This window comes from Ascaphus truei, chromosome 2, assembly GCF_040206685.1.
Source record: "Ascaphus truei isolate aAscTru1 chromosome 2, aAscTru1.hap1, whole genome shotgun sequence".
Taxonomy (NCBI): domain Eukaryota; kingdom Metazoa; phylum Chordata; class Amphibia; order Anura; family Ascaphidae; genus Ascaphus; species Ascaphus truei.
In genome coordinates, this window is record NC_134484.1 from 484952947 (window position 1) to 485025035 (window position 72089).

The 72089-nt window shown below is 47.0% G+C and overlaps 1 protein-coding gene across 1 annotated transcript; it reads right to left on the reverse strand.

Moving 5' to 3' along the window:
• Positions 1–2409: 2409 nt before the first annotated feature.
• LOC142488057 (uncharacterized) lies at positions 2410–50111 on the reverse strand. The gene is made up of 5 exons (XM_075588425.1): positions 49849–50111; positions 34661–35030; positions 34257–34370; positions 31615–31728; positions 2410–4216 (listed from the first exon to the last, which is right to left on the reverse strand). Exons 2-5 carry the CDS (start codon positions 34677–34679, stop codon positions 2559–2561), a joined length of 1905 nt encoding a protein of 634 aa, XP_075444540.1. The 5' UTR covers positions 34680–35030; positions 49849–50111; the 3' UTR covers positions 2410–2558.
• Positions 50112–72089: the final 21978 nt, after the last annotated feature.

Below are 72089 nucleotides of genomic sequence, written 5' to 3' on the forward strand. Positions count from 1 at the left end.
AAACTTGTTGCAGGCATTACGGAGAGAGTCGATGAGTTTGACTGGACTTTTGGGTTAGGTGCATGGATTGGAGAATTGGGAAAGAAAATTATAATGGGACTGATACTTATCGTTTGCATATTTGTAGTATTAGTAGTTATTGTTTCATGCTGCAAATTAATATGTTTATCTTTATGTAAATTGATTGTGCCTTCTGTTAAGTCAGTTAGCCACACGTATGCTTCACTGAACATTAACGCCCCTATTCATGGTCCCGCAACCATAACATATGACTCTAGAATAACATCCACTAGTGTCCCGATACCTTTAGTGGATTATCCTTTAGTGGATTATGATAATATGCAAATCCCGCACGAGACCCCCATGGGCTAGGATTTGTCATTGTTATGACAAAAGGAGGGATTGATGTGTATATCAGGGGGGACTCCATTTTGTCTGCTGTATAACCATTTTATAATAACACTGCCATTATGCTTCTTAGTGTGACATTAACTACCTCTTTTGCCAATTTAATGTTGGCTGTACTTATGAACTGTCTATGTTTAGACATAGATCCGGAATGAAATAACAGGAAATAACAGGAAGAATTGACCATTTGTTAGTTAGAAAATAAGCATAGCATAAGCATAAAAATAAGGGAAGTAAAGCTTGGCATGGATTCACCTTTGTTTGCTCGCCTATAAAACTGACTATAACCTTTTAATAAACAGGAGATATTTTTGATAATGATCATTGGTGTCAGACTCAATTATTTCTCCTCTGAGCGGCTAGTCTACTTTTCCAGCGCCATAACAGTGGGGAAAGTCCTCCGGAGGTGTTAAGAGAAATAATCTATCCGAGTACTGGAGAAGGTCCCTACGTATACCAAAGTAGAGGATAATAATTAACATGGTTTCTCCCATGTAAATACTTGGTGTGACAGGAGGTCACACTTTGTACTGAATTGTTTCCAACAACCTGAACTAGGGTTAGACAAAAAACAAAAAACTTCCCACCATAAGAGTATTAAGTAATTTATCGTGATAACAAAATTCAGCAAAATATTAACACCCAAAGAAAACAAAAAAGCAAAAGTCCTGAAAATGTTCAAAGTCATTTATTGTGAAACATTTCTTATACAAATCCATTTAATTTTTAATAAAATTTAAAAAGCAAATACATTTTAATATATTTTAATTTTAAGAATAAAAAAGGTTTCAATGAAAATTTGACACTAACTACACCCACACTAAAGACCCCTTTCTTCACCATTTTATTTTTATTTATTTATAAAATGTGTTACCAGGAAGTAATACATGGAGAGTTACCTCTCGTTTTCAAGTATGTCATGGGCATATAGAGTTAAGATGACAAATAATACATGGTTACAAATACAGTTACATAAGTGAACAGGGTATACATTATATACAAGACATTGCATGCAGTTAGAAATAATATATATTATAGGCGTATGTAACAGTTTCAAACTATATTAAAATGTGAGACAGCCATAGTTTTGAAAGAACGTAAACTGGTGGTGGATGCGAGTCTCCTGTAGGTTGTTCCAGTTTTGGGGTGCACGGTAAGAAAATGTACAATTACCCCCTCGACCCCCCCGTCTCCTGTACACATTAATAGGGCATGGGGAGGAGTGGGATAATGGGCATGTGGAAGGAGCTGTTCAAGAGGCACGGGTGAGAGCCGAGAGAAATATGTGGGAGAGAAAGGGGTTGAGTTATGGTGGAAGAGAAGGGTTAAGAGGCATGGCAGAGGGGAAGTGGTTAATATGGAGGGGTGAGATTACCAGCAGGAGGATTCCTTATAGCTGCAGCATGTGATAGTCAAGAAGCTCCCAGACTTGCTCCCACTCCACTGTCTCTACCAGGCCCACACACAGTCCTCTCTGCCAGTCCCCACCCCCACGCCTCTCTGCCAGACTTACCCCCACTCTGCAGCTGCTGATAGGAATGCCATGGTAAGAAGTAATGGCAAGTATTGCGTTACCGTCCATTTTTATTACTGCAGTATTACTATGCTACTGGTATATTGCCCAACCCTACTGTGAACAATCACATTTTATCTCATGCATGAATCCTCATGTGTGTAAGGAGGCTGATCCTCTGTGAAAAGCTTTCCCCCCACTATGTGCATGGAAATGGTTTCTCCCTTGTATGAATCCTGTGGTGGGTGAGGAGGTGGCTCATTTGAGAAAAGCTTTTCCCGCACTCTGTACATGTGAAGGGTTTCTCTCCTGTATGAATCCGCTCATGGTTGCGGAGATCTGTCTTCTGAGAAAAGCTTTTACTACAATCTGCACGTGAATGGTTTCTCTCCTGTATGAGTCATCTGGTGTCTGAGGAGGTGGCTCTTTTTACTAAATTGTTTCCCACACTCTGCACATGTGAATGGTTTCTCCCCTGTATGAATCCACTCATGGATGAGGAGCTCCGCCTTTGTAGAAAAGCTTCTACTGCACTCTGCACATGTGAATGGTTTTTCTCCTGTATGAGTCATCTGGTGTCTGAGGAGGGACCCCTTAGTACTGAATTGTTTCCCACACTCTGTACATGTAAATGGTTTCACCCTGTATGAACATGCTGGTGAATGAGGAGGTTCCTCTTAATACTGAATTGTTTCCCACACACTGTACATGTGAATGGTTTCTCCCCTGTATGAATCCACTCATGGATGAGGAGCTCCGCCTTTGTAGAAAAGCTTCTACTGCACTCTGCACATGTGAATGGTTTTTCTCCTGTATGAGTCATCTGGTGTCTGAGGAGGTTTCTCTTAATACTGAATTGTTTCCCACACACTGTACATGTGAATGGTTTCTCCCCTGTATGAACACGCTGGTGAATGAGGAGGTTACTCTTAATACTGAATTGTTTCCCACACTCTGTACATGTGAATAGTTTCTCCCCTGTATGAATCCGCTCATGGTTGCGGAGATCTGTCTTGTGAGAAAAGCTTTTACTAAACTCTGTACATGTGAATGGTTTCTCTCCTGTATGAATCATCTGGTGACTGAGGAGGTGGCTCTTAGTACTGAATTGTTTCCCACACACTGTACATGTGAATGGTTTCTCCCCTGTATGAATCATCTGGTGTCTGAGGAGACTGCTCTTTTTACTAAATTGTTTCCCACACTCTGCACATGTGAATGGTTTCTCACCTGTATGAATCCGCTCATGGTCGAGAAGCTCCCCCTGCTGAGAAAAGCTTTTACTACACTCTGTACATGTGAATGGTTTCTCTCCTGTATGAACACGCTGGTGAATGCGGAGGTTCCTCTTAGTACTGAACTGTTTCCCACACTCTGTACATGTGAATGGTTTCTCACCTGTATGAATCCGCTCATGGTCGAGAAGCTCCCCCTTCTGAGCAAAGCTTTTACTACACTCTGTACATGTGAATGGTTTCTCTCCTGTATGAACACGCTGGTGAATGAGGAGGTACCTCTTAATACTGAATTGTTTCCCACACTCTGTACATGTGAATGGTTTCTCCCCTGTATGAACACGCTGGTGAATGACGAGGTTCCTCTTAATACTGAATTGTTTCCCACACTCTGTACATGTGAATGGCTTCTCCCCTGTATGAATCCGCTCATGGTTGCGGAGATCTGTCTTCTGAGAAAAGCTTTTACTACACTCTGCACATGTGAAAGGTTTCTCTCCTGTATGAGTCATCTGGTGTCTGAGGAGGGTTATCTTAATACTGAATTGTTTCCCACACTCTGTACATGTGAATGGTTTCTCCCCTGTATGAATCCTCTGGTGATTGAGGAGGGTGCTCTTGGTACCTAACTGTTTACCACACACTGTACAAGTAAAAAGAGTCACTGCTGTCTGAATCATCTGGTGTGGAAGAAGTTTCCCCTGCAGTGAGAAACCGCTCCCACCATCTGTAAAGATTTGCTCTCTAGCGGGGACACAAAGGTGTGTGAGCAGGTCCCTGTCCAGTGAGAAGCTTTTGCCACACTGACAACAGAGAAAAGGCTGAACACCACGGCTTCTTCTTAAATCTCTCGCATACCTTTTGCTGGACCCATATTTAGAGTCCGTCTCTGCTGTGTGCTGTACAAGGTCTGTAAATTCACCATCATGTGGCACTGGTTCCTTGCACGTTTCTAAAATGTGGCAGGAATCATTGTTTTTAGGCACTTCAGGGCTGCAAGCAGTCAGCCAGCTTCTGGATGTATCAGAGCTCAAGTTCTGTTCCTCATTCAGGCCGATATCTAACAGAAGTAAACAAAAAAGACAGAACAAATGTTTTCTATCTGTAAATCAAATTACTGAACGCAAATTACAAATCCAAAACACTGAAGAATCTATTTCACCAATACTTAATTAACAAAATATTCTCTTCACCCAGGGTTTTAAACTTGTGGCCCATGGACATCCAGTGGCCCCTAATGACTTTGGTGGTGGTCCCGAAGGCCTGAAATGTATTTGTAGCAGCTCTCAATGAAATCATTGATACATATATAACTTGTATTTATTACTGTATTCATTATTCAAGTGTACATGTATATCCTCCAAATAATTAACATTGAAAATGCCCACGAGAAGTAAAGTTAAGGAACTCCTGGTCTATCATATTAGTGCGTTAATAATATCAACTAAACCAGACAGCAACCTATAGTATATTCAAAGAGAAGAGTGCACAATACAGAATAAATAAATAAACACAAATAAATAAAAATACTGTCCTGTGATGGGTGTTGCCGTGGGGTGAATCCAATCACGATTCACTATTGAGGTAGTAGTAACCGAGTCCGTGGCGCACTCTCATCCGGGTGTATATGAAAAAATTGAAGAAAAAAAAACACAACAACAAAAAAAAAAATATAGTGTACAGTAGTACTTCGGAGATACCAAAAAATAGGATGAAAATATATAGTAGTACTACTCACATTTTCTGTGAGAAATACAGGCGTTTTGGTTATTCCCGATTGACCAACTCATATGGTGTAGCATATCATCCACTGAAGGGGCAGGATACTCAATACTATGCCCCTTGAGGAAGTCTACTTAGATGAAACGCGTAGGGTGGCACCTACAGCCGCGGCCCCTTTTATTCTCCAACATCTCTGAATTTTTTCGGGGATTTTTTCCGAATGCCACGCTGCTCTTCACTGTACTTCACCACGTTCATGCCGTATTCATACCGGCGTCACCCGCTGTTAATGTGTTTATTGATATGTTTATTGATAATGGTTCGGATTTAATTGGTTGCAATTCTTCGCGTATCCGCCAGGTGGCAGATATTCATGAATTGTAATACGCATGCGCTTCAGTAATGTGTCGACTTGCAGGTGTTTAAAAAAATACCACAGTAGTCCATTGTAAATTGGCCTTGGTACTGAAGAAGTTACAATAATGTAACAATTTAGGCTTTTCATATTAAAAAATACATACACAGTGTCTGGTGTTCTATCGTCCTGAGAGTTCCGAGATGAGTGCACAACTGCAGTCCGTATTCCAAAAACCCGACAGAACATACGCTTATTTAATACAAGGTTACACCGAACACTGTTATATGGGGAGGGGGTTACACTGAACACAGTTATATGGGGAGGGGGTTAAACTGAACACTTATATGGGGACGGGGTTACACTGAAAACTGTTATATAGGGACGGGGTTAAACTGAACACGGTTATATAGGGACGAGGTTAAACTGAACACATTTATATGGGGAGGGGGTTACGCTGAACACGGTTATATAGGGATGGGGTTAAACTGAACACATTTATATGGGGAGGGGGTTAAACTGAACACTTATATGGGAAGGGGGTTACACTGAACACGGTTATATAGGGACGGGGTTAAACTGAACACAGTTATATAGGGACAGGGTTAAACTGAACACAGTTATATGGGGAGGGGGTTAAACGGAGCACTGTTATATGGGGAGGGGATTAAACGGAGCACCGTTATATGGGGATGGGGTTACACTGGGCTCTGTTATATGGGGGGTAGAGGGGAGTTACACAGAACCCATTTATATTTGGGAGAGGGGTTACACTGAACCCTGTTATATGGGGGGGAGGGGGGTTAAGCTGAACACTTTTATATGGGACGGGGTTAAACTGAACCCTGTTATATGGAGAGGGGGTTACACTGAACACTGTTATTGTTTTGTATGCCTTTATTTATATGTACACTAGCTGAGAGACCCAGCGTTGCCCGAGAGTTACATTTCCCGCTAGGAGGGGGGAAAGGGACGACAGTGGACAGGAGGGGGGACGACGACAGTGGATGGGAGGAGGGGGGACGACGACAGTGGACAAGAGGAGGGGGGACGACGACAGTGGGGAGGAGGGGGGACGACGACAGTGGACAAGAGGAGGGGGGACGACAGTGGACAGGAGGAGGGACGACGACAGTGGACAGGAGGAGGGACGACGACAGTGGACAAGAGGAGGGACGACGACAGTGGACAGGAGGAGGGACGACGACAGTGGACAGGAGGAGGGGGGACGACAGTGGACAGGAGGAGGGGGGACGACAGTGGACAGGAGGAGGGGGAACGACAGTGGACAGGAGGAGGGGGAACGACAGTGGACAGGAGGAGGGGGGACGACAGTGGACAGGAGGAGGGGGGACGACAGTGGACAGGAGGAGGGGGGACGACAGTGGACAGGAGGAGGGGGGACGACAGTGGACAGGAGGAGGGGGGACGACAGTGGAGAGGAGGAGGGGGGGCGACAGTGGACAGGAGGAGGGGGGGCGACAGTGGACAGGAGGAGGGGGGGCGACAGTGGACAGGAGGAGGTGGGGCGACAGTGGACAGGAGGAGGGGGGGCGACAGTGGACAGGAGGAGGGGGGGCCACAGTGGACAGGAGGAGGGGGGGCGATAGTGGACAGGAGGGGGGGACAGTGGACAGGAGGGGCGGACAGTGGACAGGAGGGGGGGACAGTGGACAGGAGGGGGGGACAGTGGACAGGAGGGGGGGGACAGTGGACAGGAGGGGGGGGGACAGTGGACAGGAGGGGGGGACAGTGGACAGGAGGGGGGGGGACAGTGGACAGGAGGGGGGGACAGTGGACAGGAGGGGGGGACAGTGGACAGGAGGGGGGGACAGTGGACAGGAGGGGGGGGACAGCGGACAGGAGGGGGGAGGGGGCAGTGGACCGGACAGGCACCCGGCATTGCCCGGGCTTAAAATTTCTGGCTCCCTCCTCTCCACTCCCCCTGTCTGTTTCTCCGCTCCCCCCTCTCTCTCCGCTCCTCCCCCCCCCCATGCGCAGCTCCAATCCCCACCCTACAGTGTCCCACACACACACACACACACACACACACACAAAGTGTCCCACACCACAACCGCACACCCCCCGCCCATCTCCCTCCCCACGCGGGCAAGCAAGGGAGCGCCGTGGGGAAGGGGACCAGAGGGAAGGGGACCAGAGGGAAGGGCATGTCCTGCGTGGACGCCACTGCCCTGTTTCCCCCCCCCCACCCCGGGCATGTCATGCGGGGGCTCACTGCGGGTGGGGGGGGGGGGTGGGGGTTGTTGTCGCACACACCTCGGTTGGGAGCGAGGGGGGAGAAGCCTGAAGCTTCCCCTCCGGTGCAGGGCGGCGCACGTGAGGGTGAGTGTGATGGGGGGTTGATTGGGGAAAGGGGGTAGAGGACAGAGTGAGTGTGAGTGAGAGAGTGAGTGTGAGAGCGAGCGAGTGTGTGTGTGTGTGTGAGTGTCAGTTGGGTGAGGTCGAGGGGGAAGAGAGTGGCAGTTGGATGACGTCATAGAGCCCACAATCTGATTGGCCAGATGCTGAGGACCAATCAGATTCACCGCATCTAGCACCAGACTCACAAGAATCAATTTTATTATATATAGATGGGCCGCGATTAATGCAACAGAGGATAAGATGGCAACAGTTGGTAAAATTTATCAGTATTTTATTGAAAACTATGACTTTTACAAATTTTCACCAGATGATCATGTGTGGAAGTGTGCAATAAGGAAAAAGTTATGTACCGATCCGTGTTTTTTTCGTATTGATCCCGGTGTTATTGGAGGGTATTGGTGTGTATCACCGGATTTTTCCCGTATCTATGATCATAGTTACATAGTTACATAGTAGATGAGGTTGAAAAAATACATAGGTCCATCAAGTTCAACCTATGCTAAATTTAGACAACAGATACTTTATCCTATATCTATACTTACTTATTGATCCAGAGGAAGGCAAACAAAAAAAACCCATTAAGGGAAAAAAATTAATTCCTTCCTGACTCCAAGAATTGGCAATCGGATTAATCCCTGGATCAACATTCTTCCAATGTTTACTTATTTGGTATATCCCTATATACTGTACCTTTCCCATCCAACCTTTTTTTTTTTAACAATTCTATTGTATCTGCCATCACAGTCTCCATGGGTAATGAATTCCACATTTTAACTGCCCTTCTGTAAAGAACCCTTTTCTTTGTTGCTGGTGAAATTTCCTTTCCTCCAACCTTAAGGGATGGCCCCGAGTCCTTAGTACTGCCCGTTGGATGATTGGTTCTTTTGAAAGCTCCTTGTATTGTCCCTGAATATATTTGTATATACAGCTAAACCCCGTTAAAGCGCGACCCGTTAGAACACGGGTTTCACGTGGCTCCCGTTTAAAAAAAAAATTTACATATGTTTTTTTACATTTTTTTCCCACACTGTCACACTGCCCACACTACCTGCACACACTCACTGCCCACACTCACTGCCCACACTCACTGCCCACACTACCTGCACACACTACCTGCACACACTCACTGCCCACACTACCTGCACACACACTGCCCACACTACCTGCACACACACTGCCCACACTACCTGCACACACACTGCCCACACTACCTGCACACACACTGCCCACACTACCTGCACACACACTGCCCACACTACCTGCACACACACTGCCCACACTACCTGCACACACACTGCCCACACTACCTGCACACACACTGCCCACACTACCTGCACACACACTGCCCACACTACCTGCACACACACTGCCCACACTACCTGCACACACACTGCCCACACTACCTGCACACACACTGCCCACACTACCTGCACACACACTGCCCACACTACCTGCACACACACTGCCCACACTACCTGCACACACACTGCCCACACTACCTGCACACACACTGCCCACACTACCTGCACACACACTGCCCACACTACCTGCACACACACTGCCCACACTACCTGCACACACACTGCCCACACTACCTGCACACACACTGCCCACACTACCTGCACACACACTGCCCACACTACCTGCACACACACTGCCCACACTACCTGCACACACACTGCCCACACTACCTGCACACACACTGCCCACACTACCTGCACACACACTGCCCACACTACCTGCACACACACTGCCCACACTACCTGCACACACACTGCCCACACTACCTGCACACACACTGCCCACACTACCTGCACACACTGCCACTGCCCACACTGCCACTGCCCACACTGTCACTGCCCACACTCTCACTGCCCACACTCTCACTGCCCACACTCTCACTGCCCACACTCTCACTGCCCACACTCTCACTGCCCACACTCTCACTGCCCACACTCTCACTGCCCACACTCTCACTGCCCACACTCTCACTGCCCACACTCTCACTGCCCACACTCTCACTGCCCACACTCTCACTGCCCACACTCTCACTGCCCACACTCTCACTGCCCACATCATCATACTGCTCCCTTGCAGCTATTAATTCAAGCTCCACCATTTTTTCTGTCAGGCTTCTTGCATTGGCAAGCCTGCATTTAAGTTTTTTTCAGCCTGTACTATTATCTTATCTGCTCCTTCCTTTCTGCACCCACTTGGTTAAGTCTTTAGAAGTTTTCTAGTGTTATATGTATTTACTATGGGTGTCTCACTGCTTGTCAAACTCGCACTTGCCCCCATTCTACCTCCATACCACCTTGTATCCTCCTCTATTCCATTTAGTTCATTATCTGTTTCTTTCCCCTCCCCCCTCCATCCTAGTTTAAAATCTCCTCCAACCTTTTTAGCATTCTCCCCCTAGCACAGAAGATCCCTCTTCATTGAGGTGCAACCCGTCCCTAGAATATAGATGGCACCTCTCAGAAAAGTAGTCCCATTGCTCTAAAAACCCAAACCACTCCTTCCTGCACCACATTCTTAGCCATGCATTAACCTCCCTGATCTCTGACTGTCTCCCTGCGGTAGCGCATGGCACTGGTAGTATTTAAAAAAATACTACCTTGGAGGTCCTTGCCTTAAGCTTTTGGCCTAGATCCCTGTAATCATTTTTTAGCACCCTCCATCTTTCCCCAACATTAGTGCCAACGTGTACCAAGACCGCCGGGTCAATCCCAGCCCCCCAACAATCTGTCTACCCGATCCGCAATTTGCCGAACCCGAGCACCCGGGAGACAACAAACTGTTCGGTTCATGCGGTCACGGCAACAGATTGCCCCTATCTACCTTCCTAATAATGGAGTCCCCTACCACCACAATCTTTCTTTGTATCTGAGCATCCTGATTCCCCACTGTGCTGGAGGAACTATTCCCCTGGCTGCTAGAGGAATTAGTCTCCCCCAGCCTTGCCATTTCTGCCCCGACATTCCCAATATCTTCACTCAACACGGCAAATCTATTGGGATGTGTCAGCTCAGAAACGACCTGCCTCTCCCTATTGCCCCTGCTTCCCTTCTAACTGTCACCCAGCTACCTACCTGCTCCTCACTAATGGCAACCAAGCTACCTACCTGATCCTCACTAACAGCGCCACCATCTGCACCACTAGTCGAAGCAAGGGCCTGCTCAGTGAGCTCTAATTCCCTTTCAAGATTGCCAATGTCCCTCAATATTGCAAGTTGCCTTTTCAGATCAGCAATCTCTGACTCTAAAGAGACCACCCGCTCACACTTTTCACAGCGGTATGTGTAGAGGGAGAGGGAGGTTGGACCGGTATTAAAGGGGTTGCACCCCATATGGCTACCCCCTGACTTCATCAGGGAGATAAGGGGTTAACTGGACTGCGGTCCAGGAATGTGGCTTACACCTTGTCATGTCAGGAAAATGTATGTTCCCCTGTTCCCATGTTTCATTATAATCCTGTATTTTAATGTTTTAAAGTGCATTTCTGTATCTCCAGTTCTGGAGGTCGCAGAGAGTTGATATTTGGCCAATGTGTGGAGTCACTGTAGGCATTAAGAACTGGCAAATTTCGACCCACTGAGCACACCAGAATGGAACTTATTAATATGTGTATATATTATAGTGTATATGTATGGTATTTTGGATCTGCTCTGAAAATGCAGACTCCATCTGCTATGCTAATAGGTCATGAAGGGCAGCCGGCTGATTGAGCCTAAGCACTGTGATCAAAAGTTAACTGCCCTGATTGTTTACACTAAGTACTAATCAACAGACTCTGCCACTCTAATTGTTACCTGAGGGCGGAGAATCAAACTGGAGTGGTTTGTGTTATGTCTACACCTACAAACAATGCAGATCCTACCAGATACTTAATTTGGTAGACTGGTCGTCCCCCCTGATTTAATTATGGGGCTACAGAAATAAGACCCTCAGAGTCCTAGTACACATGGGCTAACTAGCTGGAGGGCATGGGTTAATCTGTGTCTCCACGTTAGGGATTGGATACAGATAATTGTTCACCAATAGTCTGTATTCAATGTTAAGAATAGGGTTACACAGGTATATAAACCATGGCAACCCTACAGTTTTTAGTTGTGCTTCTGATTCCACCTGGAATGTCACCGGATTGCTGGAGAATTGCTAGCTGATACTTCTCCATCCCCCAACCCTAAGTAAGTGTTACCTTCTTGTCTGTTAATTCTACTATATTGCTGTGTTCACCTTTTTTAAGGAATAAATTATATTTTATTATATCTAAGCCTCGTTCAGTTCAACCCAGATATTTGGTGTTCATTATATCTTGTCATAAGCTACCGTGACAAGCTCTATAATTAACTGGTGGCAGCGGTGGGATTGAACTGAACCTGTATTACAGTGTACTGCGGGACCCTGTAATATAGTGGGAACTCGAAGGGAATTGCGAGTTCCTGGGACTAAAGATATTGAACACACAGTAGTGCAACAGTTAACACAAGTTGTAACACCACCTCACTGCTGCGACCGTGAACCATGAGCGAGGCTGAAGGCTCATCCAACATGAGGACCTGAGCTCAGCTGAAGGACAGGAGGTCGCAGACATGGTTGACGCAATCGGTGACTATGAAGCCCGGCTTGCAGAGCCTCAGGATACGGCTCAGCTTGCCCTTATACAGCCACCCGGAGATCAGGGAAGGAACCCAGTGCCGGGGCGGCGGAATCTCGGGGAGGGAACAAGTGCACCTCCCGGGAGCAGTGATACAGGAGGGTTACTGGTTGCTGCGGCTACCAGTCCGTTCACCCCTGAAATGTTGGCACTGATTACTGCGTGTGGAGACAGAGGGACACCGGAGGAGCGGCTGCAGTTTATCACTATGGCAGTGAACACACCCGCTTATTGCCCCCCTGTCCAACCCAACAAAGATGAACTCAAACTGGATCAGCACAGTCTCACCAAGTTCGTGGAAGGTACTGATCAGAACGACAGTTTTCTAAAGAACTTTGAGACACAGTGTCGGCGGTACAAAGTGCTTCCCCAGCATAGGGTTGCACGTTTGGACCCCTTACTGTCCGGCTTGGCTAAGCAGACGATGATGGCGCTTCCAGATGAGTATGCTGATGACTATGACCACCTGAAAGAACTGTTACTGTTTCAGTACGGTTTTACCCCTGAAGCCTACCAGGGTAAATTCCGGCAGGAAGAGAGGCAGCCCCTGGAGTCCCATGTTACCTACGTGACCCGCATGGCTTTGTACGGGAAAGCTGGGTGGAGGGCTAAGGCACGGACTTACCAACGTCTGCTGGACCTCATCTTTCAGGAGCAGCTCATGCAGCAGTGCCTGCTGGCAGTGAGGGCTTGGGTGCAGAACAAGAAGCCCAAGACTTACCAGGAGGCGGCGAGGCTTGCAGATGACTGTGGCCAGCCGAGCCCTGATGACCGCCAAAGCAGTAGCAAAGGCGGCGGTGGCAGCGGCACCAGCCAGAAAGTCTGCCAATACCCCCCAATGGACTCAGAGGCTGCCTGCGCGCAGCAGTCCACCAAAGGCGGGGGAGCTCCGGCACGAGCGCCGGTGCTACAACTGCAACCGCCCTGCTCACATCAGACCAGATTGCCCAGAACCCCTGCATTCCGGCGGACCCCATTAGAGGCAACACACCCCAGCTGCGAAGCCGGTAGCCCGCGAGCGGGTGGCTTCCACCACAGACTCCGGACCGGTCATGGAACCAACTGCCAGCGAGACATACCATGCAACGCCTGTCCTGGTTTCATCGGTGCCTACAGCCAGGAGCAGAGGACATCTCAGCGCGGACCTGCAGCAGACGGACGGCCGGAGCAGACATCTCACCCCGGTCACAGTCGGTGACCGGCAAGCAGTCGGCGTGTTGGATTCAGGAGCTGCAGTGACCCTGGTCCGACCTGATTTGGTCCGGCCAGAGGAATTACTCCCAGGCCCTGGGATACAGATCACTGTGGCCGACGGAGAGCCACGTTTCCTGCAAGTGGCCAGAATCTTTTTGGATGGGAGAGGGCCAGGGTGTGCGGGAGGTGGGGGTTTTACCCGGTTTGGATGCTGAAGTTCTTCTTGGCAACGATCTGGGACCAATGTCCTGCACCTATGACCGAGTGCCCAAGCCTGCTGCAGTGGCGGCGGTTACCCGGAGCCAGACAGCAACAATGGCGGCGGCGCTAGTCCCCCAGCCTTTGGGACCAACGTTAGCGGAGGGCGCAGAGGGGCGCAGAGGAGCCCGGGGAGGTAAGCCAGGATCAGTTGCAACCACAGACTGACTTACTGTTTCCCCTCACCCTTCCCCATTCTCCGGACAATGACATGACTGGGGGGTGGCCAGAATTAGGAGCCCAGTTTAGGGAGGCAGTGCAGACAGACCCTACCCTGGCTGGCGTGAGACTTCGGGCGTCCGAATCTCAGGCAGGGGAAGGCACTGAACACTGCCTATGGTATAAGGGACTCCTGTATAGAGAAGAAGGGAACCCAGGGATAGAGGAGGGATTGACCGGCAAGCGACAGCTAGTACCCCAGGGGTACCGACAGCAACTGTTATGGGTAGCTCACTCTATTCCGTTAGCGGGACATCAGGGGGTCAACAGAACACGAGCCCGGCTATTACAGCATTACTATTGGCCGGGGGCATCTCGAGATGTGGGCAATTTCTGCCGCTCTTGTGATGCCTGCCAGCGAGTGGGTAAGGCGGGCGACCGTGTGAAGGCACCCCTGAAACCTCTACCGATAATAGGGGAACCCTTCCAGAAAGTAGCGATGGATCTTGTAGGACCCCTTATGATTCCTAGCAGGTCAGGGAAGCACTACATCCTCACGGTGGTGGATTTTGCCACCCGGTACCCTGAGGCGGTAGCGCTTGGCACCATAGATGCCAGGATAGTGGCAGCAGCTTTGCTGAACATTTTTACTAGGGTAGGTTTCCCTAGTGAGGTCCTAACTGATCAGGGGTCGCAGTTCATGAGTGAACTGTTACATTGTCTCTGGGATGCATGCGGTGTACAGCACCGGCGCACTACCCCTTACCATCCCCAGACAAACGGATTATGTGAGAGGTTTAACGGGACCCTGAAGCAGATGCTTTGGACCTTTATAGAGGCGGAGGGGAAAGACTGGGAGATTCATTTACAGCACCTGCTGTTTGCCTACCGAGAGGTACCGCAGTAATCTACAGGCTTCTCCCCCTTCGAGCTACTATATGGCCGCAGGGTACATGGACCTCTGGACCTATTCCGTGAGGGATGGGAAGGGGAGGCTACTGCTACTTCAGTGATCCAGTATGTAGTAAATCTCCGAGACCGGTTAGAGATGCTCATGGGGGTGGCCCAGGACCACCTCAGGGCCGCTCAGACCAAGCAAAAGCAATGGTATGACCGGAATGCCCTTAGCAGGGAATTCATCCCAGGACAGCAGGTGCTTGTTCTCAAACCCACTCGGGAGAAGAAGTTGATGGCTGCCTGGGCGGGACCGTACCCGGTCCTCCGAAAGGTGAATGAGTGCAACTATGTTGTACAGTTAGAGCCTGAGAGGCACAAGACATATCACATTAACATGTTGAAAGAGTACAGAGCACCGAGTATGGGAGCAGTAATGGCCATTTGTAGCCCACTGCTGAAGGATCCGCCTAGCAATGCTCTGCCTGATCCCCTAGGGGCGGCTAGGCAGGGAAACACTGTGGAGAAGGTAGAGATAGGGGCACAGTTGAGTGCTAGGCAGCAGGTAGAAGCCAGGGACATGCTAGCTAAGTTTAGGGCCCTCTTCACTGACATGCCAGGGACCACACATCTCACAAAACACCCAGTGCACACAGGGGATCTGCAGCCTCTGCATAAGCATGCTTATAGAGTGTCAGCAGAGGTCAAGACCAGTATGGAAAGGGAGATAGAGGAGATGTTGACCCTAGGGGTGTAGAGGGAGAAAAGGGGTGGCCTGGTATTAAAGGGGTTGCACCCCATATGGCCATCCCCTGACCTCACCAGAGAGACAAGGGGTTAACTGGACTGCGGTCCAAGGATGAGGTTTGCATCTTATTATACCTTGAAAATGTATGTTCCTCTGTTCCCATGTTTCATTATAAGCCTGTATTTTAAAGTTTTAAAGTGCATTTCTGTATCTCCAGTTCTGGAGGTCACAGAGAGTTCATATTTGGCCAATATGTGGAGTCACTGTAGGCATTAAAAACTGGCAAAGATCGACCCACTGAGCCCACCAGAATGGAACTTATTAATATGTGTAGATATTAAAGTGTATATGTATTTTATTTTGGATCTGTTCTGAAAATACAGACGCCATTTGCTAGGCTAATAAGTCATGAAGGGCAGACGGCTGAGTAGCCTAAGCACGGTGATCAAAAAGTAACTGCCTTGATTGTTACCCAATGTCTAGGGATTAAGTATTAGTCAATCAACAAACTCTGCCAGTCTAATTGTTACCTGAGGGCATGGGTTAGTCTGTTAGTCTGTGTCTCCACATTAGAGAGTGGATACAGATAATTGTTCACCAATAGGCTGTGTTCAATGTTAAGAATAGGGTTGCACAGGTATATAAACTGTGTCAACCCTACAGTTTTTAGTTGTGCTGGATTGCTGGAGTTGTGCTTCTGATACCACCTGGAATGTCACTGGATTGATGGAGAATTGCTATTGGATACTTCTCCATTCCCCAACCCTAAGTGTTACCTTCTTGCTTGTTAATTGTACTATATTGCTGTGTTCACCTTATTTAAGGAATAAATGATATTTTATTATATCTAAGCCTCGTTCAGTTCAACCCAGAAATTTGGTGTTCATTATATCTTGTCATAAGCTACCGTGACCAGGGGTAATTACTCTGTCCCAGAGTCCTTGGGCAAGCCCGGTGTAGAGGGAGAAAGAGGGTGGCCCGGTATTAAAGGGGTTGCACCCCATATGGCCATCCCCTGACCTCACCAGAGAGACAAGGGGTTAACTGGACTGCGGCACAGAAATGAGGTTTGCACCTTGTTATACTTTGAAAATGTATGTTCCTCTGTTCCCATGTTTCATTATAAGCATGTATTTTAAAGTTTTAAAGTGCATTTCTGTATCTCCAGTTCTGGAGGTCACAGAGAGTTCATATTTGGCCAATATGTGGAGTCACTGTAGGCATTAAAAACTGGCAAAGATCGACCCACTGAGCCCACCAGAATGGAACTTATTAATATGTGTAGATATTAAAGTGTATATGTATTTTATTTTGGATCTGTTCTGAAAATACAGACGCCATTTGCTAGGCTAATAAGTCATGAAGGGCAGACGGCTGAGTAGCCTAAGCACGGTGATCAAAAAGTAACTGCCTTGATTGTTACCCAATGTCTAGGGATTAAGTATTAGTCAATCAACAAACTCTGCCAGTCTAATTGTTACCTGAGGGCATGGGTTAGTCTGTTAGTCTGTGTCTCCACATTAGAGAGTGGATACAGATAATTGTTCACCAATAGGCTGTGTTCAATGTTAAGAATAGGGTTGCACAGGTATATAAACTGTGTCAACCCTACAGTTTTTAGTTGTGCTGGATTGCTGGAGTTGTGCTTCTGATACCACCTGGAATGTCACTGGATTGATGGAGAATTGCTATTGGATACTTCTCCATTCCCCAACCCTAAGTGTTACCTTCTTGCTTGTTAATTGTACTATATTGCTGTGTTCACCTTATTTAAGGAATAAATGATATTTTATTATATCTAAGCCTCGTTCAGTTCAACCCAGAAATTTGGTGTTCATTATATCTTGTCATAAGCTACCGTGACATGGGGTAATTACTCTGTCCCAGAGTCCTTGGGCAAGCCCGGTGTAGAGGGAGAAAGAGGGTGGCCCGGTATTAAAGGGGTTGCACCCCATATGGCCATCCCCTGACCTCACCAGAGAGACAAGGGGTTAACTGGACTGCGGCACAGAAATGAGGTTTGCACCTTGTTATACTTTGAAAATGTATGTTCCCCTGTTCCCATGTTTCACCTTTAATGTTGTTTCCCAAGGCAGGGATAAAATCCTGCAGAGATTCCTTTGCAGACGCCATCTGCTAGGCTAATAGATCATGAAGGGCAACCGGCTGAGTAGCTTAAGCACGGTGATCAAAAAGTTAACTGCCCTGATTGTTTACCCAAAGTCTAGGAGCCAAGTATTGGTTAAACGACTCTGCCAGTCTAATTGTTACCTGAGGGCGGAGAATCATCAAACTGGAGTGGTTTGTAGTGTTATCTCTACACCTACAAACAATACAGATACTTCATTTAGTAAACTGATCGTTGTCCCTGATTTAATTATGGGGCTACCCATAGAGTCCCAGTACACATCAGCTAATTAGCTGGAGGGCATGGGTTAGTCTGTGTCTCCACGAAGAGGGATTGGATACAGATAATTAAGAATAGGGTTGCACAGGTATATAAACTGTGCCAACCCTACAGTTTTTGAGTTGTGCTTCCGATTCCACCTGGAATGTCACCGGATTGATGGAGAATTGCTAGCTGATACTTCTCCATTCCCCAACCCTAAGTAAGTGATACCTTCTTGTTGGTTAATTGTACTATATTGATGTGTTCACCTTTTTCAAGGAATAAATTATATTTTATTATATCTAAGCCTCGTTCCGTTCAACCCAGATATTTGGTGTTCATTATATCTTGTCATAAGCTACCGTGACACCCGGTAGTTCTAGTCCCTAAGAAGGACAAGACCACCCGGTTTTGTGTGGACTACCGCTTGCTCAAAGCCGGGACGGTGTCGGATGCCTACACATGCCCCGCATGGATGAGTTACTGGATGAACTCGCGGGGGCAAAGTATCTGATCACTATGGATTTGAGCAAAGGCTATTGGCAAATCCCACTGACCCTGGAGGCTAAGGAGAAGTCAGCATTCATCACTCCAAGTGGCCTCTATGAGTTTTTAGTGATGCCATTTGGGATGAAGAATGCCCCGGCTACCTTCCAACGCCTGGTCAATAGGTTACTGGAAGGGATGCAAAGCTATGTCAGGGCTTACTTAGATGACATTGCTGTCTTTAGTAATTCCTGGGACTCCCATTTAGGACATGTAGCTGCAGTGCTGGAAAGGATCATGGAGGCTGGGCTTACCTTGAAACCCACTAAGTGTATGGTAGGGATGGCAGAGGTCCTGTACTTAGGGCACAGGGTGGGTGGAGGGCACCTCAAACCAGAGCCAGCTAAGGTAGAAGCCATAGTTCAGTGGCCTGTTCCAAAAACCAAGAAACAGGTCATGGCATTTTTGGGCACCGCAGGGTACTATAGGAAGTTTGTCCCACAGTACAGCGCCGTGGCCAAACCCCTGACTGATTTGACTAAGAAGCAACTGCCTGTGCTTATCACCTGGACTCCTGCCTGTGAAACTCCTTTCCAGGCACTGAAAACTGCAAATTTCCTCATACAGACTGATGCCTCGGACTATGGCATTGGGGCTGTGTTGAGCCAAGTGGGGGACGACGGTAGAGAGCACCCTGTGGTGTACCTCAGCCGAAAACTACTCCTCAGAGAAGTGGCCTATGCCACCATTGAGAAAGAGTGCTTGGCCATTGTGTGGGCACTCAAAAAACTCCAGCCCTATGTGTATGGAAGGGCTTTCACGGTCCTCACAGACCACAACCCCCTGAGTTGGCTGCAGAGGGCATCAGGGGAGAATGCCAAGTTGCCAAGTTGGAGCTTGGCCTTACAAGAATTCGAGTTTACTATTCAGCACAAAAAGGGTAGTGAAAACAGCAATGCTGATGGACTTTCACGTCAGGACTATCCCTCTGAGACTGAGTTCATTCATGGTGCCAGCAGTGCCCCACTCCCCGATAGGGCCAGTGATCCACAGGTCACCCATTAAGAAGGGGAGGTGTAGAGGGAGAGGGGGGTTGGCCCGGTATTAAAAGGGTTGCACCCCATATGGCCACCCCGACCTCACCAGGGAGGCAAGGGGTTAACTGGACTGTGGTCCAGAAATGTGGCTTACACCTTGTCATGTCAGGAAAATGGATGTTCCCCTGTTCCCATGTTTCATTATAATCCTGTATTTTAATGTTTTAAAGTGCATTTCTGTATCTCCAGTTCTGGAGGTCGCAGAGAGTTAATATTTGGTTAATGTGTGGAGTCACTGTAGGCATTAAGAACTGGCAAATTTCGACCCACTGAGCACACCAGAATGGAACTTATTAATATGTGTAGATATTAAAGTGTATATGTATGGTATTTTGGATCTGCTCTGAAAATGCAGACTCCATCTGCTATGCTAATAGGTCATGAAGGGCAGCCGGCTGATTGAGCCTAAGCACTGTGATCAAAAGTTAACTGCCCTGATTGTTTAAACTGAGTACTAATCAACAGACCAAGTACTAATCAACAGACTCTGCCACTCTAATTGATACCTGAGGGCGGAGAATCATCAAACTGGAGTGGTTTGTAAGTGTTATGTCTACACCTACAAACAATGCAGATCCTACCAGATACTTAATTTGGTAGACTGGTCGTCGCCCCTGATTTAATTATGGGGCTACAGAAATAAAACCCTCAGAGTCCCAGAACACATGGCTAACTAGCTGGAGGGCATGGGTTAATGTGTGTCTCCACGTTAGGGATTGGATACAGATAATTGTTCACCAATAGTCTGTATTCAATGTTAAGAATAGGGTTACACAGGTATATAAACTGTGTCAACCCTACAGTTTTTAGTTGTGCTTCTGATTCCACCTGGAATGTCACCGGATTGCTGGAGAATTGCTAGCTGATACTTCTCCATCCCCCAACCCTAAGTAAGTGTTACCTTCTTGTCTGTTAATTGTACTATATTGCTGTGTTCATCTTTTTTAAAGAATAAATTATATTTTATTATATCTAAGCCTCGTTCAGTTCAAACCAGATATTTGGTGTTCATTATATCTTGTCATAAGCTACCATGACAGTATGCTCCTTCGAACATTTTTCACAGCGGTATGCTCCTTGGAACAGCTGCTCCAAGTGCACTTACATGTGGCAAGATGTGCATTGAGTGGCATTTTCAATCCTGCTCATTCTAGCAACTATGAAGTTTATAAGTACTAACAATAAACTGTACTTCAATAAACTATACCTTGTTTAACCGCTTCCTTGTTCAAACTGCTTCTGGTTCTAACTGCACACACTTTAAACAACCAGCACTTCAAAATCAACCACACGGATCAGTCAGTACACGCAAGCTCAGGATTCGTTAGAAACCTCTGTTTAAATAAGGACAGCCACCAGGTGTGTTAGTTTATCAATTAACTAACCCCACCCACTGCTGGTGTGTTAGGCCAGCCAATTAACCAACCACACCCACTCTGCCTCAGGCCGGAGAAAGGGAAAAAAAAAAAAAGTTACTGGCTTCAAATTACAGCACACATTAAAATAAATTAACCCACTGCACACTCCCCCAAAACAGCCACCCCTGCTAGTCTACCCAGTACTTCCCTTATCCTTCTGGTTCCAACTGCACACACTTTAAACAACCAGCACTTCAAATCAACCACACGGATCAGTCAGTACACGCAAAAGGCGACTTCAAAAGGCGAAAGGTCATGTTAAAACCAACTAAGAAACGTCAGTCGCTGGCAAGCAATGCGCCAGCATCCAATAACTGTCCGACCGTCACTGAAAACCTGGTGACCGGCAACCCTTGCTCTCTGTCCCCGCCCGGATACCTGCAGCCTGAGCCGGATTTCGCGTACAGATTCCAGCAAGCTTGCATGTACCTAAGCGATTTCCAGCCCCAACAGCTGTCAACTACAGGTGTAGTAGTCCCGCTGTCACCTGTCAACTATGTGTATGATCGAGAATACGGGACTGGCAGTGGCTCGGCGCCAGCTGATTGGCAAAGTCTATGGTGAGTAATGTTGCCGTATTTTATTCTGTTTTTGAAATATCAATATCAATGCACAGTCAAGCGATTCTCCTGTAAGCAATATCTCCTGTAAGCAATATCATTGGCTGAGCAGCTTCTACAGTAGATACTGAACACTTGGTGGAAAGTAGGCGCATGCGCATTGGAACCTTCTTGAAACGCATATGCGTGTCATCACATCGACAGTAGGCACATGCGCATGTGAACAGGAGACGCCCCTCAAACAAGTTATTGGTGGGACTGACTGTGGGAACTTAGGGGACTGACTGACCATTACAGTAAAACTTGTACTTTTGTTTTTCCTCAGAAAAGAAAACTTTGTCATCTCATGCGGAAAACGGCAAATGGAGGGATTTCGATGGATAATATCGCTTTGTGTAACAATGCCTGCACATTGCTGAATCGGATTTAAAAAACCCCGTACCGGAGTCTACAGTTTAGTGGCCGTTGTTATTGATTAGGATAGAATACTGTAACTGAGAGCTTCATAGAAAACCTGAAACAGTATGCTGTTGTTTTCAGACCGTATACAATACATATACATACTGTATAATAAATCCGAAAAATAAAAAGTATGCATTTATACTACATGTATTCCAGCACATGTGTATTCTATACCCGTACAGTATTGTTTTAATACTCGTGATGTACAGTACTGAGCATGCCTACAGTATACTGTACAGTATGCTTGGACAGTACTGTATGTTCTAGAAACACTGTATTTTGTTACAGTATAAAAGGAGACAATGGAAAAATTTTAAACAAATCAACATGTTTTTATTGGTGGAGTAAGTACAAAAACATTTATTTACAAATACAATTTAAAAACATTTAAAGTGTACAGCAGGTCTTGTGTAAGTAAAAACATTTCTTTATTAATAAAAGTTAAAACATGCAACATCTCCTTTATTAAAGTACAGAAAATCAAAATATTTACAGTAGGATGGTGTACAGTACAGTAAGTCAGGCCTGCACAACTCCAGTCCTCGAGGGCCCCAAACAGGCCCGGTTTTATCCTGAAAACCGGGCTTGTTTGCGGCCCTCGAGGACTGGAGTTGTGCAGGTCTTGTGTAAGTAAAAACATTTCTTTATTCATACAAGTTAAAACAAGCAACAAGTCAAAAAATAAAAAAAACAGCTGAACAGTCACGTAAATTCGATCCCCACCAGATTGTCCTTCCAGGGCCGATGCCTTGTATGACGCAAAATGCCATTAATGGAGTCTCGAACGATTTTCATTAAAGGATCTGAAATTGAAAAATAGCGCCGCAATTCCTCCACAATAGTCCTTCTTAAATTTTCAGTAAGCGCCCTTTTTCGCGATTTCCTTCGTAGTTTACATTTTTGGCCCACCCGTAGTACACCAAGTAGGACACGTGGTGCTTAAAAATGAACATGCCATACTTCTGGGGTAAACCAGCAATCATAACCCTATACTTCTCCCTGAGTGCCAATGGCAGCTCGCAAAGGATGATGTCGGGCACCGTATCGATGCAAGCGTATGTAGGTTGGATTCTGGGAGCGGGTGTGCTTGTGGCGGTGGGCGAGGTTGTCTGGAAGGAAGCTTTCCTCCTGTCTTGGTCGCCGTATTGTCTCCTGGCGTGGTCTTGACGGGTTTTCATGTCCTCCTCAACGGCATACATGTACACAAATTCTTCTGGTGGAGGGGGTGCACTTGGTGTTGGAAGGTGGTCGAAGGTCCCATTCATCACATCCATGCCACCCTCCTGCTCTGGCGTCGGGGATACAGGGGCATGAACACCGAGCAAATTATGTATCCCCGCTATGTCAGTCCATCTTCTCCATCCGTTGATCCATCTTCTCCATCCGTTGACCCATCTTCCCCATCCGTTGACCCATCTTCCCCATCCGTTGACCCATCTTCCCCATCCGTTGACCCATCTTCCCCATCCGTTGACCCATCTTCCCCATCCGTTGACCCATCTTCCCCATCCGTTGACCCATCTTCCCCATCCGTTGACCCATCTTCCCCATCCGTTGACCCATCTTCTCCATCCGTTGACCCATCTTCCCCATCCGTTGACCCATCTTCTCCATCCGTTGACCCATCTTCTCCATCCGTTGACCCATCTTCTCCATCCATTGACCCATCTTCTCCATCCATTGACCCATCTTCTCCATCCATTGACCCATCTTCTCCATCCATGTACCCATCTTCTCCATCCGTTGACCCATCTTCTCCATCCGTTGACCCATCTTCTCCATCCGTTGATCCATCTTCTCCATCCGTTGATCCATCTTCTCCATCCGTTGATCCATCTTCTCCATCCGTTGATCGATCCATATTTAGCATGGTCTCTAAAAGAAGATCTATCTTTACCAGCATAGTAGAGTTGCCGGGGATATCGACACTTAACCCATTCAGCATGCGGTCTAACGAGCTGGTTCTTGTGCATGGGGTGCTGTGGACATCTGGGTGGATGGGCGCTACGGAGGATGAGATGGGGGTTCCCTGGAGAGAAGCGGCATCGTTGTTGAAGGATGGAGGAGGTGACCTGTGGATTTCCAGGAGAGAAGCGGCAGCGTCGTCGAAGAGGGATGGAGAAAGTGACCTGTGGATTTCCGGGCGAGAAGTGGCAGAGTCGTCTAAGCGTAATGGAGAAAGTGACCCGTGGATTTCCGGGAGATCAGCGGCAGCGTCGAAGAGTAGTGGAGAAGATGGGCTGTGGGTTTCCGGGAGAGCAGCGGCAGAGACGTCGAAGCGTAATCGAGGAAATGGCCTGCGGGTTCGATGGGTTGGCTGCCATTTGTTTTGCGTTGAGTGTACATCACCGAATTTCTTCTTGACATAAGGCTTACATGTATTAAAACCATTAGCCTTTGGGGTCAGCAGAAGGTTTTCTTTATAAGCCTTAGCCTGTCGCTTTGGCCTTGGCTTGGAAAAGGCTGCCGCCTTTCGCTTTTTCTGTGCGATAGGCACGGCAGAGGCGAGTGGCTTCCTGCGTTCGTAGAATCGGGGTTGATCCATGGAAGCAGATGTCACAATGCAGTATCTGGACAAGGGCAAGTTCAGATTCAGATCATCGAGTGGGAGGCTATGCAAAGTGTGTAACCTTTTATGCATGGCGACGAGGTACAGGTGTTGAAAGTGGGCGTACTCCAATGTGAGTCATTAACGTATAAATACATCATCCATTTTGTGGATTCACTGCACATTGAATACACAGACTAAACCTCGAATATACATTCTTGTGTTTGTATTTCTTTCTACTCGCGGCAATGCATGTTAAAAAGATTTCAAAGGATCTCAGCATGAGAATTAAGGAGATGTACACGAGCGGACACCGAATTGCAGATATCCAACGCTGGCTAGCTGCTTCTGGCCTCGTACCTTCAACCACCGTGTGCTATCATGCACACGGAAAAACCAAACAACGCACGAGGACACCGACGGTAAGTAACGAGTAAGTATATTTATATAACTATATAATACAGTATATCTATTATTGCTGCATATTACTATAACTATATAGTATAGATCTAATTTTATAGTTATTTCGGTATATTTATATAACGACAGTATATAATACAGTATATCTATTATTGTTATATTGCTGCATATTACTATAACTATATAGTATAGATCTATCTAATTTTATAGTTATTTCGGTATATTTATATAACGACAGTATATAATACAGTATATCTATTATTGTTTATATTGCTGCATCTTTAATTGTTTACTTACCGGAAAAAATTGTTGTTTTCTCTTCACTGTAGGGAGACAACTCTTCTAGTCGACAAAATAAGTGAAGAGAATGATGAGAAGATTGACCCCTAAGGCAAATACACTCTCCTGCAAAATCACAATCTCACTGTATCCGAGACCAGCATAAAGAAGAAGAGCGCAGAATTGGATGGAAATATGGACGTGTGAGGTTAGTACTGGACAGTACAGGAGGTTAAAGTGTTGTTTAAGAAACTGTACTGTACCTATAAAATTATTCCTTGTCATTACAGAGCGAACCCTATGATAAGGGACGTTAACAAGATCAAGAGAGTCGTCCAGGCCCAGGCATGGATCGACAGTGGAGAAACTTTCCAGGATTGCATCTTCACTGACGAGTCTACTGTATCGCTGGAGAGATTTGCCACCTTTGCATTCCGCAAAAAAGGTCGCATATCTATGAAGCCGCATCCAAAACACCCAGTGAAGATGCATGTGTGGGGTGCCATCTCTAGGCGTGGACCAGGATGCATTAATCATCTTTGAAGGAAAAATATATCAAATATAATTTTGCCTTATGCACTGTACTGTACTAGTGTGCAGTTTTTTGAGCACTTTTCTTTTCTTGTTATAGGAATCATGAATAAAGCTTTTTTTCCAAGAGCAAATTGTGCCCGAGATTGTGGAATACATCACACGTGAGTTCCCAGGTCACTGTTTGTACCAGGACAACGATCCGAAGCACACCGCGTCAACAGCGCATATTCTTGAGCGCGGTATCAACTGAGTGAAGACGCCAGCAGAGTAAGTGCGGTAACCGTGTCTCATTTTTTCCCACTGTTTTTACTGTGTATTGTATCTCTTTAACTAATTGTCCTTTTTTTCCCCCTCCAATGACAGATCGCCAGACTTCAATCCTATCGAAATGGTCTGGCATCAGCTGAAGGACCATATCCGAAAAGTCGTGAAACCCTCCAAAAAGGATGAGTTGGCGCAAGGCATAATGAGTTTTTGGAACGATGTACTCACCGTGGAACGATGCAATAAATATATTGACCATATTGCAACTCTGTTGCCCATTGTGATCGCGCGTAATGGGCAAGCATCAGAAAGGTAGTATGGTATAGTACTGTACTGTAGTATTGTAAGTACAGTATGATACAGGTAAGTATGGCAGATTTTTTCTTTCCTGAGAGAGCAGCACTAGCCATCTGGTTACAAAGTATGTAACAGTAGTCACAGTATACAGTAGTTCCAGTATAGACTAGTTTGACAGTACTAACTGCATACTGTAGTCCAATATGGAGTAGCTATACTGCACACAATGCCATAATATGCATCTAACTGCACTAATTTTTTATTTTCTTGTCTTTTCAGAGAAAAAAAGGATGGAACGGGGGAGGGGGGTGTCATGTGTACATTGTGTGAACAGTGTGTACAGTAAAGTGTACAGTATCTAAAGTGCAGTCATGATGTACACAAAACCTCCCCTCTCAATGAACTACACACAATGAGGAAGAAGATAAAGACGGAATTTTTTTATTATTATATATATTATATATTATATATTATTAATTAATATTATTATCAATGTGCATTATTTATGATTATCCACCGGCCCTCAATTTTCAACTGACAGAAGAACTGAATAAAGACTGCATTTTGTATTATTCATGATTATTTGTATAGTTGTATTTTTTGTTCCTGATAAAATAAAATAAATATTTGTTTACATTCATGATAATCATAATCATTGACACCTCCCCTACACCAAAGAAAAAGAATAAATGACAAAAAGTGGCAACTTTCTGCATCAAAAACATGAAATCAGATTATGTTTTGTTAGCTCTCTATTTCACAGGGCTGTGCAAATCAGATTTACATAACAAATTCGAGAAGGGATTATCACAAACGTTACCGTAAACAAAGCCTCAAAGGGTTGGGGTGGGGGCGGGGTGGATGGGTCAGTCATGCGCAGTAATCATCAGCTAGCTCCCTTCCCAAAGAGGATTACACGCAGGCGCAGAGAGGTGATGCTCGGCTAGGGATGATTAAAAGCACACGGACAAGTTTTAGAAACGGAATGGTTCTGGAGAGGTGTCGATAAGACGTTCAAATCCTTGAGCGAGCCTTGTGTGTGTGTGTGTGCGTGGGGGAGAGGGGTACAGGGTACAGCTGCATGAAGGATTAGCTGTACTGCAGTTCAAAGACATGACATATTTTCAACAGGCAGGCCATCATAATAATTTGATCCCCACACCACCAAATACAGGTACATAATAACCCCACAAATCAACCATGTGCAGTCAAACGCACAGTGACGCAGTCAAAAGCTACAGCACAGATTGATTATCGTAATATCAAGATGGTTTTTTTGGTCACTCACTCTTGAACTTCGCAAGCAAGCAAGCAGTGGTGATGTTATAGACGCATGCGCAGTAATCATCAGTTAGCGAGCAGGAATGTGATTGAAACCAGAAAGACACACATTCAAAGGAATGGTGTGGGAGAGGTGTACTGTACTGTAGATAAGATAAGAAGTTGAAATACTGCAGTGCAGTAAATTAGCCTGTGTGTGTGCGGGGGCGAGCAAGGGGAGAGCGCTGTATATGCCAAAATGTGATACTGTTACAGAACACGCCTACGCGTTTCAACAATGTTCAAATGAGACATACAGCACATGCATGTATAAATATGCAAATTTACAATTACTGCGCGCGCACACGCAGACTGTGTACTGACATAGGTTGAACTGCTAAAGTATTAGACTTTGAAGACAACAGCTCGTGAACGCCCCCCTGAGTTTTTAGACGGTATTGCAGACAGGGATAATAAAATGCTAATATTATGAGCGCTAAAATACCGGAGCATATTCCGGGGAAAAAAAAATACTGCATCTGCCCGCGGTTATCAGAGTTGCGCAGATACGGCCGCATGAGGATAAAGGCGGCCGCCACTGTATCAAGTGGGGAACTGGTTGACACAGCAGAGGTAACAGTGGAAGATGAACAAGGACATTTGAACTCGTATACAGTGATTTCTTTGTGGATGGCCACCGCAGGAATTGGCTGTTAGAAGAGCTCTCCATCCTCCACTGCTTACGATAAATATGTCACTTGAGTATCCTGCCCCATCAGTGGATGATCTACTACACCATAGGAGTAGGTCACTCGGGATTAACCAAAACGCCTGTATTTCTCACAGAAAATGTGAGTAGTACTACTATATATTTTCATCCTATTTTTTGGTATCTCCAAAGCACTACACTATATATTTTTCTTGTTTGTTGTGTTTTTTCTATTTCTTCATATTCACCTGGATGAGAGTGCGCCACGGACTCTGTAAGCAACCTATAGTGTAAAGATACTGTAGATGCCCATGTATGTATGTCTTTATTTATATAAGGCCCGCAGTGTACTCAGCTTTACAGCAGAAACAATACAGTACAGAGAATAATACAATAAGTGCAACAAACAAAATCAGACAATAGGAATGGAAATCCCTGCCCTGGAGAGCTTACGATCTAAGTGATGCAGCGACTACACTGCCCATGTAATCTTCTGCCATAAGACCCACATAAGCAAAACTGCTCCATTTTGTGTCATATTTTGTCAGTCACAAATACTATTCATATAATTTCCCAAGCACGCGGCCTTGGTGTAATATTTGACTCCTCTCTTTCCTTCTCCTCTCACATTCAAAACAAAGAAAAGCACTGCAGAAAAGAAGAAGAACTGGAGGCAAAAGCAGAAAAAATAAAAGATTTATTGAGACACAGCCTAAGCTAAAAGAAAAACCTCCAACGCGTTTCTCGCCATGGGCGCTTTATCAAAGAGTGGTTTCCTGAGTCTAGATGGTGTCACATTAAAGGCATTCCCCGCCAGAAACACTGCCTACCTGTATCCCAGGTAAAAACGTCCCATGGGAACAACACAGTCCGGGGAAAATGTAACCACGGAAAGAAGGCAGTATAACTGTGGGGGACAAATCTAGCAGAAGGACACAAAGAATACAATAACGTGGGGATTGGACACTTTATTATTAAGATCTGAAGCGAAATGGATTTACCTGTTGGGCACTCATACACCACACGGTCTGAATGAGGGTTATGGATACACAGTATTTTTATAAATCAGACACAAATGCTTTAATTTTTGCATTAGTAACCTTTATTTGCAGGTAAAAGGCACTAAAATCATTTACATGGTGTGGGAGATTGATACCCCACTCTTCCTGATTTATATGTCAGTGATACAACCCACAAAGAATATGTGGTGACATCTAATGTAGTGGCTCCTCCTGATTTATTAATCTTCATAATGCTGTGTGAATGACACTAACAGGGTGCTGGCAGTTCTTCTCAGCTTCCTTATTTTGGGGCTTGATGTGCTGGGTTCTAGTACCAGAATTGTACTTTTTTTTTTAGGTACCTAATTCAATTTCTCCCTACACATTAGGGATCTTTACCATTTTTTGGTTAGTCACCCCTGCATATTATATTTAGTAAGGATGAATTTTTTAATTGCACAGGCCGGACACTAGCCCCAATCCTTTCCCCGCCCACTGGCAGCAATGAGCCGTTTAATTGGATGACAGTGTCCAATCACGGCAGCCTAATGGGCATAAAAGAAGTAGGGAGAACACTGCTCGCCCACCCCAGACGAAGTCTCCACAGAGACGAAATGCACGTCGGTGTATGACGCAATTCGTGACGTCACAGGTGCGACCGCAGCACTAGGCTGCAGCTACAGAGCTTCCCAATATTTCATGTTAGCATTGGTATAGGGCTTTGAGGAACAGCTAAACTAAGTTGTGGGCCCCAGGAGGTATCCACTAGCTTGGTCTTAGCAAGCTAGTCACCGCTATATGGAGAGGCACCCTCTGGGCACACTGCGACAGACAGTGTCAATCAAGCCTCATGGTATTTACCTTTCACAATGTGGCAAAAACATCTCCTGCGATCAAGCAGTTTGTGCTGAAGGGTGAGTGGAGTTACCAGATTTCTACCAACCCCCGCACCACTGCGCCCCACCTGCTTTTCCCTCTCTATTGGGTGGTCTCACCTGCCCCCCACCCTCAACTCTCCATCCCCCGCTGTTTATACCTACTAAGTGGGGGTTTGTCTTGGAGGTGGGTGTGGATATTCTGAATGCACAACAACCCAGTGGGTTCATACCCATAATATAGGGTTGTGATAACCTGGGGGTTAGTTGAGAGTATTATTAACTCACTCAAGACAGCCAAGTACTCCTCATTACTTTGAGGCACCCCCCTCCCCCTGTTTTGGGCAGGGAACTCCATGAACTTTTGGGAGTTACCATCCATATAGCATATTGATACCTGCACCTTGTGTCACACTATGACAGCAGGCTAATATACTACTGCACCAAGCACCTTAGGTACAGTACAGATGGTAACAGTGCTCAGCACCTCATACAGTAGGTTTTAACCTCTTGTTGTCCTCTTATTGTTATATATGTATTAAACAATTTATTATTTTCAATCATTGGAGGAAGAGTGCTAGCTTGAGGGTTCTCTCTTCATGGGGACTCTAGCAACGGGATTTGTAGAGGCCCTAGACGTAATGAAGGCAGAGTTCCTAAACGTAATGAGGGATGCGTTCATGCACACAGAGCCAGCGCCAGGAAGAGATGGAGGCTCTGAGAGCAGAATTGCGAGATGTACGCAAGGAACAGGATTCTCTCACAAGTGGACTAAACATATTAAGGGAGCAAAGCATTCAAATTATTCAGAAGCCCTGCAAATCTCTTATCCAAGGAAGGGAAAGAGAAAATTATCAGCGTATACGCGCCACAATTGTTGTCCTACAGGCTGCCTACAGAGGGATGAAAACTCGGCAGTTAAATCATCTAGTTCTCCCTCACCTGCTACCCAAACTAAGGAACAGGTATTTATGACAGCTAGGTTTGCTGCTTCATTTTCTCTCCTAGAGCCTGGAGGCTGGGGGCACGCTGCTCCCCTGTATGCAGTTCGGGGAGGACATCCTCATCATGACTTTCACTGTCCGGAAGAATTGCTTGGACTCTTGGGACGCTGTTCCCATCTATCAGTTAAGCTATGTCTAAAGACTGTGGCAATTATTGTGTATCTAATGACCCTAAATGAGAGGGTACTGTTTAAGCTGGGGAACCAGGTTAGTTAGGGAAGGGTCCCTTGAATTTGTTTTCCCAAATGCGTTTTATCGTATCTATTAATAGTCAGACGCCCATAACTCTGCATTTCCAGCCTTTATACGTGTCTGAGAGCCATATTGCACTTCTAAAGCTGCATGTGGCTTGTCCCAGAACACCCAGCAGGCCTGGGGACTTCCTAGGAGAGGCAATGAACCATGACTATTCACTAAATGTGACCATGCGCCTTGTAACAAGATAACACCCCTTTGTGCAGACAAAGGTGAAAAGGTACTCACCAGGGACAGGAAATGGAACAGTTTCACGCTTTATTGGGGTCAGATGTTCCTCAGCGTTCGGTTCTTCTTTCTCCGACTTAATCTCTAAACTCTCCAGCACAACCACTGGGAAACCTGGCAACAAGAAAAGGGAAATCCATCATGTAAAGCTGGGCGTGGGGGCGCTTCTTGTGATTTCACTGTCACGGGAGACCAAGCTTTTTAACACCATTTTTATCTGTATCCTTTAATTGAATAAAAGCATGAAATAAAATAAATTGGATTTATTCACAAAGAACACACAGCTTGAATTACCAAAATATCACAAATCAACACATATTCCAATGAAATAACAGGTTTCTGGTCTTAAAGTTCAGGCAACTGGACAGTCTTTTGGCTGGGGCGCAACTTGCCACCCCTATATTTCAGCCAAATAAAAGAATGTCGTTCTGCCCTTGCAGAATTCGTTTCCAAGTTCTCAGATCTAACGAAATCCTGAGCGGGTACAAATCTGTGATGGTGATAAATCTCCTCTTAACCCGCGCCCGCTCCTTCCTGATGTTACAGCAGAGAACCAACAACCCCATGAGCCTGCACCAGCTTATAAAACCTTCAAACCCCTATCTGGGTGATGGGAACCAACCTTGGCGCGGGAGCCAAATTCTGCCCTATTGCAAGGTTGCCAGTAGTCTTGGTAACCAGGCAACAAGCTTCACCCACACCCCCCGCTTAGCATGCCTGGCCAAACCCCCTGTGCTCAGTGACAGAATACCTGGCTCTGGTCAGAGAATCCCCCCAGTTGCTGGCCAGCTGGTTAACCCCTTTGACTTTTTGTATACATCCTAGAGTGCATCTCTCCAGGGTCCCTTAGCAGCCAGGCGTTCGGTTATGCAAACCTGCCCCCCTTGTATGGTGGGTCATAAACTAGCAGGGTGAATCTTTTAATGTATCTTGTCCCCTGCCTGTCATGTAAATCCCCCCCACCTCACATAACTGTAAAGGTACCTACAAGAGGGCCATGCCTGTTTATGCATTTACACACGGTACCATTAATAAAATCATATTATTCTACATGTCTCCCTCCTAATCGTTTGAATACAAAAAAAATCAGAACCCTAGGACATTCCTAAGGAAAGTTATACCTTTAATTGGATAAGCTTCTGATCTGTGGGCTTCAAACTGCCGGGTCCCACAGTCAGAGCAATGATACAATTGACCTAAATTGACACTAACCACATCAAACATTTGTTGCACTCCCGGACTACTTGGTTAACTACAAGTATCCACTTGGGTCTGTGGTTAAGGCAGTTACCATTCTGTATTCTTCACAATCCCAGGTGTACTTCCCCAATTAACCCCTTAACCACAGGCTAGCAGGCTGTATAAAACTGCAGTCAGCCCTAGACCACAGAGCTGACACTTTAAATACGCATTTTTTATGTCTTGAGGGTTATGCCTTTAATTGATGGCAAAGATAACGCGTCATTGACACATTCACCTCCTCTGATATTGGTATAATATAATACCTCTTGTAAAGAAATGTATTACTAGCCCTTCTGGCAGAAAATGACAGAAGTGAAGATATATAATCTTCTTACCTGCTGGTGGTTCTATAAGAAAACAGGATTAGTTTGGGTGTTTGACTTGCATAACTGCCAAATAATCAGATATTCCCCTCTTGCATAATTCAAAGACACCAAAATATCTCCTCTACTCACTTAACAAGTGTGGATCCATGCTGGGAGTGGGCAGCGCTGCTCTGGAGGTGCTGGCAGTGGGCAGTGCTGCTCTGGAGGTGCTGGGAGTGGGCAGTGCTGCTCTGGAGGTGCTGGGAGTGGGCAGCGCTGCTCTGGAGGTGCTGGGAGTGGGCAGCGCTGCTCTGGAGGTGCTGGCAGTGGGCAGTGCCACTTTGGAGGTGCTGGCAGTGGGCAGTGCTGCTCTGGAGGTGCTGGCAGTGGGCAGTGCTGCTCTGGGAGGTGCTGGCAGTGGGAAGTGCCGCTCTAGAGGTGCTGGCAGTGGGAAGCGCTGCTCTGGAGGTGCTGGCAGTGGGAAGCGCTGCTCTGGAGGTGCTGGCAGTGGGCAGTGCTGCTCTGGAGGTGCTGGCAGTGGGCAGTGCTGCTCTGGAGGTGCTGGCAGTGGGCAGTGCTGCTCTGGAGGTGCTGGCAGTGGCAGTGTTGCTCTGGAGGTGCTGGCAGTGGCAGTGTTGCTCTGGAGGTGCTGGCAGTGGGCAGTGCTGCTCTGGAGGTGCTGGCAGTGGGCAGTGCTGCTCTGGAGGTGCTGGCAGTGGGCAGTGCTGCTCTGGAGGTGCTGGCAGTGGGCAGTGCTGCTCTGGAGGTGCTGGCAGTGGGCAGTGCTGCTCTGGAGGTGCTGGCAGTGGGCAGTGCTGCTCTGGAGGTGCTGGCAGTGGGTAGTGCTGCTCTGGAGGTGCTGGCAGTGGGCAGTGTTGCTCTGGAGGTGCTGGCAGTGGGAAGCGCTGCTCTGGAGGTGCTGGCAGTGGGCAGTGCTGCTCTGGAGGTGCTGGCAGTGGGCAGTGCTGCTCTGGAGGTGCTGGCAGTGGGCAGTGCTGCTCTGGAGGTGCTGGCAGTGGACAGTGCTGCTCTGGAGGTTACTTAATCTATATGTGTTGGGTTTTAGAAAACAAGGGAGGATGTAAGGGTACTTACCACAAACAGGAAATGCATCTATTTCTTCCTTTATTGGGGTCACATGTTCCTCTGTGTCTGTCTCTTCTTTCTCTGACTTAATCTCTAAACTCTCCGGGACATCCACTTGGAAACCTGGCAACAAGAAAAAGAAAACCCATCATGTAAAGCCGGGAGTGGGGGCGCTTCATGTGATATCCCCTCCTCTGATATTGGTATAATATAATACCTCTTGTACAAAAATGTATTACTAGCCCTTCTGGCAGAAAATAAGGTGAAGATATATTATCTTCTTACCTGCTGGTGGTTCTAGAAGAAAACAAGATTAGTTTGGGTGTTTGACTCGCATAACTGCATAACTGCAAAATAACCAGATATTTCCCCCTTGCATAATTCAAAGACACCAAAATATCTCCTCTACTCACTTAACAAGCGTGGATCCATGCTGGCAGTGGGCAGTGCTGCTCTGGGAGGTGCTGGGAGTGGACAGTGCTGCTCTGGAGGTGCTGGGAGTGGACAGTGCTGCTCTGGAGGTGCTGGCAGTGGGCAGTGCTGCTCTGGAGGTGCTGGCAGTGGGCAGTGCTGCTCTGGAGGTGCTGGCAGTGGGCAGCGTTGCTCTGGGAGGTGCTGGCAGTGGGCAGTGCTGCTCTAGAGGTGCTGGCAGTGGGTAGTGCTGCTCTGGAGGTGCTGGCAGTGGACAGTGATGCTCTGGGAGGTGCTGGCAGCGGGCAATGCTGCTCTGGAGGTGCTGACCGGAGGTTACTTAATCTATATGTGTTGGATTTTAGAATGTGCCTGTATATAAAACAGAATTGGAATGATCAGTTTTTTTTGGACAAATATACAGCATTTAGTAACAGCTCTTTCAAACCTAAATCATTAACCCCAAAGGAGTCGGAGAAGACAGGGGCACCAAAAAACACATATGTTCAATTCGCAAACAGGAACTTAATTTCAAACACTGCAAAACTTTAATGGCTCAGGATTATGTCACAACATAACCATCTAGAAAAGTATAAAGAGATTCGGAGATTAGCAGCCAAAAGACCAGTAAAGTCCCCATAGTGTAACATAGTAACATACTGTAATGTTCCATAGTATGAATAAAAAGCAGATACAGTACATGAGTGAGACTTTGATAAATGCTCCCGATACTCTCTCAGGTCCAGCAGTTCTGCTCCATACTGACACAGTCTCACTTTCCTATTTCATACGGTGAGAAGTGGGTAAGGCCAGGTTCCCGCTGTGGCGGACGCTACAGGGACAATAGCCGCTGCACGATGGGACCGGGCCTGCTGTGAGGGGGGGGGGTGCTGCGCCGACAGACAGTGACTCCTGCTCCCAAAAGAATTGAGAGCAGGAGTCGTGACGGAGTGCTAAGCCACGCCCCCGGCAGTTCAGCCAATGAGGGCGAACCTGCCGGAGGATGTCACTGCCGCGCCCCTGTCCCTCCCCCGGTCTTTTGGTCTGCAGCTCCCTGCAGACCATGGGAATCAGCTGCACACGCCGCCAGCCTCGCTGACGCGCGTGCAGCACAAGTACTGGGGCCGCAGCCTAATGCAGAGGAACCAGTGCAGTAACTTCCCCTCACCTGTCCCCACTTCTCACCTCAAATTCACCTTTGAGACTGACACACATTCAATCAACTCTTGACATGACGCTCCATGTTGACTCAAACAATTTGATCCAAACGGACATATATAAAAAAAAACTCCTTCTAGGAACTCCTTCCTGCATGCCAGAAGTTGCCACCCTAGGTCCCTCATTCGAGGGATTCCTAGGAGGTCCATTTTTGCGTTCTAGGAAATTGTGTTCAGGTGACTGTTCTTTACTTGAACATTCTAGAGATCTCAGTATGAGATTTAGAGCGAGGGGTTATCTTCAAGATGACATACAGTCTGCATTCCAGTATGCCCATACTACTGATAGGAAGGATCTTGTTACATATAAAAAAACGGATTCACAAGCCTTTTGGAGGTAGCCCTTTATTCATCACCAGATTTAATAGACAAGCCAATCAGATACGTTCAATCATTCACAAACACTGGCACATACAGAAATTAGACTCGGATTTACATCAAGTCACCAAAGAGGGTCCGAGATTCGTATTCAAAAAGGCCAACACTTTGGCCTCTTCACTGTAAAGAAGCCTTTTTCAGTCTAATACTGTGAAACTGTAAGGCCTCGGGGGACACCTCACCCAAAGAGGGTTCCCCCCGCGATGCCACATACCCAGCGTACTCCGGCTCCACGACTTCACCGCCGCGAGCGGGACCCTCCTTCTTCCTCCTCCCCGGTCCCCGCGCTTGCCACAGGACGCGCGCACGCAATCACGGACCTTTCTGTCCTCCCGCAGGAGGAGCTCCCGCCCCCAGCTCGGGTCGCGCGCACCTCTCCCACGCGGTGCACACGCCTGACACATGTGCACCGCCCACAAGCCTCGCGTCAAGCTAATCAGCTGTGGCACTGTCCCTCATCTATCCCTGTCTCCCTTGGGGCCGCTCCTCCGTTCCTCCCCCTCTTCCCATTGGGCTCTGCTCTCATTTATACCCTGCTCAGCCATTCCTTCTTTGGCTGAGCATAGCTTTGTGTGACCTGTGTTACCCATGGTCGTGCCTGCCTCAGTTCTTGTCTCTTTGTCTTCCCTAGTGATCCTTTGTGTACCGAACCGGCTTGGCTGTGGACCCGCTCTGGACTTCGACCCTTGGCTTGTACCCTGACCTCCTGAACTCTCCGACCCTTTACCTCGGCTTGCGGATTCCGACCTACCCCTCGGCTCTGGACCCCAGGCTCTCGGTACCAACTATCTTCTGGAACCTCCCTTCTCGTCTGGCGAGTATCTTACTTTATCTTATACTCCCAGATGCCTATTTTCCACTTTCCAGGCGTGTCCCCGTAGCTGTGGGTGCAGTTGTTACCCATCTCACCTCAGTTCCGGGGTCCCTCCTTGTCCGTGGTGAGTACAGCGTAACATTATGCTCAGCCCAACGGACATGGACCCCGAAGAGGTTGAGCGACCAAGCCCCATGCAGCGACTTCTCCAGCTAGAGGCGCAGCTTGCCTCCATGACGCAGGAGCTCTCTAGACTTTCCTCGTTGCAGCATTCCCCAGGCCCCTCTGCCATGGCAGCTGCGGTGTTTCCCTCTCCAGGTCTTCCCGTGGCTGTGGATCCTCGTCTCCCGCCTCCCAACCGCTATGCAGGGGACCCCCACGAGTGCAGAGGGTTTCTCAATCAGTGCGAGATTCAATTTGAATTATCTCCTTCGCGCTTTCCTACTGCACGCTCAAGGGCGGCCTATATTATGTCTCTCTTGAACGGAAAGGCCCTAGCCTGGGCATCCCCCATTTGGGAGTGGGAGCCTGCCATGACGCGTGACTATCCTAGCTTTCTTCGAGAATTCAGGCAAGTATTTGATACGCCTGGTCGCCAAATTACGGCAGATTCTTCTCTCTTTCATATTTCCCAGGGTACTCGTCCTGTCACCGAGTATGCTCTGGACTTCCAGGAGGTCTCCGCCGTGATGGTCCGGAACGATGACTCACTCTCCGCAGCTTTTTGGCAGGGTCTGTCGGACGCCATCAAGGACCAGCTGGCCACTATGGAGAGACCCACCAGATTGGAGGATCTCATTGCGGTCTGCATCCGCGTGGACCAGCGGCTACAAGAGAGAAGACTTGAACACGCTCTTCCTCGTACCACCTCCTCTCAGTCTACCAGCCGCAGTCTCGTCCATCACGTTCCCCAACCATTGGATGAACACGAACCTATGCAGCTCGGAAGTCATCGGCTGTCCGCGTCTGAGAGACAGCGCCGACGAGATGGTGGACTGTGCCATTACTGCGGTCATCCCGGTCATCTGCTGGTAAGCTGTCCTCTGCGGCCGGGAAACGCCAGGACCCAATAAGGTATGAGAGGGTCTCGCTGGGTGTAATCTCTTCTCCTCTTTCTTCTCCTAAAGAACTTCCCACTCGAATAATGCTGCCTATTTTTCTGGCCTGGAATAACTCCCTGATCCCCGCCTCCGCATTTATAGATTCTGGGTCTCAGGGAAACTTTATTGAACAGAGTTTTGCCTATAGGAATGGGATTCCCTTCCGATCTAAGGCTGTTCCAGTTGGTCTGGAGGCCATAGACAGGCGTCCACTCCAACCAGCTTTTATTTCCCTGGAGACTTGCTCTCTATCCCTCTCCACGGAGGACGTTCACCAATAGAAGATTATCTCGGACATCATCCACACTCCATAGGTAGATGTGATTCTGGGACTCCCCTGGTTGCAACTACACAACCGGATTGGGTTAATAAAGAACCCATACGATGGAGCCCCAAAGTGCCTCAAGACCTGTCTTCCCCCCAAACAGATGTTAGCCGGAGTGGATTTACCCGCAGAGTATAAAACTTCCCTCCCAACGGTCTACTGGGACCTGGCAGACGTTTTTGATAAGGTGCGTTCTGAAGTGTTACCTCCCCATAGAGACTTTGACTGTCCTATTGACCTTCTTCCCAGTGCTACCCTACCCAAGAGCCGTTCTTACCCTCTATCCATACCTGAGACCAAGGCCATGGCCGAGTATATCCAGGATAATTTGAGGAAGGGGTTCATCCGCAATTCTTCATCTCCAGCTGGCGCTGGATTTTTTTTGGTTAAGAAAAAGGATGGTTCCTTGCGCCCCTGTATTGACTACAGAGGTCTTAACAAAATTACGATCAAGAACCGTTACCCCCTGCCACTCATTTCCGAACTCTTCGATAGTCTACATGGGGCAACAATTTTTTTCCAAACTTGATCTCCGCGGAGCCTATAACTTTGTCCGCATCCGTCAGGGCGATGAGTGGAAGACCGCCTTTAACACCCGGGATGGGCATTATGAATACCTAGTCATGCCTTTCGGCCTCTGCAATGCCCCGGCGGTCTTCCAGGAGTTTGTCAATGAGATCTTCCGCGATCTCCTCGACAGCTTCGTTATCGTATACCTTGGCAATAACCTTAGTTTTTCTAAATCCTTCTCTGACCACATTCAGCACACCAAATTAGTCCTGTCCCGCCTTCGGGAGAACCATCTCTACGCTAAGCTAGAGAAATGTTCTTTTCATCTTTCTTCCATTCCCTTTCTTGGATACATCATTTCTAGCACTGGCTTCTCTATGGACCCAGTCAAACTCAAAGCTGTCTTAGAAAGGCCACAACCCACTTCCCTGAAAGCCATACAGCGATTCTTGGGATTTGCGAATTACTATCGTAAATTCATCAAGAATTTTTCTTCTACCGTGGCCCCCATTACTGCCCTTACCAAAAAGGAAGCTAACACAGCAGTTTGGTCTCCTGCAGCTCTCCAAGCTTTCGACTCCCTCAAAAAATCTTTTGCTTCTGCTCCTATTTTGCGTCACCCTGACCCCGGGCTTCCCTTTACCCTAGAGGTAGACGCATCCGACGTCGGTGCTGGCGCCATTCTCTCTCAGAGACAGTCCCCACAGGCCAAACTTCATCGTTGTGGGTTCTTTTCAAAAAAAAATTCTTCGGCAGAACGGAACTATGATGTCGGAAACAGAGAGCTCCTGGCTATTAAACTCGCCTTTCAGGAATGGAGACATCTTCTGGAGGGAACGGAGACCCCCATTTCAGTCTTTACTGATCATAAAAATTTACTTTACATTGAGAGTGCACGTCGCCTTGGGGCACGTCAGGCTCGATGGTCTCTTTTTTTTCGAGATTTAATTATCTCATATCTTACATTCCTGGCTCAAAGAATCAAAAGGCAGACGCACTTTCACGTCAATTCCTGTTCGAGGACAATTCCGAAGTTATCTCCGAAACAATCTTACCCTCCAAATATATAATTTCGGCCAACTCTTTTGATATCCTGGATCAGGTCATGGCAGCACAATCTAACCTCCCGAGGGGTCTGAAGGTGCCGGTCGGCCGTCTGTATGCAGCTCCACGCTCCCTTAAGAAGATTCTTGAGTGGGGTCATTCTTCTAGGTCAGCCGGTCATCCAGGCATTAGCAGAACTTCTGACCTCATTGGTCGTACCTTTTGGTGGCCAACCATGTTGCAGGACATTTCGGAGTACGTAAAAACCTGTCCAATCTGCACCCAGGTTAAGACCATTCGTAAAAGGCCGTACGGCCTTCTACAACCCCTCCCTATACCAGAACGCCCATGGAGTCATCTGTCCATGGACTTTGTGGTGGAACTTCCAACCTCTAAAGGGATGAACACCATTTTGGTTGTCGTGGATCGTTTTTCCAAGCAAGCCCATTTCATCCCTCTTAAAGGCCTTCCCAAATCCGCCACCCTAGCTGACGTTTTTGTTAAGGAAATATTCCGCATTCACGGAGTTCCTCTTTCCATCGTATCCGATCGAGGTACACAATTTGTCTCAAAATTTTGGCGGGCCTTCGCTCGCAGGATGGATATTACCCTCCACTTTTCTTCCGGGTATCATCCCCAAACTAATGGGCAAACCGAGAGAACGAACCAGACTCTGGAGCAATACTTCCGATGCTTCATCGTGGACAGCCAGGACAATTGGGTAGATTTACTTCCGTGGGCAGAGTTCTCCCATAATTCTTTAAAGAACAGCTCCACGCTGAAATCCCCTTTTTTCATTAATTATGGTTTTTACCCGGGTCAGCTGCCCATCACCTCAGTTCCTTCTGGGGTTCCAGCGGCCGATAACCGAATCAAGGATCTTCAGGAATCCTGGAAAAAGATCCAAGAGGCTTTGAGAAAGGCAACCCACAGACAAAAGGCACAGGCAGATTGTCACCGCCGTCAGGCACCAGTCTTCAAGCCAGGGGATAAGGTCTGGCTCTCCTCCAAGAACATTAGACTGAAGACTCCGAGCCACAAGCTGGCCCCCAGGTACTTGGGCCCATTCTCAGTAGTGGAACGGATCAATCCTGTGGCATATCGTCTGGAACTTCCTCCATCCATGAAGAAACCCTCCGTGTTCCACGTGTCACTGCTGAAACCTGTGTCCCAGAGTCTGCGGTTCCATAGGACACCGATTGACCCTAAGCCAATAGTTCAGGGGCAGGAGGAGTTTGAAATTCAGACTATTCTGGATTCCAGGAAAACGAGGGGTTCAAGTGCAGTATCTGGTTCACTGGAAGGGCTTTGGTCCAGAAGAAAGATCTTGGGTACCCTACCACCAAATACATGCCCCCAGATTGCTGAGACTCTTCCATTCTAAGTTTCCCCAAAAACCATATTGGAGTCGTCCTGAGGCCGCTCCTCAAGGGGGGGGGGTACTGTAAGGCCTCAGGGGACACCTCTCCCAACGAGGGTTCCCCCCGCGATGCCACTTACCCGGCGTGCTCCGGCTCCACGACTTCACCGCCGCGAGCGGAACCCTCCTTCTTCCTCCCCGGTCCCCGCGCTTGCCACAGGACGTGCGCATGCGCATGCACGCAATCACGGACCTTTCTGTCCTCCCGCAGGAGGAGCTCCCGCCTCCAGCTCGGGTCGCGCGCACCTCTCCCACGCGGTGCACACGCCTGACGCGCGTGCACCGCCCACAAGCCTCGCGTCAAGCTAATCAGCTGTGGCACTGTCCCTCACCTATCCCTGTCTCCCATTGGGCCGCTCCTCCGTTCCTCCCCGTCTTCCCATTGGGCTCTGCTCATTTATACCCTGCTCAGCCATTCCTTCTTTGGCTGAGCATAGCTTTGTGTGACCTGTGTTACCCACGGTCGTGCCTGCCTCAGTTCTTGTCTCTTTGTCTTTCCTAGTGATCCCTTGTGTACCGAACCGGCTTGGCTGTGGACCCGCTCTGGACTTCGACCCTTGGCTTGTACCCTGACCTCCTGAACTCTCCGACCCTTTATCTCGGCTTGCGGATTTCGACCTACCCCCCCGGCTCTGGACCCCAGGCTCTCGGTACCAACTATCTTCTGGAACCTCCCTTCTCGTCTGGCGAGTATCTTACTTTATCTTATACTCCCAGACGGTTCCAGACGCCTATTTTCCACTTTCCAGGCGTGACCCCGTAGCTGTGGGTGCAGGTGTTACCCATCTCACCTCAGTTTTGGGGTCCCTCCTTGTCCGTGGTGAGCACAGCATAACAGAAACCCATTAGAAACATACCAACAGGGTTAGTGTGCTTCCACAAGGTTCTGCATATGGTGTCGATTCACCAAACGTCTATACAGTATACCGTATACCCCAACATTGGATACAAAATTAGGTCTTTTATCAATTGTCAGACAAGTTTTTTTATCTATGTGATAATATGTGGGTGTAACAAAAAAGTATGTCGGTAGAACCATTAGACCCCTAAAAATCAGAATAGCTGAGCATGCACGGTTAACCATTCAGCAAGATGCTTTACATCCAGTATCTAGGCACTTTTCTGAATGCATACAGGGGGGCATGGATAACTTCAAATTCTTTGGCATTGAACATACACCCTCATATCAGGGGTGGGGATAGACTTAAAATACTTAATAAAAAACAAATGCGTTGGATTTGCATATTGGATACTCTTTTTCCCCCCAAAGGATTAAATGTGGAGTGGGAATTCAAGCATTTGTTGCATGAATGAGAGCCCAATCCACATAGTACACTAGAGATATTTCACTATGATGTTATATCATGTTGATATGCTTTTTAGAGACAGATCTTGTTTTTCTCTATCTGCATTTCTATATGAATGTAGTGACATATTTATATTATGTATAGTTTTTTTTACATTTCATTAGCTGGTCCTGGTTTGATATACAATGATCACAACCAGTTTTATAGTCTCATTACATCATACGTTTAGCTACAGATGTGCGTACTCTATATGCACATGTGATTTCACAAACTCAAGCACTTAAATTAGTTATTTATTTTATTTAATTATTTTTATGGATACAAAGTGTTGTTGACCTATATCTGTTTCTTCAAAGTGTCATCAATATTGCAATAGACCTTATTCATGTATTATGTATATGTAACATCATGGCAGTTTCTGGCATTAGACTTATGATGATGATTCAGTATTCATTATGGTGTATAATTGTTAATATTATTATGTTATTACTAGATGAGTTTAACATTTTCTTTGTATTAGATTCATTCATTTACAGCTAAACCCCGTTATAACGCGCCTCGTTATACCGCGATTCGGTTATAACGCGGTTTTCCCGTGGCTCCCGTTTTTAAAAAAAAAAAAAAAAAAAAATTTAAAAAAAAAAATTTTTTTTTCATTTTTTTTTTGCACACTGCACACACTGCACACACTCACTGCACACACACTGCTCATTGCTCACACTGCCACACTGCACACACACTGCTCATTGCTCACACGGACACACTGCACACACACTGCTCATTGCTCACACGGACACACTGCACACACACTGCACACTGCACACACACTGCTCATTGCTCACACTGCACACACACTGCACACTGCACACACACTGCTCATTGCTCACACTGCACACACTGACACACTGCACACACACTGCTCATTGGACACACTGCACACACACTGCACACTGCACACACACTGCTCATTGCTCACACTGCACACACACTGCACACACACTGCTCATTGCTCACACTGCACACACTGACACACTGCACACACACTGCACACTGCACACACACTGCTCATTGCTCACACTGCACACACTGACACACTGCACACACACTGCTCATTGGACACACTGCACACACACTGCACACTGCACACACACTGCTCATTGCTCACACTGCACACACTGCTCATTGGACACACTGCACACACACTGCTCATTGGACACACTGCACACACACTGCACACTGCACACACACTGCTCATTGCTCACACTGCACACACTGCTCATTGGACACACTGCACACACACTGCTCATTGCTCACACTGACACACTGCACACACACTGACACACTGCACACACACTGACACACTGCACACACACTGTACACTGCACACACACTCCTCATTGCACACACACACGCACGCACACTCCCACACACACACACACACACTCACACACACACACTCACACACACTCACACACACTCACACACACTCACACACACTCACACACACTCACACACACACTCACACACACTTTCTCTCCCATATATACATACACACACACACTCTCTCACTCTACACAGACGGGGGGTGGGGTCGGAGCACAGGAAAGGCCGCGACCAGCACCACCACCCGCTACCCCCCCTCCTCCCGCGCAGGCAGCGGGAGCGCCAGGGACAGCGGTGGGGAGAAGAAACCCCCCGCTACCACCTCCATGCAGGCAGCGGGATCTGAGGTAAGCGGCGACCTGAGGGACATCCCCGCTCCCATCTCCTGCCCCGCGGCCTGTCCCGCGGTGACAGGGGGAAGCGGGGACAGGAGGGACATCCCCGCTCCCATCTCCTGCCCCGCGGCCTGTCACACGGTGACAGGGGGAAGCGGGGACAGGAGGGACATCCCCGCTCCCATCTCCTGCCCCGCGGCCTGTCACACGGTGACAGGGGGAAGCGGGGACAGGAGGGACATCTCCGCTCCCATCTCCTGCCCCGCGGCCTGTCCCGCGGTGACAGGGGGAAGCGGGGACAGGAGGGACATCCCCGCTCCCATCTCCTGCCCCGCGGCCTGTCCCGCGGTGACAGGGGGAAGCGGGGAGCGGAGGGACATGCCCACTCCCATCTCCTGTCCCGCGGGATGAATATGCGCTAAAGCGCGTCGGCCATTTTTTTTTTTCGCGACCCCGTTAGTAACGCGGTGGTCTCGGGGTGGACCCCGAGACCCGCGTTATAACGGGGTTTAGCTGTACTATCACTTTGTATTAGATTCATTCATTTACTATCACTTTGTATTAGATTCATTCATTTACTATCACTTAGGTATTCTTTTGTGAATGAATAGTGAATTGGTACCCTAAAGCTCAGCGCTGTGACCATTAATTTTGTGATTACAATGTAAGTGATAATAAATCTACTTGTGATTAGATATAAGCTGCCATGGGGTCCCTGCCTAACAAATAACTCACAAATTCGTTTAACAGACAATAATACAAAAATGCAGTGACCCGGCGCTAGAATTTTGGTATTTTTTTGGTCTACACAATGGTGACTTATTTTAATTGTGTTTAATGAGCGCTAGCTGGTTTGTTACACTTATTTATATTCTATAGGGGTCTTTTACCCTATATTTGGAATATTTATACATTTTAAAGTTATCTATGTTTATTAGCATCTTGTGATCCCATTGCCTATAAAAGCCGTGCACGGAGATGCAGCGCTCTCTGTGCCGCCCTTACAGACTGCGGGAAGATCGCAGAGGTAGAACTTAGAAAAAGGCTGAGATAAGGACACAGTTCCCCCGAGAGGTATTGGCATTTTCCTGCCTCGTGGTTTGTGACTTGCGGTAATACTTTCTGAATACCGTGATAACACAAATGTCAGACCGTGAGGTAGGGTCATGCCAAACCGTCCCATTAGGCAGCGATTTTATCGCAGCTACTAGAATGAGCCCCATTGTATCTGTAGGATTCCTGACATCCCATCCCTGAGACCTGTATCTGGTCACCAGCACCTGTTCTGTAATTACTGTATATACACCACCAGCAGCGAGCGCACAGTGTGACACAGGAGCACAAATATACACACACATCCAGGGGGGTCTCAGCACACACACACAGGGGGGGTCTCAGCACCCAGACACACTCACACTGTACTGATTTGTACTCTCACTATATACATGTAATGTTTTTCTCACACACTTCGCGCCCTGATGGCAGGGGTGGAGGTGTGGGGCTCCTGCTCTCCTCTCTCTGCCATTACCGAAACCTTCCAATTCCTCCCTCTCTTGCTTTTCCCTTCTTTGAGGCTCACACTGTCCAGATCTTCTCTCTCATCCCTGTCCACGTGGCGGTCATCTATCGCCCACCAACCTCTACTCATTCCCCTTCTGCCTCTCTCTCTCTCTCACTTTGAATCCTGGCTCTCTTTCTTTCTCTCCTCAAGACTCCCCTGTTCTTCTCCTTGGGGACTTCAATTGCCACATTGATGACCCCTCTCTCCTTTGGGCTTCCCGCTTTCTCTCTCTAACCTCTTCTTTTGGCCTCCAACAGTGGACTGCAGCCAGCACCAACAAGGATGGCCACTACCTAGACCTGGTTTTCATTAAAAACTTCTCACTCCGATTTCTCCATTTCCCCTTTTCCTCTCTCTGACCATCACCTCATCTCATCCTCTCTCTCGCTTCTCCCCTTCTCTACCTCCCCCTTGGTTCTGCAGAAACCTCCTCTCTATTAACCTACTAGCCTTTGATTCCACTTTACCCTCCTCCCTCTCCTCTCTCAGCTCTGCTACAGACCCTGACACCCTGGTCAGGAACTACAACTCTGCCTTAGGCCTCGGCCATGTTAACTGCTTGCTGGCGGAAGTGCGCTCAGGCGCGCTCCCGCTCAGGCGCGCTCCCGCTCAGGCGCGCTCCCGCTCAGCACTGAGCCCCTACAGCCGCAATTAGAGCGGCTTTAGTAGGGGCTCACCTGCGCTTCCGCGCGCTTGCGGAAGCGCAGGTCTTGGGGGAATTTAAAATTCCCCCACTTGCCGGCGAGACAGGCCGGTCACGTGAGCGGTTCGCCCAATGAGGGCGAACCAGCTCCGTGACGTCACTGGCCCGTCCCCGGCCAGTGACGCGCCGCCCCCGGCCCGCCCCCTGAAGGCCCGCTGACGGCGCGTGCGGTAAGCAACCGCAAGGCCAGGGAAAGCACCCGCTTTCCCTGCGCCTCAGCGAGCCAGCATGGACTCGGCCTTATCCTCCGACACAGTGGATCACCCTCTTCTCCTTCCCATTCTCCATACTCTTGGTATTCGGAACAAAGCTCTATCCTGGATCTCATCCTACCTCTCCCATCAGTGTCTCTTCTGCTAACACCTCCTCCTCCTCTATTGATCTCTCTGTGGGGGTACCCCAGGGCTCTGTCCAGGGACCGCTTCTCTTTTCTCTGTACACACTCTCTCTAGGTGACCTAATAACATCTTTTGGATTTAAATATCACCTCTATGCTGACTACACACAAATATACTTTTCAACACCCGACCTTACACCTGCTGTACAAACCAAAATTTCTGAATGTCTCTCTGCTATATCATCCTGGATGGCCCTCCGCCGCCTTAAACGCAACATGGCTAAAACAGAGCTCCTCATACTTCCTCCCAAACCTGGCCCTACTACGTCCTTCCACATTACTGTTGGAAATACGATCATTCACCCAGTAGCCCAAGCACGCTGCCTAGGGGTCACACTCGACACCTCTCTCACACATTCAAAACATTTCTAAAACCTGTCGCTTTTTCCTCCGCAATATAACAAAGATCCGCCCTTTCCTCTGTTGCTCGACTGCTAAAACTCTGACTCAGGCCCTCATTCTCTCCCATCTTGATTACTGTAACCTCCTGCTGTCCGGCCTTCCTGCCTCTCACCTGTCTCCCCTACAATCTATCCTAATCGCTGCTGCCAGTCACGCTACTCTTTCCTAGATCTGTCTCAGCATTTCCCCTCATGAAATCCCTCTCCTGGCTTCCAATCAAATCCCGCATCTAACACTCCATTCTTCTCCTCACTTTTAAAGCTTTACACTCTTCTGCCCCTCCTTACATCTCAGCCCTAATTTCTCGTTATGCACCACCCAGATTCTTGCGTTCTTCTCAAGGATGTCTTCTTTCTACCCCCTTTGTATCTAAAGCCCTCTCCCGCCTTAAACCTTTTTCACTGACTGCCCCACATCTCTGGAATGCGCTTCCCCTCAGTACCCGACAAGTACCCTCTATATCCACCTTTAAGTCCCACCTTAAGACACACTTACTTAAAGAAGCATATGAATAGCACTGTGGATATTCTGAACACATGATACATAAAGCTTGGCCCCCTGCAGACGCACTTACCAGAACTCCCTCCTACTGTCTCTGTACGTTCTCCCTATCTACCAATTAGACTGTAAGCTCCTCGGGGCAGGGACTCCTCTTCCTTAATGTTACTTTTATGTCTAAAGCACTTATTCCCATGATCTGTTATTTATATTATCTGTTATTTATTTGATTACCACATGTATTACTGCTGTGAAGCGCTATGTACATTAATGGTGCTCTATAAAGACATACAATACAATACAATGTAGCAAAGGAAGTGACAGCATGCTTTGTGTCCACTGTTAATGACACAGAGGTGGGTCTTTCTGGAGGTTATATATTGCACAGACTGCCAAAAGTTAGTCAGTCAAAGTGAGTCCCAGTGAGTCCAAGCTCATCCTAAGTGTCTGCAGCAGTACAGTCTGTCTGTCAGAGTGGCCAGTGACAAGCTGACTACACACTGTGTCCAGGGCTCTGGCACAGCTGGTGGTCTCCCTTAGGGGAGAGGTGGACAGACAACTTAATTAGAGGATAGCAGGAATCTTCTGAATGGAGGGCCTCCACAAGATGTGCGGCTCAGTGTCGGCCGCTGTGATGGGCAGTATGCCAAGAGACATGTCAATAAAGATGTCCATGAAAAGACCCTTCTTGCCTGTGAGTGGAGTTACTCAGGGAGAAGGTGCACAAGGAGTTCCCTGTCAGAAACTCCTCCCTGCCGTTGTAGGGATCCTGATGGGGTGGAGGCGCTGTACCAAATGTGAGTAGGACTCAGCACACTACCTCAGATGCCTGTCATGGTGATATACCCACTAACACCCAGCGGGAGACTCAGGAGTCCTGTGAGCCAGCAGGTGCACCACAACACACATACATGTAATTGGGACAGTTTCTCACATATGGGGGTCCGGATCAGAGGGGCCCAGGGAAACACCGTTAAACACCATTTAGAAAATGAGGGATTAACCCCTTGTATGCTACTGACGCGAGGCTACCACATGCTTGGGTTTCTATATGGAGGCGCATTGACAGAGACCCAGACACAGCACCCACCTCTGTGCCTGGGGTCACCCTGCTCTCCCTCAGCTGTAGTTCTGCACTGCAGATTGGGGGAGGGAAGAGGGCTCTGTGCCTCACTTCTACATCTCCAGCTCTGCACAGACCTCCCCCCTCTCTTCTCTGCACAGACCTCCACCCTCTCTCCTCTGCACAGACCTCCTCCCTCTCTCCTCTGCACAGACCTCCTCCCTCTCTCCTCTGCACAGACCTCCTCCCTCTCTCCTCTGCACAGACCTCCTCCTCCCCCTGCCCCAGACACATGATTTAAAACTAGGACATGAGAGAATGCAGCAGATATTTGGGACATCAGAACATACTGTCAGACCAGGATTGTCCCCGGGCAAACGGGTCAGCCTCACACAGAGAAGCTATAGCCCATAACACACACAGGATGCTGGCCCTGTGGTAATGAAGGAGTTAAACTCCAACCAATACTCCCTCAATCTAATTACTTTCTAACTCTATTTAATAACTTTCCCAATCTTATCCTCACTGATTCCTAATGTTAATTCCCAATGTAAAATAACCCCCATTATCTCCCAGTCCCTGTGATACAGGAGGAGTAACCCCCCCAGTGCCAGAGGCTCCCCCTCACTATCAGAGTCTCAGGCTCCTGTGTGTAAGGAAGCTCAGAGCAGCACTGGGATAATGTGCACAGGTCACACAAGGGAGGGGAAGGGAGGAGGAGGAAAGCACTTACCCAATAACACAGGCTGAAGATCTCTGTGCAGCAGGGGGTGGGCAATGTGAGGGGGACACAGGAAAAGGGACTTAGAGGCTGCAGAGCCTATTCCTCAGTGTGTCCCCCCCTCAGTGCCTGAGATGTGCACTTTATCCCCTCCTCACTGTGTGTGTACTTCCTATGGAGGGTGGGGGGAGCCCCTGTGATCTCTCAGTCCTTCCCTGTGGGAGTGACCTGGATTCCCCCCTCAGGATGTGGGACAGTCTGTGCTCAGGATCAGTGTTTCCTGCCGGAATCAAACCTCACACACCAGCACATCCGGCTGCAGCAGAGGGACCATAGAGAGGGAAGAGGAGAGGCCAGAGCGCCTCTATCCAGCTCCTCCTGAGCTCATATGGAACAGTGACCCCTGGTGGGCTCCCAAGCAAGGTGCGGTGAGTGCCCTCTGGTGAGAGCTGCACGTGGTGCTGGCTGTGGGCTGGTGAGAAACATAGTGACAATCTCACCCCCATCTCCCACCGTATATAGTGCGGTCTGGAGATATACTCTGTGCTGTGTGTGTAGTGACGTCTGGTGATATACTCTGTGCTGTGTGTGCAGTGACGTCTGGTTATATACTCTGTGGCCGTGTGTGTAGTGACGTCTGGTGATATACTCTGTGCCGTGTGTGTAGTGACGTCTGGGGATATATTCTGTGCCCGTGTGTGTAGTGAGGTCTGGTGATATACTCTGTGCCGTGTGTGTAGTGACGTCTGGTGATATACTCTGTGCCCGTGTGTGCCGTGTGTCTGGTGATCTACTCTGTGCCCGTGTGTGTGCAGTACCGTCTGGTGATATACTCTATGCCCGTGCCTCTTATTTCCTCTTTCTGCTTCAGCTCGGAAGGTGCTTCCTCTTTTACATGTTGGCCTCACACAGAGAAGCTATAGCCCATAACACACACATGATTTATTTATTTATAACGTGTTACCAGGAAGTAATACATTGAGAGTTACCTCTCGTTTTTAAGTATGTCCTGGGCACAGAGTTTAAATTTGATTTTTTTCAGCAAGATGTGATGTGGTTAGCAATGGGCTAACTAGTAGCTATTATTAAATTGTATTTTTAGGTGTGTTTTCATTTTATTTTGAGTTTTGTCTTTGTAACCGTATGTAAAGTTGTTTGTGATTGGAGGGTTGATCCTTTTTAACCAGACATGGTTTCTCATTGGTTGATACATTAGCCATAGGAGGTACATTAAGGCCCCTTTGAGAGTTTATGGCCAAGCCCCGATGAAGTGTCACATGACACAAAACGCGTTGGTGACGTCATTATGCAGCGACGCACAGCAGTGACGACGGTCTGATTGTGTAGCTGTTTGAGCCCAGCCCTGTCACGAGGAGTACACGGAAGCAGTTCAGTGCTTAAGGTCTGTTTTTTAACATCTAACGTTCCCAGCACCCCTTCCTCCCCACTACCATCTGGGATTGTGTACTTGGGTGTCAATACCCCCTACTCCTATGTGGCTTGGGCTCCTTTGTATTATATTAGTGTCATTATAGACAGGCTATTTTTATATTTTTGGTATATGTATGTTTGTATGATTCATTATTTATATGACATAAAACATATGTATTAATTTAGGTTTCTCTTGGTTTCATTTGCATGCGCTCCTATTTTTGTATTCCCGTTCCATTCCACACTGGATTTCATTGCAAACTTTTAGCAGGGTAGTTACAGTTGAGTGTATGGGGCAAAAGCCAGAGTGTAATTGGCTAGGGAAATTGGTCTTGGTATAGTAATCGCTTAATTGGGAGTGGACACTTTTCCATGATTTTGGATAGAATTGGGAGAAGGGAGATTGGCCTGTAGTAGTTTGAGACAATGTTTTTGTCCCCACATTTGAAGATTGGGACAACTCTGGCAGTTTTCCAGGTCTTAGGGATATGGCCTACAGACAGGATAGGGTTGACTATGGAAGCAATTGGTTTGGCAATGGCTGGGGCACCAAGTCTTAGGTACCTAGATTGTAGTAAATCAGGTCCACATTGGCTGCTTAGTTTTAATTTGAGGGGCGCTTGTGTAATCTCCTCTTCGGATACTTGTCTGAATTGAAAATTGTGAGCAGTGTTTGGAGGGGGTGGGGCTATATGGTACTCCCAGATGAGATTCAGGTTTGTGGTTTGGATTGCGTTTCGCTTATAAGTTAGTAGCACACCCCACAAAGTAATCATTGAATGTGTAGAAATGGAAACAAAAGAAACAGCGCACAACGCCAAATAGTGAAGCAAGTAATGCTATGTATTAGTAATTACAGGGTAATAAATCTGCGTACATCAAAACAGTGGAATAGGTGCATTTAGTGTGTTTCACACAAGTTACCACTCAGCAACTGTTGTCAGAAGAGTCTGCAGCTTGCTTCTCTCAGCGGGGGCGCTACGTTGGTTCAGGAGCAGGATTAATGTCCAAAACCCCTCATCCAGAGACTTTGAGAGACTTTGACTGCCTCCCTACCGGTTCCCTCGCTGCTGCGGAGACTGTGACGTCATCACGCAGTATCCCGTGACGGAGCGACAACGTGGCACGCCGAGTGTACCCTTGCAGAGCTGAGGTCTTACCCCCGTACAGTGGATCTGCTCTCTGAGTTACACGAGCTGCACCAGACGGCTTGGAAGCGCGAGCGGTCCCACCAAGCACCAATACCTGCAACGGAGCGTGGTTGCTGTAAAGGGAAATCCCCTTGGGAGCGATGTACTGCTGGATGAGGGGTTTTGGACATTAATCCTGCTCCTGAACCAACGTAGCGCCCCCGCTGAGAGAAGCAAGCTGCAGACTCTTCTGACAACAGTTGCTGATTGGTAACTTGTGTGAAACACACTAAATGCACCTATTCCACTGTTTTGATGTACTGTACGCAGATTTATTACCCTGTAATTACTAATACATAGCATTACTTGCTTCACTATTTGGCGTTGTGCGCTGTTTCTTTTGTTTCCATTTCTTAGAGTGTGGGGGGTGCTGAGCCACCCCCTGTGTTTATAGCAGCAGACGCCTCTACAAATACACGGTTATGTGATATAATTTTCTTCATACACTGGCGACACACTTTATTCGAGCTCGGCTAGTCCCGCGAATTCGGGTATACTCGGGTGTATTCAGGTTTCTGATCGTTTTCTGCCAGAGTGCATTGCGTTCTTTTCCGGCAGGGATTTAAGCTTTTTATTCCGGCTTGCTGAAATACTGCAATGCCGTGAAAATACACATGGTGGCGCTTGCGAGCTGTTCTCTGTGAAGCCGTCCCCTATAATGAATTGTAATGCAGTATATATACTGTATATATATATACTGTATAACAACAACCCCTATAAGCCCTAACATACAGTACTGTACACATACAGTACTGTATACTGTATGCATATACATACTGGGCGGCGGGGGCGTGATGTGTTTGCAGCAGAGAGAGATCCGCTGCTCTCTCTCTGCGCAAACATCCGCACATTAAAAATTATTTGAAATACATTTTTATTGATAGTGTAGAGGTGCAGGGGGTCTCGGGAGCTGAACCGCGTTGGTTTTAGGTCTGGGGACCCCGTGCCCCCCGAGATACAGGCCCCTTTAGGGGGTGCCGGTATCCCTCTGCTTGGTTTAAAGGTCCGATCACGTGACCGCGGCCTGTAAACCAAGCAGAGCAGAGGGATACCGGCACCCCCTAAAGGGGCCTGTATCTCGGGGAGCAGGGGGTCCCCAGACCAGAAACCAGTGCGGTTCTGCTCTGGAGACCCTCTGCACATGTACAGTATCAATAAAACACATACAGTATGCAGTATAAATAAACACTCGTTCTTTACCTTAGCGGCTATGCGCTATGGTAAAGAAGCATAATTTCTGTATTTTTAATAATATTGTACAGTGAGCAGGGGGTTCCCTGAGCCAGAAATTAATGCTCAGGGACCCCCCCCTGCTCCTGCTCAATATTATTAAAAATACAGAAATGCTGCGTCATTACCATAGCGGATAGCCGCTAAGGCAATGAAGGGGTTAACCCACCGTGCCCGCTTTATTGTGTGTAGTGGGTGGGGATGGGTGAGGGGGGTATTTGGCCCTTGGTGGGAGTTTAGGACTTGCGGGGGGGTTGCGGGTGCACTTAACCCCTTCACGACCGTAGCAGTTAATACCGCTACGGTCATGAAGGGGTTAAGCCCTCCCGCTACCCCCCGCAAGCCCTAAACAAGCACCGTTGGGGCTAATACCCCATTCACCCACCCTCCCGCTACCCACAATAAAAGAAATACACACACACAGCAGCCCCACAATTAATAAATAAATCTAAATAAATAAATAAATAAATACATGAAGAGAAATAAATATATACTGGATATATATACAGTATATATATAATAACAATCCCTATACATATACAGTATATACTTTGTATATATATATATATATATATATATATATATTAGTGACAAACGCCCCTCTTTTGTAGTGCTGACGTCTGTCTGGGTTCTTCCCGACACAGTCTTCTAGGGTTAATTATACAACAAACAGGATCATGCAAAGTATTATGCTGCTTCTGCCTGCTTTATTTTCATCCAAGTAAGGTACTGCAGCTTTAACATGTGAAGGTTAGAGGTACTCAGATACTTTCATTCAGCAGTTCACACATTTCAGTGTTACAATATTTCCCACACTGTTATTTCAAGAAATAAAACCAAAATCATATAAGCAAAATCCTATCCCTTTCAGGGATCTCACTACACATCAGAATTAGTCTCTCTAACAGCTGCTGGCCAACTAAACTGGTTCCCCAGCTTAAAACAATGCTCTTTCATATAGGGTCACAAGATACAGCACAGTCTTTTAGCAACAGCAATAACCATTTGTTTTGTCTTATCTGTTCGTGGTGTCCAGGCAAATCCTCTGGTACTGTGATACTTGGAGGAGCCGTCAACCCCGACACTGGATGCAGGGGAGCAGCGATACCCCCAGCCTCCAGGCTCTAAGGAGAGAGAGTGAAATGCAAACCTCTCTGCTCTAAATACCTGTGCATGTGATTAGAAGAGCAGGTGAGGGAGAACTAGAGCCATTGTAATCTGTGGTCTGGATTTTCCATCCAGCTGCCTGAGTTAATGGGAAGCTGTGAAACGGATCATTTTTAACTATTCCTGCACTTTCTGACCTAAAATGGGGCAGAAAGCTGCCTAACATCTTTGGACTATGTCACAATATATATATATATATATACATATACATATTGTGACAAACGGCTTACTCCGGGGCTCCGTCGTTTGTCCGGGACTGTTTAGAACACGGTCTTTTAGGGTAGGTTAAATGATGAGGCGTCACGTACTGTTCCTTTAAACAGGCTATGCCTGGTTTATTCAGTCCCAGGCACTGAGACTGCCACAGTGCATACAACAGAAAACAGATCAAAACAAAAGCTGCTCACCTGAGCGATAACTTAACTTAGATATCCCTGACTCAGGGTTGGAAGTGGCTTTTCCACTTCCAACATCAAAACACGGTACTTTTGCAGTCTTACACAAATGAACAGAAAGATTGAACCTGTTTGGGGAAGAGGCTTCTCCCCTCTGTAGTTCAGCAGCCTTCCAGCCTCCTGGCTCTTGTGGGGAGAGCAGAGCAAACAGGAAATCAGTCTTTCATACCTGATTCCTAATTAGCATGACAGGTGACAGAAATCAGGCAGCAGACAAACTCTGGTCTGGATCTCTCATCCCTCAGTTCCAGCGCTTGCCAAACTGTGGGATGGAGTGTATGTATTATAAGGCTGCACTCCCAGGCCAAACAGGATAGAAACTGTCTAGTATCCTGGGAGCCCTATATACGGAATTTATTACCATCCCCTGGTTTCTGTCACATATCCTCCCCCCCAGCTCAGACCTCGAGGGATGAGCGACCATGGATATTAGGGAGTGCATCCTTGACAACCCGTCAGCATTGCCATGTTTGTGCCCTGACCTGTGTTCCACAGAAAATTTAAAGGGTTGTAGGCTTAGGAACCACCTGGTCACTCTAGCATTCTTTTCCCTGTTTTGACACATCCAGGTAAGGGGTGCATGATCTGTGACCAACCGGAATTTTCTTCCCAACAGGTAGTATTTGAGCGTCTCTACAGCCCACTTTATTGCGAGACACTCTTTCTCTACTATGGAGTAATTTTTCTCCTGGGGATTTAGTTTCCTACTTAAATAAAGGATGGGGTGCTCCTCACCTTGAGACTCCTGGGAGAGTACCGCCCCCAGCCCTACCTCAGATGCGTCGGTTTGGACTACGAACTCTTTGGAGAAGTCAGGTGTGACCAACACTGGTTGGGCACAGAGAGCTTCTTTCAGGCTTCTAAAGGCCTGTTCGGTTTCGGGGGACCACTTTACCATTAGCGGTCCTCTTGCTTTTGTGAGGTCAGTTAGTGGGGTTGCCTTAGTTGCAAAATTGGGAATAAACCTTCTATAGTACCCAATTAACCCCAAAAAGGTCCTTACTTGTTTTTTTGTAACTGGCCTTGGCCAATTTTGTATCGCCTCCACTTTGAGTGTTTGGGGTTTGAGTAAACCTCTGCCAATAGAATATCCCAGATACTTGGCCTCCTCCAGACCAATAGTGCATTTAGCGGGGTTAGCAGTTAGTCCAGCAGACCGGACTGCGTCAAGCACAGCTTGGACCTTTGGAAGGTGGGATTGCCAATCTTCACTATGGATTACCACATCATCCAGGTAGGCGGCAGCATACCGAGCATGTGGTTTTAAAATTTTATCCATCATTCTTTGGAATGTGGCGGGAGCTCCATGTAAGCCAAAAGGCAACACCTTATACTGAAAGAGGTCGTCTGGGGTTGAGAAGGCTGTCTTTTCTTTTGCCCTTTCTGTGAGGGGAACCTGCCAGTACCCTTTTGTTAGGTCTAGGGTTGTGAGATATCGGGCTTTGCCCAGTCTCTCTACAACTTCATCTACCCTGGGCATAGGATAAGTATCAAATTTTGACACCGCGTTTAGTTTCCGGTTGTCATTACAAAACCTTGTTGTACCATCTGGCTTTGGGACTAAGACTATAGGGCTGTTCCACCCACTTTGGGATTCCTCAATTACACCTAGTTTTAGCATTTTTTTAACCTCTAAACTTATAGCCTTTCTTTTGGCCTCTGGGATTCGGTACGGTTTAAGGTTAACTCGGACCCCCGGTTCAGAGACTAGGTCATGTTCAATTACGCTAGTTCTACCTGGCCGTATAGAGAAGATTTCTTTGTTTCTTTTCACTAAATTCTGAACCTCTCGTTTCTGATGAACAGACAGGGTTTCAGCTATGCTAACCTCTGGGTCAGTTTCTTGATTCTCTGACGGACCTGGGGGTACTAGGGTTAACAAGACTTCTCTATCTTTCCAGGGCTTGAGTAGGTTTATATGGTAAATTTGCTCAGGTTTCCTCCTACCTGGCTGTCTTACCTTATAATTTACTTCTCCCACTCTTTCCAAGACCTCATATGGCCCATGCCATTTAGCAAGGAATTTACTCTCCACGGTGGGAACCAGAACTAGTACCCTATCACCTGGAGAAAAAATTCTGACCCTAGCACCCTTATTATATGTATTCCTCTGTGCTTCTTGAGCTTTCTCCATGTGTTCCCTCACTATGGGTAGGACTGCAGCAATGCGGTCCTGCATCTGGGCAACATGCTCTATTACACTTCTGTAAGGGGTAACCTCGTGTTCCCAAGTCTCTTTGGCTATATCCAGTAAGCCCCTTGGGTGTCGGCCATACAATAGTTCAAACGGGGAGAAGCCAGTGGATGATTGGGGAACTTCCCTAATGGCAAATAACAGGTACGGTAACAAACAATCCCAGTTTTTCCCATCTTTATCAACCGGCCGCCGTAACATGCTCTTTAAGGTTTTATTGAACCTTTCCACTAAACCATCTGTTTGTGGATGATAGACTGAGGTTCTGAGATGCTTGATTTTTAGGAGTTTACATAGCTCTTTCGTTACTTGGGACATAAATGGTGTTCCCTGGTCAGATAGAATCTCTTTAGGAATCCCGACCCGGGAAAACAGAACTACTAACTCTTTTGCTATGTTTTTAGCTGAGGTGCTACGTAGGGGAACTGCCTCCGGATATCGGGTGGCATAATCTAATATTACCAATATATGCTGATGTCCCCTAGCAGACTTTATTAGGGGTCCTACTAGATCCATAGCAATCCGGTCAAATGGTACCTCTATTATGGGAAGGGGTACCAATGGGCTGCGGTACGCCTTGAACGGGGCGGTGATCTGACATTCTGGGCATGAGGAACAATAATTCGTAATTTCTGCCAGAACCCCAGGCCAATAAAAGCTTCGAAGAACCTTTTCTTTTGTCTTTTCCACCCCTAGGTGTCCCCCCAATGGATGACTATGTGCGAGGTGTAATACTACGTTACGGAATGTCCGTGGTACCAACAATTGTTTAGTTGTAACTGATTTCCTTTTATCAACCCGATATACTAGGTCGTTCTCTACCTCGAAGTAGGGGTAAGCAAGTGACCTATCTGGTTGGCCAGGAGTACTATTCTGGTCCCGTATATTTCCCCTTGCTACCGCTAATGTGGGGTCCTCCCACTGGGCCTTCTTAAAACTCCCAGGACTGACCTCTATGTCAGCGAGGGTCTTATCCGGTTCTGGGGTGGTAAGTGTCTGCTCAACATCTTGATTTGGGGTATTCCCTACCAAAGTAGTGATGGGGAAGGGAATTTTACAGCACTCCTCCTTTTCCCCCTTCTTATTTGGGCCCTCGTCAACCTCCATTTCTGAAAAAGGGAAAGGATTTGTTTCTTCTAATACTTCATTATGGTCCGCTATTGAACTCTGGGCGCTATTCTGAGCGGGGGACCACATTTTTAGAAAATGGGGAAAGTCGGTCCCTATTAACACATCATGTGCCAGTTTGGGTACAATACCCACCTTGAAATCTAAAGAACCAAACTCTGTTTCAATAAAAACATCAACAGTGGAATATTCATGATTATCCCCATGTATACAACAAATTGCCACTCTTTGTGAACAGTTTCCCTGTTTCTTCTTAATGGGCAAGAGGTATTCGGACACTAGTGTGACCATGCTCCCAGAGTCAAGAAGTGCCCGAACCCTCTTACCATTAACCTTTACAAATGCCCACAGATGGTTATTCAAGGGGTCCTCTGGGCTAGGGCCCATACATTGGGACAACAGCGAATAAGGTTCCACGCTGTTGCATTGCATGGGCTCATCATTTAGTGGGCAGATTTTTGCTGTGTGGCCCCTCTCATGACAATTTACACATTTGGGTACATAGTCTGTGTCCCACTTAGAGCCTTTTCCCGGCTCCCCATGTTGGCTATTGCCCTTAGTGTGCGAACCACTGTTGCTGGTGCTGCGTGAAGGTGGTCGCCGCTCTTCAGTGCCCCTTAACCCCGGTACCCTTTTACCGTCTCTGGAAGAGTCCTGGAACCTCGGGTAGTGGGGTTGCTCCACGACTGTGGGTTGCGGGTGCTCTTCTGCTGCATTGTACCTTTCTACGAGGGCCACAAGCTCATCCGCATTGTGGGGGTCACTCCGACTGACCCAACGGCGTAAGGCAGAGGGAAGTTTCCTCAAGAACTGGTCCATGACCAACCGTTCCACGATGTGGCTGGCTGAGTTGATCTCGGGTTGTAGCCACTTCCGGGCGAGGTGGATGAGGTCATACATCTGGCTTCGGGTGGCTTTATCCATCGTGAAGGACCATGCGTGAAACCTTTGGGCGCGAACAGCCGTGGTTACGCCGAGGCGGGCGAGGATCTCGAACTTCAATTTTGCATAGACGTTAGCTTCGGCTGGCTCTAGATCAAAGTAAGCCTTCTGGGGTTCGCCGCTTAGGAAGGGTGCGATTAGACCAGCCCACTCAGCTTCTGGCCATCCCTCTCTCTGTGCCGTGCGTTCAAACGTGAGAAGATAGGCTTCCACATCATCCGAGGGTCTCATCTTCTGAAGGTAGTGGCTTGCCCTGGTCATTTTCGGAACTGGGGCTGCCTCTGCCAGTGGAAGGTTACTGATAGTCCCCCTCAGGATCTCGAGTTCCTGCTGTAAGCCCTGAGCGAACCGCTGTTGCTCCTCTCTCAGCAAGCGGTTTGTCTCTTGCTGGTTTGCATTCGCGTTTTGCAGGGCTTCATTCGTCTGTTGCTGGTTTGCATTCGCCTGTTGCTGGTTGGCATTCGCCTGTTGCTGGTTGGCATTAATCTCTTGCTGGGCTATTAGCAGCTGTTGATGGGCTGCATTCGTCTGCTGCTGGTTTGCATTAGTTTCTTGCTGGGCTATTAACAGCTGTTGCTGGGTTTCATTCGCGTCTTTCTGGGCAGCGACATTGCGTACCAGCGCACCCACCACGTCTTCCATCTTGTTTGCAGACCCCCTAGTGCTCTGCCCGCATTCTCCACCATATGTGACAAACGGCTTACTCCGGGGCTCCGTCGTTTGTCCGGGACTGTTTAGAACACGGTCTTTTAGGGTAGGTTAAATGATGAGGCGTCACGTACTGTTCCTTTAAACAGGCTATGCCTGGTTTATTCAGTCCCAGGCACTGAGACTGCCACAGTGCATACAACAGAAAACAGATCAAAACAAAAGCTGCTCACCTGAGCGATAACTTAACTTAGATATCCCTGACTCAGGGTTGGAAGTGGCTTTTCCACTTCCAACATCAAAACACGGTACTTTTGCAGTCTTACACAAATGAACAGAAAGATTGAACCTGTTTGGGGAAGAGGCTTCTCCCCTCTGTAGTTCAGCAGCCTTCCAGCCTCCTGGCTCTTGTGGGGAGACCAGAGCAAACAGGAAATCAGTCTTTCATACCTGATTCCTAATTAGCATGACAGGTGACAGAAATCAGGCAGCAGACAAATTCTGGTCTGGATCTCTCATCCCTCAGTTCCAGCGCTTGCCAAACTGTGGGATGGAGTGTATGTATTATAAGGCTGCACTCCCAGGCCAAACAGGATAGAAACTGTCTAGTATCCTGGGAGCCCTATATACAGAATTTATTACCATCCCCTGGTTTCTGTCACAATATACATATACATATACATATACATATATATATATATATATATATATATATATATATATATATATATATATATATATATATATATATATATATATATACAGTATATATACACACATGATGAACCAATAGTACAAATACATGTAGAATGGTTATCAAAATCATACTGTCCTACAGATAACGCTTCTCTATACAGACAATAATAATAATCCATTTAATAATCCTAACTTATTTTACAATATAAAACATAACATTCCAATCCACACAGTACATTGCATTTACATTGTATAAATGATGCATAAAATCTATGCACCATATACATTCTGCAAATGAATGTTAACAATATAATTGCAAGCTACTCTACCAGTAAATACAAACACTTCCAAACAATTCAACTATTTTAACCAATCAAGTATACAAAAATCAATATATACTGTACAGTAAGTACCAACCTGAAAACACAATTTAAAACCAAATCTAATCCTTACAATACCAAGGATTACATCTATCTAATTGTAAAAATCCTTATACATTATACACAGCATTGTTTAAAGCCCCCTCCCCCCTAATGTTTCTGTTAAACAGATTACATTGAAGGGAGAGAGATGTAAAGGCCTAAAGCCCCCTCCCCCCTAATGTTTCTGTTAAACAGATTACATTGAAGGGAGAGAGATTTTACAGAAACACACATTAGGGGTGAGGGGGCTTTAAACAGATTACATTGAAGGGGGAGAGATGTTTCTGTTACCAGTAAATCTCCCTCCCTGTATTGCTAACCACCCTCACCCCCTACCCACATACCGTTACCCCCCCCCCCCCCATCCTGGCCATGGCCCCTCCGCTTCTGCAAAACAGACACAAAAATTAAAACATACAAAGTAATGTCCCCTAACCCCTTAATCACCATAGCGGTTATTAACCGCTACAGTCATGAAGGGGTTAACCCACCCTCACCCACCACTCGGGATGCCTACATACCCTCCCACACTAACCCCCCCCCACCCGTGAGGCCTAACCACCCAGTCAGTACCCACAAGGGAGGCCTACCCACATACCGTTGGGGAAACACCCCACCCCCACCCCAGTACCCACAATAAAAACAGTACAATGACCCACAATAAACAGCATTATATTTATTAAATACATTACCCACCCCCTGTGCCCCCCCATAAATACAAGATTTATTCTTTTACATTCAGGGTCCATAACGCAGCCCCACGCTAGTCCCCGGTGGGCTGGCAGGGCACCTGGACAGACCTACAGTTTACCAGCAGCATTCCACAGGTTCTGGAGGCCTGCTGGTGGATCCTGCCAGCACCATGGCGCCCAGGTGGTCTCCTTGGGTCACCGTGAGCCACAATTGGGTCCCCACGGTAGGCCCAAGGATGTCTGGGAGCCCCGGGTCAAACCCACAGGTGTCTGCGGCACCTCGGGTGGTTCCCATGGGGGTCTGGGGAACTCACGGGTGCTCACTACGGGTCCGCGGTGCCCCCACAGAAGTGGGACCACACATCATCATCCCCGCACCTACGGGTCGGAGGTGCCCCCACAGAAGTGGGACCACACATCGTCATGCCCGCAGACTACGGGTCGGAGGTGCCCCCACAGAAGTGGGACCACACATCGTCATCCCCGCATGTGTCACCCGTGGAACCACCAGCCTGCTACCCTTTAGGATACCCGAGGATACCCACAGGTGGTCTCCATAGGCCCCACGCAAAACCACGGAATCAAACCCTGAATGTAAAAAAAATAAACCTGGCCTATACATTCAATACATACACCCTCCCCCCCAACACCTACAGTACAATAATGTGCAAAATAACTATTATCCAGATATGGATAATAGATTAATTGCCCATTATTAAAAACATTAACTAGCATATACAAATAAATAAAGTACTACTGACCTCATCAATACGAAGTGTCCGATGCCAGCGCCTTCCTTCTCTTGCCCACACAATACATAGCCAAAACCAAGGCAATACATTGCAAGTACATTCAGATATCAATTAACCCCTTAAACACCTTATCGGATAATAACCGCAAAGGTAATTAAGGGGTTAAGCCACACAGGCACGATACCCACCCTTCACCCATGAATTTGTACTGTGGCTTCATCATGCAACTATATATATATATATATATATATACTGTATATATATACAGAGATATATATATATATATATATATATATATATATATATATATATATATATATATATATATATATACATACACACACGTTATATACACACCCATGATAAACCAATATACAGTACAAATAAATGTAGAAGGGTTATCAAAAGCATACTGCCCTACAACCAAGTAAACAAAAATCAAAAGCCAATACATTGCAATTACATTCAGATATCAATTAACCCCTTAAACACCTTATCAGATAATAACCGCAAAGGTGATTAAGGGGTTAAGCCACACAGGCCCGATACCCACCCTCACCCATGAATTTGTACTGTGGCTTCATCATGCAACTATATATATATATATATATATATATATATATATATATATATATATATATATATATATATATATATATATATATATATATATATATATATATATACACAGTATATATATATACACAGTATATATATATATATATACTGTATACACAGTACAGTATATATATATATATACACACGATGAACCAATATACAAATAAATGTAGAAGGGTTATCAAAAGCACTGTCCTACAACCAAACACTTCTCCATACATACACACTAAATTAAAATCAATTTCCTTTAATATTCATAACTGTTCTCTCAATCTTAATCATCACTAAACCTAAATTATTTTGTGTATGCTGCTACAGTATGCTTTATTGTGAGTTTAAAGTATTTTAAAATTAGATAGATGTATTCCTTGGTATTGTATTGTGTGTTTGAGGAAGGTCAGGGATAGGCTTGGTTTGTAAAGGTTGTATTTTTGTCGGTACTTATATTTTTTCAAAGGCTTAATTGTTCTGCTCTAGGCGTGAATTTGTTAATGGTTTTATTGTTCGGGATCTAGTGTGAATTGTTTAGGGATGTAAATAATGATTGCTAATTGAGTTTTGTTTACTTGCAGAATGTATATGGTGCATAGATATTTAGGCATCATTTATATTGGAATGTAAGTTGTTTAAATGGCTTTTCAGAGGTTTAGTGATGATTTACTGTAGATTGAGAGATCAGTTATGAATATTAAAGGAAATTGATTTTAATTTAGTGTGTATGTATGGAGAAGAGTTTGGTTGTAGGACAGTGCTTTTGATAACCCTTCTACATTTATTTGTACTGTATATTGGTTTATCATGGGTGTGTATATAACGTGTGTGTATATATATATATATACTGTATATCTCTCTCTCTCTCTCTCTCTCTCTTTCTCTTTCTCTCTGTCTCTCTGTGTATATATATATACAGTATACTGTATATATATAGTTGCATGATGAAGCCACAGTACAAATTCATGGGTGAGGGTGGGTATCGGGCCTGTGTGGCTTAACCCCTTAATCACCTTTGCGGTTATTATCTGATAAGGTGTTTAAGGGGTTAATTGATATCTGAATGTAATTGCAATGTATTGGCTTTTGATTTTTGTTTACTTGGTTGTAGGGCAGTATGCTTTTGATAACCCTTCTACATTTATTTGTACTGTATATTGGTTTATCATGGGTGTGTATATAACGTGTGTGTATGTATATATATATATATATATATATATATATATATATATATATATATATATATATATATATATATATATATATATATATCTCTGTATATATATACAGTATATATTGTGACAAACGGCTTACTCCGGGGCTCCGCCGTCTGTCCGGGACTGTTAGAACACGGTCTTTTAGGGTAGGTTAAATGATGAGACGTCACGTACGGTTCCTTTAAACAGGCTATGCCTGGTTTATTCAGTCCCAGGCACTGAGACTGCCACAGTTTAAACAGAAAACAAAGCCAAACAAAAAGCTGCTCGTCTGAGCGATAACTTAAACTTAGATGTCCCTGACTCAGAGTTGGAAGTGGCTTGTCCACTTCCACCAACAAAATAAGTACCTTTGCAGTCTTTAGACAAACTAACAGAATGAATGAAGCGATTTGGGAAAGAGGCTTTCTCACCCCTCTGCAGTTCAGCAGCCTTCCAGGCTCTTGGGCGGGGCTCAGAGGAAACAGGAAACAGGTCTTATATACCTGAACTCTAATCAGCATGACAGGTGACAGAAAACAGGCAGCAGACAAACTGTGGAATGGAGTGCCTGTACCACGAGGCTGCCCTGTTCAGCTTAGACAGGACAGAAACTGTTCAGTATCCTGGGAGCCCTGTATATGGAGTTTATTACCAACCCCTGGTTTCTGTCACATATCCTCCCCCCCAGCTCAGACCTCGAGGGGTGAGCGACCATGGATATTAGGGAGTGCATCCTTGACAACCCGTCGGCATTGCCATGTTTGTGCCCCGACCTGTGTTCCACAGAAAATTTAAAGGGCTGTAGGCTTAGGAACCACCTGGTCACCCTAGCGTTCTTCTCCCTATTTTGACACATCCAGGTAAGGGGTGCATGATCTGTGACCAATCGGAACTTTCTCCCCAACAGATAATACTTGAGTGTCTCTACAGCCCACTTTATTGCGAGACACTCTTTCTCGACTATGGAGTAATTTTTCTCCTGGGGATTTAGTTTCCTACTTAAATAAAGGATGGGGTGCTCCTCCCCTTGAGACTCCTGGGAGAGTACCGCCCCCAGCCCTACCTCAGATGCGTCGGTTTGGACTACGAACTCTTTGGAGAAGTCAGGTGTGACCAACACTGGTTGGGCACAGAGAGCTTCTTTCAGGCTTCTAAAGGCCTGTTCGGCTTCGGGGGACCACTTTACCATTAGCGGTCCTCTTGCTTTTGTGAGGTCGGTTAGTGGGGTTGCCTTAGTTGCAAAATTGGGAATAAACCTCCTATAGTAGCCAATTAACCCCAAAAAGGTCCTTACTTGTTTTTTTGTGACTGGCCTTGGCCAATTTTGTATCGCCTCTACTTTGAGTGTTTGTGGTTTGAGTAACCCTCTACCAATAGAATACCCCAGATACTTGGCCTCCTCCAGACCAATAGTGCATTTAGCGGGGTTAGCAGTTAGTCCAGCAGACCGAACTGCGTCGAGCACAGCTTGGACCTTTGGAAGGTGGGACTGCCAATCTTCACTATGGATTACCACATCATCCAGGTAGGCGGCAGCGTACCGAACATGTGGTTTTAAAATTTTATCCATCATTCTTTGGAATGTGGCGGGAGCTCCATGTAAGCCAAAAGGCAGCACCTTATATTGAAAGAGGCCGTCTGGGGTTGAGAAGGCTGTTTTTTCTTTTGCCCTTTCTGTGAGGGGAACCTGCCAGTACCCTTTTGTTAGGTCTAGGGTTGTGAGATATCGGGCTTTGCCCAGTCTCTCTACAAGTTCATCCACCCTGGGCATAGGATAAGTATCAAATTTTGACACCGCGTTTAGTTTCCGGTAGTCATTACAAAACCTTGTTGTACCGTCTGGCTTTGGGACTAAAACTATAGGGCTGTTCCACCCACTTTGGGATTCCTCAATTACGCCTTGTTTTAGCATTTTTTTAACCTCTAAACTTATAGCCTCTCTCTTGGCCTCTGGCATTCGGTACGGTTTAAGGTTAACTCGGACCCCCGGTTCAGAGACTATGTCATGTTTAATTACGTTAGTTTTACCTGGCTGTGTAGAGAAGATTTCTTTGTTCCTTCTCACTAAACTCTGGACCTCTCGTTTCTGATGCACGGACAGTGTTTCAGCTATGCTAACCTCTGGGTCAGTTTCTTGATTCTCTGACGGACCTGGGGGTACTAGGGTTAACAAGACCTCTCTATCTTTCCAGGGCTTGAGTAGGTTTATATGGGAAATTTGCTCAGGTTTCCTCCTACCTGGCTGACTTACCCTATAATTTACTTCTCCCACTCTTTCCAAGACCTCATATGGCCCATGCCATTTAGCAAGGAATTTACTCTCCACGGTGGGAACCAGAACTAGTACCCTATCACCTGGAAAAAAAATTCTGACCCTAGCACCCTTATTATACGTATTCCTTTGTGCTTCTTGAGCTTTCTCCATGTGTTCCCTCACTATGGGTAGGACTGCAGCAATGCGGTCCTGCATTTGGGCAACATGCTCTATTACACTTCTGTAAGGGGTAACCTCGTGTTCCCAAGTTTCTTTGGCTATATCCAGTAAGCCCCTTGGATGTCGGCCATACAATAGTTCAAACGGGGAGAAGCCTGTGGATGACTGGGGAACTTCCCTAATGGCAAATAACAGGTATGGTAACAAACAGTCCCAGTTTTTCCCATCCTTATCGACCGCCCGGCGTAACATGCTCTTTAAGGTTTTATTGAACCTTTCCACTAAACCATCTGTTTGTGGATGATAGACTGAGGTTCTGAGATGCTTGATTTTTAGGAGTTTACATAGCTCTTTTGTTACTTGGGACATAAATGGTGTTCCCTGGTCAGATAAGATCTCTTTAGGAATTCCGACCCGGGAAAACAGAAGTACTAACTCTTTTGCTATGTTTTTAGCAGAGGTGCTACGTAGGGGAACTGCCTCCGGATATCGGGTAGCATAATCTAATATTACCAATATATGCTGATGTCCCCTAGCAGACTTTATTAGGGGTCCTACTAGATCCATAGCAATCCGGTCAAATGGTACCTCTATTATGGGAAGGGGTACCAATGGGCTGCGGTATGCTTTGAACGGGGCGGTGATCTGACATTCTGGGCATGAGGAACAATAGTTTGTCATTTCTGCCAGAACCCCAGGCCAATAAAAGCTTCGGAGAACCTTTTCTTTTGTCTTTTCCACCCCTAGGTGTCCCCCCAATGGATGACTATGTGCGAGGTGTAATACTACGTTACGGAATGTCCGTGGTACCAACAATTGTTTAGTTGTAACTGATTTTCTTTTATCAACCCGATATACTAGGTCGTTCTCTACCTCGAAGTAGGGGTAAGCAAGTGACCTATCTGGTTGGCCATGAGTACTATTCTGGTCCCGTATATTTCCCCTTGCTACCGCTAATGTGGGGTCCTCCCACTGGGCCTTCTTAAAACTCCCAGGACTGACCTCTAGGTCAGCGAGGGTCTTATCCTGTACTGGGGTGGTAAGTGCCTGATCAACATCTTGATTTGGGGTATTCCCTACCAAAGTAGTGATGGGGAAGGGAATTTCACAGCACTCCTCCTTTTCCCCCTTCTTATTTGGGCCCTCGTCAACCTCCATTTCTGAAAAAGGGAAAGGATTTGTTTCTTCTAACACTTCGTTATGGTCTGCTATTGAACTCTGGGCGCTATTCTGAGCTGGGGACCACATTTTTAGAAAATGGGGAAAGTCGGTCCCTATTAACACATCATGTGCCAGTTTGGGTACAACACCCACCTTGAAATCTAAAGAACCAAATTCTGTTTCAAAAAAAACATCAACAGTGGAATATTCATGATTATCCCCATGTATACAACAAATTGCCACTCTTTGAGAACTGTTTACCTGTTTCTTCTTAATGGGCAATAGGTATTCGGACACTAGTGTGACCATACTCCCAGAGTCAAGAAGTGCCCGAACCCTCTTACCATTAACCTTTACAAATGCCCACAGATGGTTATTCAAGGGGTCCTCTGGGCTAGGGCCCATACATTGGGACAACAGCGAATAAGGTTCCACGCTGTTGCATTGCATGGGCTCATCATTTAGTGGGCAGATTTTTGCTGTGTGGCCCCTCTCATGACAATTTACACATTTAGGTACATAGTCTGTGTCCCACTTAGAGCCTTTTCCCGGCTCCCCATGTTGGCTATTGCCCTTAGTGTGCGAACCACTGTTGCTGGAGCGGCGTGAAGGTGGTCGCCGCTCTTCAGCGCCCCTTAACCCCGGTACCCTTTTACCGTCTCTGGAAGAGTCCTGGAACCTCGGATAGTGGGGTTGCTCCACGACTGTGGGTTGCGGGTGCTCTTCTGCTGCACTGTACCTTTCTACAAGGGCCACAAGCTCATCCGCATTGTGGGGGTCACTCCGACTGACCCAACGGCGTAAGGCAGAGGGAAGTTTCCTCAAGAACTGGTCCATGACCAACCGTTCCACGATGTGGCTTGCTGAGTTGATCTCGGGTTGTAGCCACTTCCGGGCGAGGTGGATGAGGTCATACATCTGGCTTCGGGTGGCTTTATCCATCGTGAAGGACCATGCGTGAAACCTTTGGGCACGAACAGCCGTGGTTACGCCGAGGCGGGCGAGGATCTCGAACTTCAATTTTGCATAGACGTTAGCTTCGGCTGGCTCTAGATCAAAGTAAGCCTTCTGGGGTTCGCCGCTTAGGAAGGGTGCGATTAGACCAGCCCACTCAGCTTCTGGCCATCCCTCTCTCTGTGCCGTGCGTTCAAACGTGAGAAGATAGGCTTCCACATCATCCGAGGGTCCCATCTTCTGAAGGTAGTGGCTTGCCCTGGTCATTTTCGGAACTGGGGCTGCCTCTGCCAGTGGAAGGTTACTGATAGTCCCCCTCAGGATCTCGAGTTCCTGCTGTAAGCCCTGAGCGAACCGCTTTTGCTCCTCTCTCAGCAGGCGGTTTGTCTCTTGCTGGTTTGCATTAGTCTCTTGCTGGGCTATTAACAGCTGTCGCTGGGTTTCACTCGCCTGTTGCTGGGCTTCATTCGCGTCTTTCTGGACAGCGACATTGCGTACCAGCGCACTCACCACGTCTTCCATCTTGTTTGGAGAGAGAGAAAAAAAAACCTTCTTTTTTTTTTTTTTTTTTTTTTAAAGTTCTTTAACCCCCAGACCTTTCAGTGTTCTGCCCGCATTCTCCACCATATGTGACAAACGGCTTACTCCGGGGCTCCGCCGTCTGTCCGGGACTGTTAGAACACGGTCTTTTAGGGTAGGTTAAATGATGAGACGTCACGTACTGTTCCTTTAAACAGGCTATGCCTGGTTTATTCAGTCCCAGGCACTGAGACTGCCACAGTTTAAACAGAAAACAAAGCCAAACAAAAAGCTGCTCGTCTGAGCGATAACTTAAACTTAGATGTCCCTGACTCAGAGTTGGAAGTGGCTTGTCCACTTCCACCAACAAAATAAGTACCTTTGCAGTCTTTAGACAAACTAACAGAATGAATGAAGCGATTTGGGAAAGAGGCTTTCTCACCCCTCTGCAGTTCAGCAGCCTTCCAGGCTCTTGGGCGGGGCTCAGAGGAAACAGGAAACAGGTCTTATATACCTGAACTCTAATCAGCATGACAGGTGACAGAAAACAGGCAGCAGACAAACTGTGGAATGGAGTGCCTGTACCACGAGGCTGCCCTGTTCAGCTTAGACAGGACAGAAACTGTTCAGTATCCTGGGAGCCCTGTATATGGAGTTTATTACCAACCCCTGGTTTCTGTCACAATATATATATATATATAGTTGCATGATGAAGCCACAGTACAAATTCATGGGTGAAGGGTGGGTATCGTGCCTGTGTGGCTTAACCCCTTAATTACCTTTGCGGTTATTATCCGATAAGGTGTTTAAGGGGTTAATTGATATCTGAATGTACTTGCAATGTATTGCCTTGGTTTTGGCTATGTATTGTGTGGGCAAGAGAAGGAAGGCGCTGGCATCGGACACTTCGTATTGATGAGGTCAGTAGTACTTTATTTATTTGTATATGCTAGTTAATGTTTTTAATAATGGGCAATTAATCTATTATTCATATCTGGATAATAGTTATTTTGCACATTATTGTACTGTAGGTGTTGGGGGGGAGGGTGTATGTATTGAATGTATAGGCCAGGTTTATTTTTTTTACATTCAGGGTTTGATTCCGTGGTTTTGCGTGGGGCCTATGGAGACCACCTGTGGGTATCCTCGGGTATCCTAAAGGGTAGCAGGCTGGTGGTTCCACGGGTGACACATGCGGGGATGACGATGTGTGGTCCCACTTCTGTGGGGGCACCTCCGACCCGTAGTCTGCGGGCATGACGATGTGTGGTCCCACTTCTGTGGGGGCACCTCCGACCCGTAGGTGCGGGGATGATGATGTGTGGTCCCACTTCTGTGGGGGCACCGCGGACCCGTAGTGAGCACCCGTGAGTTCCCCAGACCCCCATGGGAACCACCCGAGGCCCCGCAGACACCTGTGGGTTTGACCCGGGGCTCCCAGACATCCTTGGGCCTACCGTGGGGACCCAATTGTGGCTCACGGTGACCCAAGGAGACCACCTGGGCGCCATGGTGCTGGCAGGATCCACCAGCAGGCCTCCAGAACCTGTGGAATGCTGCTGGTAAACTGTAGGTCTGTCCAGGTGCCCTGCCAGCCCACCGGGGACTAGCGTGGGGCTGCGTTATGGACCCTGAATGTAAAAGAATAAATCTTGTATTTATGGGGGGGCACAGGGGGTGGGTAATGTATTTAATAAATATAATGCTGTTTATTGTGGGTCATTGTACTGTTTTTATTGTGGGTACTGGGGTGGGGGTGGGGTGTTTCCCCAACGGTATGTGGGTAGGCCTCCCTTGTGGGTACTGACTGGGTGGTTAGGCCTCACGGGTGGGGGGGGGGGTTAGTGTGGGAGGGTATGTAGGCATCCCGAGTGGTGGGTGAGGGTGGGTTAACCCCTTCATGACTGTAGCGGTTAATAACCGCTATGGTGATTAAGGGGTATGGGGACATTACTTTGTATGTTTTAATTTTTGTGTCTGTTTTGCAGAAGCGGAGGGGCCATGGTCAGGATGGGGGGGGGGGGTAACGGTATGTGGGTAGGGGGTGAGGGTGGTTAGCAATGCAGGGAGGGAGATTTACTGGTAACAGAAACATCTCTCTCCCTTCAATGTAATCTGTTTAAAGCCCCCTCCCCCCTAATGTGTGTTTCTGTAAAATCTCTCTCCCTTCAATGTAATCTGTTTAACAGAAACATTAGGGGGGAGGGGGCTTTAGGCCTTTACATCTCTCTCCCTTCAATGTAATCTGTTTAACAGAAACATTAGGGGGGAGGGGGCTTTAGGCCTTTACATCTCTCTCCCTTCAATGTAATCTGTTTAACAGAAACATTAGGGGGGAGGGGGCTTTAAACAATGCTGTGTATAATGTATAAGGTTTTTTACAATTAGATAGATGTAATCCTTGGTATTGTAAGGGTTAGATTTGGTTTT

Coding starts and splice junctions, on each gene's coding strand:
- LOC142488057 (XM_075588425.1), bottom strand. Junction 31,729..34,256: donor AGATGCATTTCCTGTTTGTG/GTAAGTACCCTT, acceptor TCTTGTTGCCAG/GTTTCCCAGTGGTTGTGCTG. Junction 4,217..31,614: donor TGTTCCATTTCCTGTCCCTG/GTGAGTACCTTT, acceptor TACTTCTGTTAG/ATATCGGCCTGAATGAGGAA.